This window comes from Mustela nivalis (assembly GCF_964662115.1).
Source record: "Mustela nivalis genome assembly, chromosome: 13".
NCBI lineage: Eukaryota > Metazoa > Chordata > Mammalia > Carnivora > Mustelidae > Mustela > Mustela nivalis.
The window spans coordinates 31252642-31324730 of NC_139032.1; the positions used below are offsets into that span (position 1 = coordinate 31252642).

Below are 72089 nucleotides of genomic sequence, written 5' to 3' on the forward strand. Positions count from 1 at the left end.
CTCAAAAAGTCAAAGGATCCAGGGAATAAAGCTGGCTCCAGATCCATCAGAGTCCAGGGACCAAAATAAAGCCTCTCTCCACCATCTCTCAGCTTTGCCTTCCTTTGTATTGGTTTCGTTCTTGGGCAATACTCTCACTGAGGTGACTGATTTGATCCACAAACTTTATCAGCTTTACTGCTGGCAGATCCTATAAATCCAGCCCAGGCCCTGACCCTGCCTCTCCCTGGACCTATCAGGGTCATGGTCCATCCCAGAAACAATCTCTGACACTTTTTTGATCTGCCAGGTTTGTGTGATGGGCCTAGGTGTGTTGTTAGCCTTTTCTACCACTTGAAAGGTGGAGATCTACATCTCCCCTGCTCCCATACAGCCTGTTTTCTAAGGGAAAGGGGGAATCAACACTAGCAAAGCAAAACCAATGGCTCCACTATTGTAGGGAAGATGGGGGGTTTCTATGAGCTATGAGTTGTCTATTTTAGGGCTCATCCTCTGTCCAAGCCGTTCCACTTTTTAGAGTTTATCTTAAGCAGGTAATTGGACAGATATAAAAAAACAAATTAAAAAAAAACAACAAGGGGCACTTGGGCTAAGCGACTGCCTTCAGCTCAGGTCATGATACTGGAGTCCTGGGATCGAGTGTTGAATTGGGCTCCCTGCTTTGCAGGGAGTCTGCTTCTCCCTCTGACCAGCCCCCCTTCCCATGTTCTCTCTCTCTTTCTCATTCTCACGCTCTCTCGCAAATAAATAAATAAAATCTTTAAAACAAAACAAAACAAGAAAACCAAAAAGCTGCCAAGCTATCTAGATAGATAGATTATACTTACTAAAATGAAAAAGAAGTGAAAATGTAGAATGGCTATCAAAATAAAATTATTTAAATAAATTATTTACATCTGTTGGGGAGAATACATTTATTATACTCTCTAAGATCCTTCTATGGGCACCTGGGTGGCTCAATTGGTTAACTGTCTGCCTTTGGCTCAAGTCATGATCCTGGGGTCCTGGGATCGAGTCCCACATCGGGCTCTCTGCTCAGCGGTGAGTCTACTTCTCCCCCTCCTTCTGTCTACCTCTCTCTCTACTTGTGCTCTCTCTCTGTGTGTCAAATAAATTTAGAGTTTGTTTATTTAAAATCTTAAAAAAAAAATAAGAGCCTTCTAGCTAGACTAAGAATCAAGTTGACATGAACCAGATTAACAGGAGAAAATTAAAATAGTATGCATTCAGGGAATCCACACAGTCATTTAATTACAAAGACAGTCAGGCAACATAATGTTTTTATGAGCTAAGGAGAAGGACAGCATCTAAGGATATAAAGTTTAGGAAGACCATTAGCAGGAAGGTGAAAGAAGGTGTCTGGAAAATGAAGGGTGTCCAATTACATAGTTAAGTTTCTTAGGTAAAGAGGAATCTCTCTTAATAGCTATCATTCTAATAGAGGTAGGCAGCTAAAGATGGAGGTAAAGAGGTTTTTCTGAACCTGCTTTTATTAAATTAATGTTTATTTGTGTATATATATATATATATATATATAGTTTCAGAGCTAGAATTTAATGATTCATCAGTTGCTTGTTATGTAAAATGCCCTCCTTAATACCCATCACCCAATTATTCCTTGCCCCACCCATCTCCTCTCCAGCAACCCTCAGATTGTTTCCTAGAGTTCAGCATCTCTTTTGGTTTGCTTCCCTCTGTTTTCATCTTATTTTATTTTTCCTTCCCTTCCCTGTTTTGTTTCCTAAATTCCAGTGTGAGTGAAATCCTATGTTATTTGTCTATATCTGACTGACTTATTTCGCTTAGCATAATACCCTTTAGTTCCACCCACATCGTTGCAAATGGCAAGACTTCATTCTTTTTGATGGCTGAGTAATATTCTATTGTATGTATATGTGTAGGTATAGGTATAGGTATATATGTACATATGTATATATATATACACATATGCACATATATAATAAATGGTGTCATATATATGTATGTATCATATATATACCTGTATATATACACATGTATCCATTTCTTTTCCATTATCCATTCATCTGTTGAGGGACATCTGGACTTTTTGTTTATTTTGACTATTGTGGAGATTTCTGCTATAAACATCGGGGTGCATGTGCCCCTCCAAATCACTATGTTTGTATCCTTTGAATAAATACCAAGTAGTGCAGTTGCTGGGTTGTAGGGTAGTTCTATTTTTAACTTTTTGAGGAAACGCCATACTGTTTTCTGGAGTGGCTGCACCAGTTTGCATTCCCACAAACGCTGTAATGCAGTTCCCCTCTGCATCCTTGCAACAGCTGTTGCTTCCTGACTAGTTCATTTTAGCTACTCTGATGGATGTTAGGTAGTAACTGATTGTGGTTTTGATTTGTATTTCCCTAATCCTGAATGATGTTCAGCATTTTTTCATGTGTTTCTTTGTCATTTATATGTATTCTCTGGAGAAAGGTCTGTTCATGTCTTCTCCCATTTCTTGACAGAAATTTTGGGGTTTGTGTGTTGACTTAGATAATTTCTTTATAGATTTTGGATATTAGCCCTTTAGATGTGCAAATATCTATAAGATGTGCAAATATCTTCTCCCATTCTGTAGGTTGTCCTTAGTTTTGTTGATTGTTTCCTTTGCTGTGAAAAAGATTTTTATCCTGATGAAGTCCCAATCGCTAATTTTTGCTTTTGTTTCCCTTGCCTTTTGAGACATGTCTAGCAAGAAGTTACTACAGCTAAGGCCAAAGATGTCGCTTCCTGGGTTCTCCTCTAGGATTTTGATGGATTCCTGTCTCACATTTAGGTCTTTCATCCACTTGGAATTTATTTTTGTGTATGGTGTAAACAAGTGGTCCAGTATCATTCTTCTGCATGTTGCTGTCCAGTTTTCTTAACACCATTTGTTGAAGAGACTCTTTTTCCATTGAATATTCTTTCCGATTTGTCAAAGATTAGTTGGTCATAGAGTAGAGGGTCCATTGGTAGGTTCTATATTCCGTTCCAGTGATCTGTGTTCCTGTCTTTGTGCCACTATCATACTGTCTTGATGATCACAACTTTGTAAAATAGCTTGAAGTCCGACATTGTGATACCCCCAGCTTTGGTTTTCTTCTTCAACATGCCTTTGGCTATTATTCAGGGTCTTTTTTGGTTTCATACAAATTTTTGGATTGTTTGTTCTAGCTCTATGAAAAATGCCAATGATATTTTGTTAGGGATTACACTGAATATGCAGATTGCTTTGGGTAGCACAGACATCTTAACAACATTTGGTCTTCCAATTCATGAGCACGGAATATTTTTCCATTCTTTTGTGTCATCCTGAATTTCTTTAATAAGTGTTCTATAGTTTTCAGAGCACAGATCTTTTAATACTTTTGTTAGGTTTATTCCTGAGTATCTTATGATTTGGGGTGTAATTCTAAATGGGATCAATTCCTTGATTTCTCTTCTGGCTCAGTGTATACAAATGCAACTGACCTCTGTGTGTTGATTTTGTATCCTGCCACTTTGCTGAATTCCTGTTTCATTTCTACCAGACTCCTAATGCAAAGGATAATCCAGGAGTTAGGTTTGACAATGTATAAATAGTTTATACACTTTGATGTAAAAGACAAACCTTAGAAAAATGGGTGGTCTGTTTGACTAAGCAATTCACAGACAAAAAAAAAAAAATTAAACTAAAAAACAAACAAATGACAAAAAAACCCCACAACCAATCTCTAGGGGTCAAAGAAACCTAATGATATCATCCCTCAGACTAGAAAAAATGAAGAGCAGCTATGATGCTATAATGCTTATTCCTGGCAGTGATACGGGGAGAAGGGTAAACTCTAATTAACTGCTTGTTCAAATGGAAATTTGCCAGCCTTTCTGGAAAGCATTCTAGTATCATTTAAAAAGTAGGAACTACAATACTGTTTGTTCTCACTTCCAATTCCTGGGAATCTATTTTCTAGCACAGAACTAATAGAATAAATAAATTAGTAAATAAATACTCTTTGAATAAGAGTATTTGCTGCTACATTGTTTGAAGAACAAAATCTGAAAATTATGTGACTGTCCATCTCTAAAAGAATTGTTGGCTTTATTATGGAACAACTACATCAGGGTATAATATGATCACATTAAAAAATGGGAATTGGAGGGGCGCCTGGGTGGCTCAGTGGGTTAAAGCCTCTGCCTTCGGCTCAGGTCATGATCCCAGGGTCCCGGGATCGAGCCCCGCATCGGGCTGTCCGCTCCGCGGATAGCCTGCTTCCTCCTCTCTTTCTACCTGCCTCTCTGCTACTTGTGATCTCTGTCTGTCAAATAAATAAATAAAATCTTAAAAAAAAAAAAATGGGAATTGGAGATAAACTGACCTAGCATTTATATGAGGAAGGTTGAGTCAGCAAAGCAAGATGTAGAGAAGTGTCATATGATCTTACTTTGTAAAATATTACCACACAAACATAGTCACACAAAGCCTTTTAGATGTAGTGTGTGTGTGAGTATGCATGTGTATTTGTGAATGCCTGTGTCAATGTGTAAGTGTGGGTGTGAATGTGTGTGTCTGTACATACCTATGTGAACATGGGGAAAATACAGGAGGACTTATACCGGTTATTAACATGGGTTATGGGGTACAGGGGTTGCCAACAGTAGGGAATGGAAAAAAAGGGGGAAACAAGTTAAGACAGTGAAAACAAGGAAAAACAGTTAATAAAAAATTAATAAAAGCACACCAACCTGTATGATATAATGATTTATGCACTTATATGAAATTATATAATGTGTGACCCTTACTCATTTTTTTATAGGTCTCAGCTTAAATATCAATTTCCCAGGGAACTTTCCCTGACCACTTTGTATTGTTAGGTAACATGATATATATTCCCATCCTTCTTTGTCCTTACTAAAATTTTTTTTACTATTAGCCTCTTTCTCCAAACTTTGCTCAGATTTTCCTAGCTTTCGATTACTGTTTAAATGTTGTATCCAAATTGGATAAGAACCTGTAGCAGGGGTCTGGATCTCATAACTGTGGGGATATGGAATCACATCTCCAACCCTCTGGCCACCCCATGGTTCTCTTAGCTCTGAGAAGTCCTGTCAGTTTTCCAAGGGAAGAAGTTTATGTTGTTACCACAGGGTGTTAATGAGAGATGGATGTCTTTCCCAGCACTGTGGCAGGTTATCTCCCCTGGGTCCCTCTGGCCATCAGCATTCCTTCGTGCTCAGGGCCTCTGTACCTGTCCCCCAGAGAGGATTCTGTGGGCAGAAGAACTCTAGTTACTGTGATTGATAGAACCTGCCCAGCTCTGTGGTCATGCTCTGGAACTGAGAAGAGACTACAGTGTCTGAGAATGTGTCTCCAGAATGTGTCTGGGGACAGCTGGAGCTGACACTTGTTCTAACACCAGAGACTAACCAAAGCAGGCGTGAAAGAGTTAACACAGGGCACACTCCAGTGAGGGCACAACAGAGTTTATTAAACATTATCTTGTTTTATGTTTCTAATTAAATATGTTTATGAGAAAAAAATTCATATGAAGGGAAGAGAAAGATACTTAGTTCAATTCATTTTCAAACTGTATAGTTAATAAATTATTCTTTTTATAATAATAGCCTTATTTTTTTTTTTAAGTAGTTGCATTTCTGTATTCACAAAAAGCAGGACAGGAAGAAAAGATTGACTCTGTTTTTCCAGAAGATCCAGAGAAGCCAGATTCCCATCCAGGTCATTGCCCTTGGTAAGCTTAGATAAAACATTCAGATTTGAAAATGAAAAGAAAACATGGAAATAAATTACACTACCTGGGGAGTGTTAATTCTAAGAGCTTTTTATATTAAATAACCTGAGCTTCCCTGTCACATTGCCTGTCACTCTGTCCTGTGCAGAGAGGATTGAGTTGGATAATGACTCCCATTAGCACTGGGGGAGGTTTCACATGTAAATCCCTTACAAATGGGAAAGCAAAGAGAGTATCCTGGTTAGTAAATCAACATAGCTTGGGTGTTAGATTTTTCTCCTAGAAGAGTGCCCTTGGTGGTTTGTTATATTTGCAGTGGATGAAGCAGGCAGCTCTCAGCCCACTGTGCTTGCTTGCTTTTTCTTCTCATCAGGAGTGTCCAGCATCTGCAGCCTTTTCTCCAGTCTCTGTTTCCATTCTTCTCTGAGCCTGAGGGAAGAAAAATACAAGTGGTTAGTGCTTTTGTTTCCATATCTGCTGGTCCAATTGAGGTGGTTTTTTGTTTTGTTTTGTTTTTTTTTTGTTTTTGTTTTTCCTTCTAACAAATATTTTTAAGAGAAACAAATGGATTTTACAAATTAATGAAGACAAAAATAGATAAATGAAAAAAGTCTATGAATATATAGTTGTATGAAAATTTTTCCTTCCTAAACTGATGTGTGGATTCAGTGTAACATTAGACAAAATCCCAGAAAGAACTTTTTGGTAGATAAGCTGACTCTAAATTTTATATGGCAAGGCAAAAGGACTAGATTAGGAACAACTTTGAAGAAGAAAGTTGGAAGACTCACATTATTTTATTCTGTGACTTAAGAGGTTTTCATAATCAAGACAGTATGGCACTGGTGAAGGAACAGACAAATAGGTCAATGGAACAGAATAGAGTCCAGAAATAAATATACCCAAATACAGCCAATTGATTATTTACAAGAAACAAAGGCAATAGAGGAAAGATTTTTTTTTTTTTTTTTTTTTAAACAAATGGTGTGGGGCGCCTGGGTGCCTGTCAGTTAAGTGTCTGCCTTCGGCTCAGGTCATGATCCCAGGGTCCTGGGATTGAGCCCCACACTGGGGTCCCTGCCCAGCAGGAAGCCTCCTTCTCCCTCTCTCACTCCCCCTGGTTGTGTTTCCTCTCTCGCTGTGTCTTTCTCTGTCAAATAAATAAATAAAATCTTTAAAAAACAAACAAACAAACATGAAATGGTGCTGAAGCATCATACATTCATATTTTTTAAAATGGACTTTAGGAGTGTCTGGGTGGCTCCATCAGTTAAGCTTCTGTCTTTGGCTTGGGTTATAATCTCAGGGTCCTGGGATCGAACCCCACATCAGGCTCCCTGCTTCTTTTTTTCCTTCTGCCCCTCTTCTCCCCTCTCCCCGCTTGTGCTCTCTGCTCTCTCTCTCAAGTAAATGGAAGAAATCTTTAAAAAAAAAAAAGGACTTTAATCCATACTCCACATCTTACACAAAATTAACTCAAAATGGATCATAGACCTAAATATAAAATGTAAGACTAAGACTTCTAAAAAAAAAACCCCACAAAATAACATCTCCATTATTTCCCTTGGGTTAGGGGAAAAATTCTTAGCTACAACACAAAAAGCATAATTCATAGAAAAAAGAAAACTTGGATTTTTATAAAAATTAAAAATTTGTTCTGTGAGGCACTATAAAAGGGAATAAAAGGCAAGCCATAAGTGAAGAACATATTTGCAAATCACAAATCCATTAAGAGACTTGTTTCTAGAATATATAAAGTTCAAACTAAATGTTAAGAAAATAAACAATGTAATGGGCAAAAAATTTGAACAAACATTTTGCCAAAGAAGTTGTATGGATGGTAAATAAGCACATAAAATTAATAAATAAAATAAAATTAATTAATTAATAATATAAATATTTTAATATTTATAAATAATAAATAATATAAATATTTTATTTTAATAAATAAAATAAAATTAATTAATAAAATTAATACTTAGCATAACTAGGAAAATGAAAATTAAACTACAATGAGGTAACACTGGCCTCATAGAATGACCCAAACAAAAAAGGAAAACAACAAAAAGAGTCCCTTCTTAATCCTCTCCTCCCAAAAAAAAAACCAACAAAATTTTAAAAACCTTCACAACAAAACTCAAATCAAGTGTTGGTCAGGATGTTGAGTAACTGAAATTCTTTTACATTGTGGTAGAAATACAAAATGGTATAGTCAGTTGGGAAAATAGTTTGGCATTTACCATATGACCCAGCAATCTTAATCCTGGGTATAGACTCAAGAGAAACAGAGACTTATGTTCCACAGAAATCTGTATGCAAATGTTTACAGCAATTTTATTCGTAATCATCAAAAACCAGAAATGACCCTAATGTCCTTCCAGTGGGGAGTGGATCACCAAACTGCGATACATCCACACAACAGAATAATACTCAGCAACGATGAGGAATAGGCAACTGATATGCACAACAATAATTAATCCCAAATACATTTTGCTGAGTGAGAAAAGCCAGACTCAAGAGACTACATATTATATACTTCATTTATGGAATTCTGGAAAAAGCAAAACTATAGGGGTAAAGAACAGATCATTGGTTGCCAGGGATTAGAAAGTAATGGAGGAATTGACCACAAAGGAGCAGCATGTGGGGATTTTTCAGAGTGATGGGACTATACTGTATCTTGATTGTGGTAATTACATGACTCTAAGCATCTGTCAAAAACTCACAGAACTGTATGTACACATGAAAAGAAATGCATGGTGCTTTCAAATCAATTGAGAAAAAGAAAATCTATAGTAAAATGGGCAGAGGATATTAAATGGCTGCACCAGAAGAAGAAATCCAGCTGTTTCTTATACATATAAAAAGATTTCATCTAAACTTGTAATTAATTAAATTCAGTTTAATTCTGGAACACTGAAAAGAAATTTAAAAAATTCAGTTTAAAACAGTGAGATGCCATTTTTCACCTGTCAGATTAACAATGATTAAGAGTTTGACAACACACAGTGTGAGCAACTATAGAAATTGGCACTCCCATACTCAGGGTGTGAGTTTAAATTAATACAACATCTTTGCAAAACAAGAAGTCAGGAAGTCAAAATTTAAAAAAACAACAAAGAACTCATCTTTTGACTTTAGATTTTCATTTTTATGAACTTATTCCATAATTCTTATCCGTGTATGCAAAAATGTATGTGCAAGTATTCTTTTTAGAACATTTAGAACAGCCAGAAAATGAAAAACAACCGGTGTTCTTTGATGTGATTGATTGAATCAATTGTTAACATCATTATAACGGAAAGCATTAAAGAAGAACTGGTTGCACTTATGTAGAAAAGCTTCCAGGTAAGTTAAAAAAAAAAAAAAGTGCAAATTAGTGAAGATAGTATAGTCTCATTTTGCATAAAAATATAGCACACATATTTATTTGCTTATTCAAATTGAAGCTTTGGAGAAAGGTATACAAAGAACTTGACAGCTTTCCCTGGACAGTAGGTCTAGGAGCCTAAGTAAGAAGGATACTCACTTCTAATTATATGACTTTTTGTGATACTTGAATTAAAAAAGTGTATACATATGTATGTATGTGTGTGTATATATATATGCACTTGTGTTCATTACATAGATATAAAAATAACCAAAATGAAAAGATTGGGTAAATATTATTAGTTTACTAGAGCAGCCATAACAAAATAACATAGTCTGGGGGTCTTAAACAACAGAAATTTATTTTCTCATAGCTCTGGAGGCTGGAAGTCCTTGATCAAGGTGTCAGTAGATTTGGTTTTCTCTCAATGCCTCTCTCCTTTGCTTGCAGATAGCCTTTTTGCTTCATTCTCATGTGGCCTTTCCTCTGGGTGTGTACCCATTCCTGGTGTCCCTTCGTGCATCCTAATCTCCTCTTCTTATAAGGACATTAATCAGATTGGATCATGCAGACGCTAAAGTTCTCCTTTTAAGCAGGTCACCTCTCTTAAAGGCCCTATAAACAAATACAGTCACATTCTGAGATACCGGGGGTTAGGACTTCAGCATGAATTTGAGGGGATACAATTCAGTTCATAACATTGCTAAAGCAAAGTAATGCATGCTTATTGCAGGGAAATCAGAATATATGAAGAAGAATTTAAAAATTTGGATTTAACCTTAATTTTTCACCCTTTAAATAGTCCTAAAATGAGTATAATAATGCTTAATACTCTCTTAATATACCTGTCTATTTTCCTTGGAGAATTCCTAGAGAAAAGTAAGTTAGAGGGTATAAGTATTTTGAAGGCTTTAGGCACCTACTACTAATGGATTTCTGGAAGATTCTCACTTAAAACTCTGCTCAATTATAGACCCAGGAAAGAATTTAAAGACTATGGAGTATCTGGCTGTTGTTAGTTAGAATTGTTGCTTAAGCACATTAACAGCCAAGAATTGAAAGTTGAAAATAATGTTAAGACATGGTTATATCCTCATTCTACCTCAAATTAAATTAAAGTGATGGACATAAAAATAACAGTTTACTTGTTTAAAGGGGAGATAAAACATGGAATGGCTGTTCTCTTGTAGCCAGGCAGTTGCCCCACAGCTTTTTGCACACTTTACTTGGGAAGTGATGATTTATTGAGCTTATATGACCTTCTGTTGATATCCACCTTTTAGTAATTTTCACAAGTTGTTATTTCTTCATTATGCTTATTAAGTATGTACCTTCTATTTCAACTTGCAACCAATCTTTAGGTTCACAAGCTCCCCTTATTAAGGATTTCTGAAAGGTTCTTTAAATAAATTTGCCTCCAAAGTTACATGACTTTTGTCTCTGAGATCTTTTAAAGTTCACTAATGACTGACTATTTGTTTTTAAATACATTGCTATCTGTGTATTTCATGGAACTGGATGAAATTCTTACTGTGATATGAACTCATTCACTAATTAAAGGGACTTTACTTTTTCTGGATGTAGTGGGCATGAAAATGTGTCACTGAGAGATGCTGCTGTGGGGAGCATAGCTGACCCCATCTGCAGCTACTTCCCATCTACATCTGCTCCAAGCATTTGCACCAAGGTCAAACTTTTCTTGGGCTACTCTCAGCCAGTGACTGAGCACAGCAGAGGTACCAATGCAGGCCTCTTTCTGCAAGATACAGAGCTTCTTTGAACAGTTGCCTTTGGCTCAGGGACTTCCCATTAGTCTGGCCAAAACTTTATTAGGTTTGCCCTGATGCCTACCCAGCTCCACTTCCTTCCCTTTCTCTGACTCTCCTTAATTTCTCTGACTCTTCTTAGGGGTGTGCTATTAGTTTGTGAGGATAATTCTTAATTTTTTAGGGATTTTGGAAGCTCATTATTATATATAAACATTACTAAAAGTAAACTGTAAAGTTACAATTAAATTATATTAATTTTAATCTATTAAATTTATTAATACTATTAATTTAATATTATATTACTTTTATTAAAAACAGTAATAACTGTGTGAAATTCACTTTCTAGTTATTTTACTGCGTTTTACAATAATCTGTTATCTTCAGGTTATTTAGGCCTATTATCTTTAAATGGTGAAATTATCATATGATGGAGTGCCATTGCCTTCTCAACTCATCTTCACTGATGTCACATCGATAGCTTGAAATAAACCATTTACAACATGGATGTTGGCAAAGACTATAAATCTGGCCAGTTGCCCGTGTTTGTAAATAAATAAAGTTTCATTGAAATATAGTTCTGACCCTTTGTTTACATATTGTCTAAGGCTGCTTTCACATGACAGTGACAGAACTGAGTAGATGCAACAGAGACCACATGCTCCCCCTCAAAATTTATGAACTTGTCCTTATAAAAAATATTTATTGACCCCTCATCTAGACTTTTAAAGTGATGAAGACAATTTTAATATTGCAGATTAAATTTAGAACTGTGCTGTGTGTATAGCTATTACATTATAAATATCAAACAAATAAATCATTACATACATATAAGTTGTGTAAATATTCTTCCAGTACTAGAAAACTATCCTTGATGATCTAACTTATTTGTTAAATTAATAGTAATGAAAAACTCATCCAATTTTGTCAAATTGTGGTTGAACTGCAACTATAGATTGGCTGTAGATGAAAGAGGTTGGCATAAACCGATAAAAGCATACTATGAAAATCAGTTAGGTATATGGAATTTATAATAAAGAACATTGCATATTTTCTTAATATTTGTAAATGTGTGCTACACATGCTTTATACCTGTGAAATTTATGATAAACTTACGTAGGTATATACACATGTACATTTTTTTTTCCACAGAGAGCCAGTTTTTAAACATTTGTTAGTACACCACAACTTCCTCCCTACTTTTCTCTCACAGGTGTTTCCCCCAATAAATATCATACCCATCAAATCTTGCCCTCTGCTTCTCACCAAATTAATGTATTTGGAATGATAAATTTATTCTAGAAACAGAGCTTAGGAATTTGGGGTTCATAATACATTTATGCACTTTTTATGACAGCTATAACACTATTTATTGCCAGATGGCAAAGGATTCAGATAGAGCTTCAGATAGAGCTACCTACCCAAGTTCTCTTTAAATCTTGTTTTCTGAATATTTAGACTGTTTGCTGCCCCTTTCTGATCAACATTATTTATCACTGTGTTGCTGCCATTTATCTTGGGTTCTCAGTAAAGTGGTGAATATAAGTGCATATACAGACCTTTTATTTTGTAGTAAGAAAGGTCAATATGAGAAAGGTAAAGCTCAAAAATTGGTACAGATTGAGATACAGTAGAGGAGCAATACAACTGGCATTTGAAACTTGAAGATAACTTTTTCTCTTAATCCTACAAATATTGACCTCACTTTTCAAATGGAGACCAAACAAAATTTACTATTTATTATTCTAGATTCATCTGATTTGTGGAGGAGTTGTAGTTAATATATAGGATCACAGATTCTCCCTGGTAAGTTTGGGGTTTGACTAGAAAGCATGATTTTTTTCTGAGATTCTTAAACTAGAATTGTAACATCCTTACTGGAAAGCAGTGAAGAGAAGCTGGGACAAAATCAGATTTTTTCTATCATGTATGAGGCACTAAATATGTGTATCAGTTTGGATGCTCCAAGAAGCAGACTTGGAGGAATCACCCATGAAAAATAAAGGTGAAGAATGAACTGAAGTAGTCAGGCAGTCTTCAGACTTCCATGCTGGCCTGATCCCTGTGGAAAGAGAGGGAGGAAAAAAAAATTGTGGGGATGAAGAGCTCCAACCCACAGCACAGTGCTAAAAAAGCTGGGGCTAGGTTGAGGGGGAGGCCCTGGGCAAGGTGCCTAGCAAAGGAGCTGTGTCATGCAGGAACTGCCCAGAACTAGTTTCCTCTGCCATGCTCAGTCAGGGTTAAGTTTGGCCTTAACTCAAGCTCAGTGATGGATCCAGAAGGGTGGCAGCTAGAGCTCTCTGCCAGCCCTGTGTCTCATTGCAAGCTACCTTGAAGGAGCTCTGAATAGAGTACTTCTGGGGTTACTACAATATGTAGAGTAGTAAATAATTCCAGTCATCAAAGAGTTTATAGTTTATTGAGTTCTTGATCTCCCATTTCGAATCTTGGTACTTCATTACAATCTCTGTACTTTTGTTTGAATATGAAAGGTCAGACAATGATTTTGCCACTTCTATTCCAGTAGAATAACAGATATACCTTTATACTAGTTTTTCCTTAGTAAGGAGAGATGGGCTTGATCCTGGTTTCCTTGTGACCTGCAGCTCACTGGCCTGATTGTGGGGCAGAGCTCCAATAACCAACACAGGATGACAGCCTTGGCATAATGATTTGAACAAGTCAGTTTACTAATCACATTCCCCACCTCAGTTTGAATGAAAAAACTGAATTTTTTTCTCAGTGGTGCTCTTTCTATACTAAATCTTATTTTATAACAGATTTAGGATAATGATTTCATCCAGCTAGGAGATTATGAGTTGGATATTTTGTTACCTGCGGCTGAAAGCATCCTGAATGACACAACTGATAAGCAGAAATCAAGCAGAGGGAGAGGAGTGGTCCTGAAGTGACCACTCAAGTCCTCCAGATTTAATATCTACCTGATGCTGTGAATTCTCTTATATTCTGAAGAGGTATTTTGAAACCATATTTATACTAAAACACTATTTTTTTAAAATATAAGGCCTGCACAATTTCTCAGTTATAGCTGCAGGCTGATCATTTACACTTAGGTGTCCATGTCATTTATCATCTAAACTGAAATAATTTTAAAATAAAAGGGCAAATCATAGTCTGTAATTATAATAAATGATAGGTGTTTACCTGGACTGTTCCCCAAACAAGGAGGTTTAGTCATCACACCTATACTGCATCAAATTGTCTCCATCAGTTATTTGCAAACAGTTTTCAACTTATCTATTGACCAATCCTATTCCTCTTGCATTGCTTCTTTCTGGCCACACTCAGAGGAAGTAAGGGGTTTATGTTTCTGGGGTCATTCATCTTGCTTCATGATCTCACCTCCAAGGCCTCTGCCAGCTACATCAGTTACCAGGGTAAATAGATGCTCTGCAGCTCTGTCTGAATTCTTCTGTGCAGTAGTATGCTAACAAGCATGTCTGTTTCCTCTCTACCCAGCTTTGGCACAAGTCTTGCTTGTTAGACCGGCAGAGAATATAAGGAAATATTGATTTTGTTCTACCAGAAAAGGGACTGGTGGAGAATTTTAGGGTTTTTGTCTTCTAGTGTTCACTTAGAACATTTCTGTATTGCATAGTGGCTTGAATTTGCCTTTTATAAGTGGAGAATAGAATAAAAAAGAGTGTGAGTATTATGTATGTATGTTGGGAGTGTGTACTTATGTATAGTGGAGTATGGGGAAGTATAGGTCACAGGGCTAGGATAGGGACGTTGGGGTTTATGGCATTCATTGGTCTGCAAGTATATGTTGAAAGGTACACTATTATTCTGTTTCAAACTGTTTGCTCAGATCAGCAGGATTTAAACCAATATTCCAACATTCTAGTATTGGTGTGAAAAATAAATCTGGGATGACAAAACCACTAGTTTTCATTCACTGTTAACCAAAATAAGAAAGCTTTTGAGTTTTTTAATCCATAGTTGATAAGGGAAATAGCTTTGGTAAGTGAGACTCCAGAACAGATTGGAGAACCCCAGGAAGTTGCCTCTATTCCCCTGTCCCTTAAGATTTTCAATGCAGAGGCTCTGTTCACATATTTAAACATTTATTTGTGGGACACAATGATGAAATGTTTCATGATGAGCACATTTTGAAGATTTATTCTGTTTGTTATAGAAGGGAGAGAAAACTGCCCCAACTTGGAAGGGGTCATTTCTGGGCCACATGGGAATCTGGAGAATTATTTGCTTAACTTATTTTAAAATTTAAAAAATTATTTAATTATTTGTAAATGCATTTGTTCCATGGACCATTTGCAATTGGTTGTCTTTTTCATAACTTTATTTTGCCTAATTACAAAATGGCAGAACACCTTTGTAGAAACTTTGGAAAAACTGGGGGGGGGGGCTTATACACTAAAATCTGTCATTCCACCAATCAAAATTAATTGTTCTTATTATCTTAGTGTATTTTATTTTAATCTTTTTCTTGCATATATAGATAGATTGTGTATATATTCTGATAAAAATAAAATATTACAAATTATGCTTCTAATTCCATATCTTGAGAGTTCTGGAAGGGAAAATATACAAAGAGTTCATGCTGGGATTTGGCTCTCACTGGCTTGTGGTCCAAGACTTGGAGGATGGAAGAAGGCAGGAACCACACAACTGACTTTCCTCACTCCCCTGGAGTCACCAGGACTGGATGCTCTAATATGCGACTCTTCTGCATGTAGAAAAGCCTGATTTAGCTTGCTGGATAAACAGGAATGTAGCTAGAATGGTGGCAGAGCTCTTCTTTGGCTATGGAGAGAAGTTATTTCTCCTCCAGAGCTAATAAAGATTTTTAGAAGTTAAGTTGATTCAACACATGTGAATTACATGTTTTCAGCTCAGCATGATCAGAAACATGAAGGCTTAGTGCCTTGTGACTAGCAGAATACTCAGCTGCCACTACATTGTGAGTAGGCATCTTAGCAAAACAGACAGCCTCACTGGGCTGTTTCCCATTTTAGGGAGAGAGAACCCAGGTAGTTTCTCAAACAGTGAGTTGTTCTGTCTGTTCCAAAGCTTTGCACATGGGAAGGCAGGTGCTGGTTCTTTTATTCAGAGTAATGTTGACACATGTGACCTCATGTAAGTATATGTTTCCCTTCAGCAGATTCCTTGGCAAGAATATCAAGTTTACTTGCCAAAGAGAAGAAGACCACATTTTCCTCTCCCCAGAATATTAATATATATCATCCCAAATGTAATATCTTTTATACTTATATATGTTGACCTAACCTTGAAATTTAGTGTACCTCATGTGCTGGGGATTGCAACAGAGGAGAGGTGAGGAAAACAAATTTTCAGTTTATCAAGATATAAATAACAGAATCTCATTTTTATTGATCTATAAAAAGGCTTATCCTTATCTATAAGTCACTGGTTCTCAATAAGGAGTGACTTTGCCCTCTAGGCAATATTTGGTAACATCAGCAGATATTTTTGTTGTCATAACGAGTAGGGGAGTCCTACTGGACTGTAATGTTTTGAGGGATGTTGCTAAACATCTTACAAAGCACAGGACTCCCCCCCCCCCAAGAATTATCTGGCTCTAAATATCAAAGTGCTAGGTTGAAAAACCCTGGTATAGGTGGTGGAAAGACGGAATAAGTATATTAACTAATCATGTCTTGAATTTTCCATACTTTATGATGTTTTGACATCTTAAGAAACTTGCTGGCCATGGAAAGGACTAGCCTTTTCTTAGAGCTACCAAAGGCTTGCTGTGAACATGTCAACCAATCCTGCGTCTGGGCCCCAATGACCTCTAACTCTCACATATGAAGCCATATTTCCCCTTTCCTAAATTATCCCAGGGCTAGGTACCAGACAACTAGAAACCACATTGGTAGCCCAAAGCCCTCTGAGATGATTCAAATTAGCGAACTGTTTACTCTGACTTGCCTTTTGTTCAGAAACTCCAGTAAAAGTTCTGGCTTAGATTTCCACCATGCTTCTGTCTTTTGACACCTGGGCAAGATCTGGTGCTTCCTCTGTGGCCCTGTCTCTGAGACCCGTGAATATAATAAACTTCTTCTGGGTACTGTTTTCCTTTCTTTTCATGACCTCACTGACTTTACCATATCATATTGAATAATTGCATTCTTATAATTGCATTCACATCTGGTATATTTCTACAGAAAATTCAATCAAACAAATTTAATAATAATGCATTGCATTATTATTAAAAAATAATAGAGAAATAATCCACATACTTTCTCAGGGCGCTCCTTCCCTGACGATCTTCCTCCAGTTCCCTGTAACAAGTCTGTTTGCTAATTTCTTTTTCCCAGAAGCTTTTGAGCTCATGACAAGTTTCACAGCAGAAGACTTCTCGACGAATATATTGATTGTTCATCCCCTGAAAAACAAAAGATTTGACTCATGTTCATTTTATATTTGTATGATAGTTATGATTTTAACTTAAAGAAATGATTCTTAACAGTTACTTCACAGTTGTGTGTATGTATACCAAATGAAATATACGTCAGAAGCTCTAAACACAGTATATGACAAATAGGTAATCAACAGATGTTATACCCTTTCCATCTTTCCTCACAGATAACAATAACCTTTACCGTTTATTGAGCACATAATATGTGATAGGCCTTCTATACACACTTGCATTTGATCCTTCTTGCAACTCTGGGAACTGGGTGACTCTACACTCATTGTTCAGATGAGGAAACTGAGAGAATTTGCCTATCTCTTTATACTTGCACATGGAATTGTGAGAATTTGAACCTAGATCTGTCCATTTTCAAAGTGGATGCTCTTGGCTCTGAGATTCTTATCACAAGAAATGTTTACCATATCTGGAAATGGCCACGTCTAGAGCAAGCTTGTGTGGCATGTGTATGTGTCCCATGAAAGTGCATGTTTAATTCTCAAAAATGTTCACTTCTTATGTGAACATGACTCATTTTCCAGATCCTAGTAGCTGTGGCAGGCAGGCAGATGCAAAAGGCTGCAGAAAAAGTCCTCTGACTGCTGGTGAAAACCTCCTCAGAGAAGAGCTTTGGCCCCAACTGGAAATTGGGAAGGACCCGGACCTTACTGTTTTGTTATTGTTTTTGGAATCTTGAAATATATAATAGGTTCTTAGTAATTCTTTATTAAATTAAACGGCCTTTGTCAACCTCTTTTTCCAAAAGGAGCTGGCCTGGAATTGCCAACAGCCTTTCTGAAGTATCTCAGATGCTGAGGGAAGGTCTGCAGTGTGACTTTTTGCAGTTTTTGAGTAGGGGACATGCTCAAGCCTATTGGCCTACTGTAGTCTCCGGAGGTTGTTGTGCCCCAGAGAGACTCTCCAGGTTTTCTCTAAGCCTTACTTGAGTTCTGAAGCTCCAGCCTGTAGATAGCACATGCTCCATCTTTTAAGGGCATATTTCCCATTTATTTTCTCCCCCATGCTAATGGATTCAGTGTATGGAATTCTAATAAATTCTTAGTCGCTTGATATTTAAAAAGTTATTAAAAATATATACCAGCAGGGGCACCTGGGTGGCTCAGTAGTTAAGCAACTGCCTTCGGCTCAGTTCATGATCCCACGGTCCTGGGATTGAGCCCCACATCGGGCTGCCTGTTTGTCAGGAAGCCTGCTTCCCCTGCTTGTATTCCCTCTCTCACTGTTTTTCTCTTTGCCTTTCAAATAAGTAAATAAAATCTTTTAAAAATTTATATATATATATATATATATATATATATATATATATACACACACACATACATATATACCAACATTCATAGAACTACAGTATAGGTGTGTGTTCCTCTATAGCAATTGTGTTTCTTACAGATTAAGTTCAAGCTGCAGAGTTCTCTTAAGTTTTCTCATTTTCCTCATGTGACTCTACCTGTATAAATACTAGATAAGAAAATAGTGCCTGCTTAGAACAGGCAAACTTGCAAACTTGCAACTTAAGTAGACCAAAAGTAATGCATGACTTATTCACACATTCCTTTATTACAAAATGCTCCTGAACATTTTAAGTTCATATTAGATATTCAGAATTCACAGAAAGGACAGTTTGGTTAAAAAGGTACTCACTAGAAGTTTTTATTTTTTCATTTTTTTTAAAGATTTTATTTATTTATTTGACAGAGAGAGATCACAAGTAGGCAGAGAGAGAGGAGGAAGCAGGTTCCCTGCCGCCGAGCAGAGAGCTCGATGTAGGACTCAATCCCAGGACCCTGAGATCATGACCTGAGTTGAAGGCAAAGGCTTAACCCACTGAGCCACCGAGGCGCCCCATACCTTTTCCTTTTTTAAAAAATATTTTATTTATTTATTTGACAGAGAGAATCACAGCGAAAGAGGGAAAACAAGCAGGGAAGAGGGGGAAGGAGAAGTAGGCTTCTGGCCAAACAAGAGCCCTATGCAGGACTCATTCCAGGACCCCGAGATCATGACATCGTGAGCCAAAGGCAGACACTTAACCACTAAGCCACCCAGGTGCCCCTGGAACTTTTTTCTTTTCTTGAAATTAAGAATTAACATTTTTCTAAATAATTTTTCATTAAAAAAAAATGAAGAAGCCTATGCAGGCACAAAGTTTACTCACATCATCATGTCATTTCATATTCACCCCTTTGGAGTGAAGATATGGAAGGAAGATTTATTCTAGCAGACACAATGTTGCATAATTATGACCTAGGTTAAGAGAAACAGATGAAAGCAGGTTGGTGTCCATACACTAAAGGAATAAATTAAATCAGGGTGACCCTAAAGGAAATCGGGCAGCAGGCTCTGAAAGAATCTGATATGTGCTGGTTCTGCTTCTTGTTCCCATTGGGTTAGGAAGCACTTTTGAGGCTGTGAATTTTGGAAGGACTTCAGGAAGAGTCATGAATTTAGGTATTCTCAGTGACCAGGCTGGCCTCATATAGGAGTGAAGTTACTGGTCTAGAGTGATAGAGAGTGGTGGGCACTGACGTTTTCTGAGGAGATACCTCATTCAAGAAGGAGTTGAAAACTGTGCCAGCCAAAAGAAGGATGAAGTCTGAGGGGTCCATCATTGCCCTTTTTAAGGGATGCATTCTCTATCTGTAGCTTTGACCCACTGGGTTTTTTTGTTTTTGTTTTTGTTTTGTTTGTTTGTTTGGTTTTGGTTTTCTTCTTCAGCTTTTCTCAAAACCTCTTCCCTGTGCTCTCCCTGCAGGGCATCCTGAACTATTTCACTTTCTCTCTGTCTGCTTCCTTTTACCGAGTTTCTATGTATAGCCCTTTTCCTGAGCATGGGATACCGCTCTTGTTGGTTAGTCCTTCTGTTGCTATTATCTCTGAAGCAACTAAATTGGAACTTTTCACCAAGTCTCACCTCACCCACTCGGGGATGTGTGGAGAGAGCTGTCCCACCTGCCAAACACAACTGCAATCCCACCTCACTCACCAGATCTGGAGGCTATGCTCTGACAAACAGGATGGCCAGGGAATGAGAAGGAGAACAGAGGACTGTTGTCATTTTTGTGACTTTGCATAATAAGCCCTTTGTTACTCTGACCTCTCAGTTTTACTATCCATGTAGTGGAGCTGAAATGCGGTAATATAGATGAAAGTTCCAAATACACTGCCATTCATTCCCTAAATGTTCATCTACTAACCCAGTACATGCTTGCCCTTGGGGAAACTCACAATCTGTTGTCCTGCTCCTGGTGAGAGATTAGAAGTGTTAACTGAATTTGAACCACCACCTAAATAAGTTATTGTCTTTAGTTTATGCATGATATGAAATACTTTGGTCCTTATTGACTCAGCACGTATTTAAGGTTTATTTATTTCTGTTGCTGGGCTGTCAGAATTAGACAGCCTTAGATCTCAGGGATAAGATGCTTTCCTTCTTGTCCAAGGTCCAGTGTTGGACTGCATACAAAGAAGCCTTTAGCAAAAGCTCTTGGTGATGAGTTTCACTCTTACATCATTTAAGATGTTATATTTGGGGATCTTTGTGGTCAGATCCTATAATAACATTCAGTGAGTGATGCACAATGTATTTAAGAATGTCAAAATAAGGCAGGGAACAGAAAATAAACAGTCCAGTTTTCCCTGGGGGTATTGATGGGAAACCCAAGCAGACAGTCACTCTTGGCACCTGCAGCTGGTCTAGACAGAGAAAACCACCAACTATATGCTCTATGGATTTGGTACTGCCCTGATAGATGCTCTAATGAGAATGAAAAGGCATTACTTTCCCAAGTTAACCTGAGTGGGACCAAAAGGAAGGGAAAGCTGCTGTGATCTCTTCTGGGACAGGAGTGTTTAATAGTCAGTGGTGCTATATAGTCACAAAATAGAAATATCAAGGAATGTGCAGAGCTGAAATATCCTGAGTCACATTTAAAGAATTTGAGATGAAGTTCCTATTTTTTTTTAATGAGGAAATTTTCAAACTCAAATGCCTTCATTCTGTTCTTGTGCAAGTGAAATTTTTATAAACCCAAGTTTAGATCTTTACATTCATCCTTTCTACATTTCAGTTTGCTGCTTTCTTCTCATGGTATATGCAGATTGGAGAGGAATAGACTTCTCAAGTGCTTGTGTGTGTTTCTGATTTATTTTTGGTTCCCTCTAATCCTGAGATTCTCTAAGAATATAGAACAATTTATTTTTCTTGATACCCAGATAGCTGTGTTGTCTTTTACCCCCAATGCCTCAAAACTCAGGAGCAGCAAATTTAAATAACTCTTGTGGCCAGAAGTTCACATAAATGAATTGTTCTGGTTATTTTCGTAATCAACACTTAGGAATAGTATCTACTTCCCCTCCTTTAAAAATATATATCAGATTCACTGTTCTTATCTTTTTTAAGCTTAATTTTCATTAAAAAACATGAATACAAAGAGTTATTTCTCTTCTTTAAGCTAGACAATAAGGTTTTGGGAGTGGATACTCAGCCCTGGTGGGACAACAAAGAGTAGAAGTGAGTTCAGGATGGAACAGACCACCCCCCACCATGGGCCAGTAAAACTTGCTGCCACACATTTACCTACTGGCTGGTGGGCTGCTAGTTTATGATTTGTGGCTTAGTTTTATACCTTTTATTGAGTACTTACTGAATACTCTTTACTCTTCAAAGTGATTTACATCTTGCATTTAATTCTTACAACCTTGTTCCTACCCACATTTGACAGAGGAGGTACAAAGAGGCCAACCATTGCCCAAGGTCATTGCTGCCCAGGGTCACTTCTTCAAAAGTGATGGAGCTGGAATTGAAACCTTGCCCAGATTTAAAACCTGTGTATGTCACTGATCCTTCTCCTTTCCAGTATCTTTGTCAGGTGCCCACTATTATCAGTTTTATGTGTGGCATGATAAGGACTAAAACAAAAGTCCTTGTTCCACTGATATTTCCAGCACCTAGTAAATTGTAACATTCTCACTATTCTGCCAAATGCTGGTTCTATCACCTGGAGATTCTGCCTCTACAGCTGCTGGGGGACACAGACATCATCCCATTTCTTTTCAAGTAGTCTTTTCCACCTTTAGTGAAAATATCTTTAGGAATGATGTTTCTAGGTTCAGTTGCTAAGATGACAGCAGGATTATGGGCCTGAGATGCTTTGATGGGTTTGTCCTCCCATCCCACCTTCAGGCCCCACTGGACAAAGAGTAGAGTGAATTTACTTCTCTTCTCCTCCTTCACATATGGAATTTGGAGCATTATGTGAAAGTGGCTCTCTTCAGCATAGCACCTTTTCAGAAAAAAAACACTATTTTATTTTATTTTTTACTTATTTTTTATATTTTTATAAATATTTTATATTTTTTACTTTTATTTGCCTTCTGAATCCAGTTGGGTTATTTGAGTTTAAGTCTTGAGTTTCTCCAATTAATGTCCTTCAAAGCTACCTCAGATTTTGCCCGCAGTATGATATTCTGGTCTTAAGAAAAGGCACAGGTGAAATAAAAGGCCACTTGGGAAAGTATGAATGAGTTCTTGAGTAGTTAGAACTTTTAACTAAAAGTTGATGTATATGAAAAATGTTTGCATTGAATGTGTCTGTAATAACTCAGCCGTGTTATTTTCTATGGGGTTTATTTGAATTAATTGGGATGATACTAAGTCATCATAGAGGGACATCAACAATTATTATTCAAATAACTAATAATTATATGAGTAAAGAAGGGGCTTTGAGTTCATGTGACCTTGGGAAACATAGCCTTTCTAAAGATTAAGTTTCTCATATAAAAAAAATTGTTCTAAGAATTAAATGAGATTACCACCCAAGACACTTAACATAATAGCTGGTTCAAGGAAAAACACTCATCCCTCATCTGTTTACTCATCAGCTGCTCACATCATTTATTAGTAACAATGAGCAAGTTGCAGTTGCTAATGAGATCTTGAAAATTATCTCATTTAATGATACCAATAGCTATTATCTTGGATTGGATCCTGGAACAGGAAAAAAAAAAATGTTAGTGGAAAAAGTGCGTTCAAATAGTCTGCAGTTAATTTTATTGTATGAATATTAATTTCAGAGTTTTGTTAAGTGTATCTGGCATGTAAGATGTTATTCGAGTAAACTGGGTGGCAGGTTTGCAACTCTGTCTAAACCCAAAATGACTTTAATAAAAAGTTAGATAATAGTCTTTATACAAAAGCATACCTCTCAAGCTATGGACAGTTAAGAGCTATGGGCTATTCTCTGGGTGAGGAATGTTTTCAAATGCACACGAAGATATCCTGCCCTGGAGCCTTGAAACAGAGAACCCTGAGCTAGGAGTTAGGAGACCTCTACATCTCTCCCCAAAAACAGAACTAAGTCTCAGTTCTCCATCTGTAAAATGAAATTAAATGTACTTTCATGAGGTTAATCAGTTTTCAGCTGAAAAAGCTTCTGTGATAAATATTTAGCATTTGACATAATAAATACTTAATAAAATCCTGGGCTGTCTAATCTATATACATAATGTTGATTACCTACAAATCACAGATTCAGACGCCTGTGTGTTCTAGGTGTGTTTATTTTATTATTATTATTATTGGCCTAGATGTGTTTAGAAGGCTTTGTGGTAAATTCTAGAACATATGGTCCATTTGGTCCATTTGAAGAAGACACACCAGTCAGCTCCAACTGAATATTGCCAGTGGAACACTGTTCCAGTGTTATCAGATATTCATTTTCCAAGAGAAGTTGGAAATCTTGATTTTTAAAAATGTGTATAATCTCCTTATTTTAAAATGTTAATAGTTAATTTAAGATGTTTTAAAATATTGTATGAAATATCAGAACATGTCCGTTGGTAGAGTTGGTCTTTTGGTCACCAGTTTTTGAACCTTATAGGTACCAGTAGGGAAAGCCTGAGTTCCTCATGAGTCATGTAGCTATGCCTTAGATTCCAGGACAAAAATACACCAGGCACATGTAGAGTTAAATAAAACATCACAAAGCAAAATCAAACAGAATTTAGCCTCCTCCACCTCTCAGGTTACTGCTAACCACTACAGGTTTATATTGGTCACCTTCTAGTGGTTCCGTTTGCTCTCCACCTAACTGTGGCTGGGAAGGAACTGAGAGGTCATTAAGACCATCCTGCCACGCACAGAGAAGCCCCTGGGTCTGCATCTTCCCAACTCCTTTGAAGCACGAAGAGCTTCCACACCTGGCTGAGGTAGGAGTAGGTGCCAGGTCTCCACGTGCTTGTCCCATTAGCTGGACTCTGAACTACTCTGAAGCCAGGATGCTGCTTGATTTGGGGTGCTCTTCACACAATGCATTTTGGACTTGCTTGTCCATTAGTCAAAACACCTATGATTCTCTTGTGCTGACACCATTTATCTGGTCAATTAAAAATCTCCAAAGAGGGGCACCTGGGTGATTCAGTCGGTTAAGTGTCTGCTTTTGGCTCAGATCTTGATTCCCCATCTGGGAATTGATCACCCTGACGGGCTCCTTGCTAAGTGGGGAGTCCACTTCTTCCTCTGCCCCTCCCCCTCCTTGTGCATGCACACTGTCTCTCAAATAAATAATAAATAAATGTCTTGGGGCGCCTGGGTGGCTCAGTGGGTTAAAGCCTCTGCCTTCAGCTCAGGTCATGGTCCCAGGGTCCTGGGATCGAGCCCTGCATCGGGCCCTCTGCTCAGCAGGGAACCTGCCTCCTCTTCCTCTCTCTCTCTGCCTGCCTCTCTGCCTACTTGTGATCTGTCAAATAAATAAATAAAAATCTTAAATAAATAAATAAATGTCTTTATTTTTAAAAATCTCCAAAGAATTTTGAGCTACAAATGATAACTTCTTTAGCAAATCTTACATTCTATTCCTATTAAAAACTTTGAAAGGTAAGTTGATTAAAACAAAATTTGGCTAAAATACTGATTCTCTCCTCCCCACCTTTGCCAAATTTCCAGCCCAGTGCCTGGCACTACTAATCATTGTTAGTTTTTTTCTGAACAAAAAATAGGCTGTGTATCTTTTTAAAAAAGTAGGCTTTAACCAGATTCCAACTTCCCTAAATCATTGTTTCCAAAATGTTTTTTCCCTTTTAGCAAATGGGATATCTGGAACAAATCCTCTTTTATCATCTCTATTGCCCTGTTGAGTGAAAATAAGTCATGATGGTGTTCTTCCTAATTTCTGTCTTACAGAACGTGCTTTCTAAATAAGCTGGATCATTGTGATCAATAAAGCATAATTCCTTGGAAACTCAAGAGGTGTGAGAGGCAACTGTATTGAAATACACAAATTCAGCAGTAATTTTGGACTGGGAGGAAGGAACACTGAGTAGGGCTGACAAGAATATCAAGCAACTGGCATCTTGGTGTTATTGAAGAAAACAAGACATTTGAGAGGAGAAATATGGAGACTTAGAGAAGCATTCACTTTCTTTTTTCCCTTGAATATTATAGGATAGTGTTTTTCCTTTGTATCTTTTTGTTGTGATGGTCCATATATTTGGATAATCATTCATGCCATAATGTATTCAATATTTCTCAACATAAAATCTCCCAAATAATTTGGCCAATGGATTACAAAGTTTTACATTATTAGCAAAGATGGCCTTCTAAAACTGCATTTTTAAAAAAGGTATGTATATAGCACAACACTTTAAAAAGTACTGAAAGATACAAAACTACAAGGATGTCTCCTCCTTCCCCACTGCTGGTAGGCTTATTTCCTGAAGATATCTGCTATTAATGATGTTATTTCCATTTTCATGAAAGTATATGTACACATACATATGTGTATATAACATTTTCCTTTTTACAAGTAGGACAATACTACATATGTTGTTCTGCCTTTTGCTTTTTTCACATAAGAAGGTATTTCTTTACCAGCCCACATTGTTTTTTATGCTCCCCATTTTTAAGGGATATGTTATTATTTATTTAATCATTCTTATATTGATGGATATCTAAATTAAATCCTGTCTGAGTGTATTAACAAAAAATTGCACCGAATTATAAATTTTCTCATATGTACAAGTATATCTGGAACTTAAACTCCTAAAGTATAATTGCATTAAATATTGAGTGTGTAATATTTCCCTCTGGTTACATGAGTGTTGGTGGACTTAGAGACCCTCTGCTAAAAAAGTACTTTCGGTTTCCACTAGGGCAAAAAAGGCCAATGTATTCAGCTGTTAGTGAAAAGGCACAAGCCCAGCTTCTGGTCTTGTACTCAGAGGAACATACCCCAAGATCGACCATGGAAAGTATTTGGCACTTATTTGCAATGATGTGGATGGAACTAGAGGGTGTTATGTCCAGCAAAATAAGTCAGTCAGAGAAAGACAATTATCATATGATCTCACTGAAATTTAAGAAACCAAACAGAGGATCATAGGGTAAGAGAAGAAAAAAATAAACAAGATAAACCAGAGAGGGAGACAAACCATGAGAGACTCTTAATCATAGGAAACGAACCTAGGATTTCTGGAGGGAAGAAGGGTGGAGGGAAGGGGTAACGGTGATGGACATTAAGGAGGGCATGTGATGTAATGAGCACTGGGTATTATGTAAGACTGAAGAATCACAGGCCTGTACCTCTGAAATCAATACTACATTGTATGTTAATTAATTGAATTTAAATGAAAATGTGTTAAAAAGAAAGTAGTTGGCATTTAAATTTGTTGAATTAATGAATAAGCAAATGATGGTATGCTGATTTACAGTCAGTTTGTCCTTTAATTAAATAATGCTTCACGTGTAAAAAGAACTCATCATTTAAACAAACATGAACTTTAACCAGTTTTATGGCATGCTTTTGCTAATAGGAAAGATATGTAGTCTGAAATAAGTAAAAAGAAATGTTCAGGGATCTAACTGGATATTCTGAAAGGGCCAGTTATAACTTCTATTTCTCCTATTTTCTTTGGATGATATTTGGCTTATAGCTATTTCAAGCATATTATCACTAAGATATAGTTATTTCACATATATATATTCAAATGTTTTTATTTTATGAATGTCATTTCCTGTTTAAAATGTTTCTTTTTTAGATTTTGTCAAAGGTTGGCACTGTCCTACAGTCTCATTGTGGCAGCCATTTTTTAAAAAAAGATTTTACTTACTTATTTGATAGAAAGAGAAATCACAAGCAGGCAGAGAGGCAGACAGAGGAGGAGGGGAGGAAGCAGGCTCCCTGTTGAACTCAGAGCAGGATTTGGGGCTAGATCCTAGGACCCAGAGATCATGACCTGAGCCAAAGGCAGAACACTAAGCCACCCAGGTGCCCAGTGGCAGCCTTTTTTATATGGAGTGGAGGAAATTACAGAAATTCCTGAGCCCTTTAAGGTCATTTGATCCTAATTAATAGCAGATCCAGACAGTATCTTTTCAGGGACATTGCAACCTTACTTGTGATGAGAGACAGTTTTAAATAAATTCTACTTCATTCTCCTCATCTGTGAATTGAGGTTCACTGTTTCCTTCCAGCTCTAATAGTCAGGGAAATCTATCAGCATCAAGTTCAAGGGAATAATCTGTGTTTTCAACATTACAGGGGCTTTGTATTTCAGTTTCTTCACCCCAAATGAGAATATCTGGCTGCCTTGCACATAAAGAAAGGACAAATATCAATAATTAGGCCTTTAGCAAAAGGGGGCTGTCCTCTGATAAATGAATAGCTCTCTTTTTCTGCATCCCCCATAACAAAAGCTTTTTTTGTTTTTTTAAGATTTCATTTATTTATTTGACAGACAGAGATCACAAGTAGGCAGAAAGACAGGCAGAGAGAGAAGGGGAAGCAGGCTCCCCGCTAAGCAGAGAGCCCGATGCAGGGCTCAATCCCAGGACCCCGGGATCATGACCTGAGCCGAAGGCAGAGGCCTGAACCCACTGAGCTACCCAGGCACCCCAACTTTTTTTTTAACTAAAGTTTATATGTATTGAGAGGATTAGTTTATTTGCAGTAACTCATATCCAACTTGAAAAGTCATAATTCTGATGGCAATTCTTAAATTTACTTTAGAGATTAATTTACACTCAAAGAGTAACTCCCTCTTAAATAAATATTAGTTTAATCAAGTAACATTTATTAATCTTTGACTATGTGTGAGGCTCTGTTATGTCTGTATAACAAGTGACTACATAATGGCCAATCATAGAAATTAAAAAAAAAAAATTCTACGGTTTAATTTCTTAAGTCCTAGGTTACTTAGTCACGTAAAAACCCCAAATTAAAGATTAACCCTCCTGATAGTTTTCCAAGAAGACTCCATAGTTTGGGGAGCTATAGTGAATGTTTCCTTGGGACTAAGTTATCCATCAATCAATATGGGATATATTTTGTATTTTACTTAATCTTTAGAGAAATTTGCTCAGTGAGATCGACACTAATTTCTGTTGGGTTTTTTTTTTTCCATACCCTTTAACTTGAAATCTATGCATTGTTCACACACAGAAATCAGAGATGGAAAGCATCTATCTAAATCTATTCTCAAACAGATGCAAACTGGGGAGAAAATGAGCCCAAGTGGCCAACACAAGACATAGTATAAGGAGTATATCACAATTCCCAGTTCCAAATGTGAGCTGTTCCCACATCAAACAACACAAGCTCAACACACTGTACCTTAAAGATGAATTTGCAGGTGAGCTGATAGCCTGCTGTGGTACAGAGGAGGTCAAGTTTCACAGCTCTGCTCCTGACTCCTCAGCTCTGATTTGTGAAGGCCACAGGCACTGTCCTACAATCTCATTGTTGCAGCCCTTTATAAATGGAGTGGAGAATTACAGAAATCCCTGAGCCTTTCAAGGTCATTTGAGCCTTATTAGTAGCAGAATCAGACAATATCTTTTCAGGGACATTGCAGTCTTCACTTGTGGTGAAAGACAGCTTTAAATAAATTCCATCTCTTGCTACCCGACCAGCTCCAAGGCAGGCGAGCTTCTGTTTTGGTTGGTCCCACAAGTGCTATGACTTGGCCTGAACCAAGAGTGATGATTTAGAACATGTACAGGATTATGCATGTGCCTGTTCTTCTGAGGCTTGTGAAAAGCCATCCTCTGACCCTCGGTGTGCAAAGGGGACTGGAATAGTGGGAAAAGTCACCCTTGGGTGTAACATTACAGGAAGACTTAGAGAGGCATCTTGTACTTTGGAGCCATTAATCCTTGAATGGAATCTGGTGATGACATATCACGGTCTGCTTAGTTCTCTAACCAGTTGGAGCAGGAATTGACCCCTGGTGAGCGTTTTCCAGTAAAATGCATCCAAGTGAGATCGACTTCTCATTTTAGAGTGGCTCTTATCCCATTATGGAGGAGCACATTTTGTCCTTAGGAAAAACATTCAGAATACTCACTCATCTGATGACAAAAATAGCTCTGGTTTTCATCAGCTCCTTCTACCAGACTATGAATTGCATACTTATTACTTGGTTCAGTGGGTTAGAAATTTATAATTTACATGACATGTGACAACCTTGACTAATATTGATATTCAAATTTTATCTTGCTGAGGTGGCAATATTTAATGCTGAGTCTATGAAAGTGCCATAATAAGCCAGTTCCCTTTCAGTTGGATGCCTACTTTAACAACAAAACCAAATTTTACAGATGATATTTTTTTCATTAAGAGAGGAGTTAATTCTGAAAACATTTTATGTAAGAAAGACAAACTTACATTTTATGTAAGAAAGACAAACTCAATACAAAATATTTCAAAGGAGTACATTGAAACCACAAGTGTGAAGTTTATACACACGTGCATGCACACACACACACACACACACACACATATACCATTATTAAGGTACAGTGAAATTGAATAACTAGCAGATGACAGATTCTTTTCCTTTCTCCCTTTCTCTCTTTTTTCCTTCCTTCCTTCCTTCCTTCCTCTCATTCTCTCTCTCTCTCCCCTCTCCCCCCTTCCTTTCTTATCTCCTCTCCTTCTCTTTATCATTAATATTCCTAGAGCCATGACAATCAATTTGGTTATATGAGATTCCTCAGTCCTTATTTAAACTATTAGCAAGATTCCAAGAGAAAGGTTATCAAAATACTCTTATGTGGTATTATTTCACCTGGTTTATGGCAATTCTGTAAATTTCTAATCCACTAACCTGGAATTTTGCACAATTAATCATTTGTTATGTTCCTAGTTTAACTGAGGTTTCAATCTATAAGTATCTGTATGTCCAAATTTTTACCTTACTTTTATATTTTATTAGATTGGGAGAAGAGGAGCACAGAGAGGTTAGGTCATACAGTTAGGAAGCGGCAGAATTTGAATCTAAACCCGGGCTATGCAACTCTCAAGTTCTTACTCAAATGAGATGTTCACTTACAAGGAAGATGTCTCTGCCCAAAGCCCCAAGAACATCCATTATTCATTCCCCTACAATAAAAAAGAGGGAAGGAAGAAGAAGAAGACATGAAAGAACGTGAGCTCAGGTCAGAGGCCCTGTAGGACCCCTCTTCCTGGAAGGTACATCAGAGTCTGAAAGAACTCTCTGTGGCTCAGGCAGGGTCCACATAGGGGCAGGAATGAAGTAGGGGTATGCAATTAGGCAAAGCCTCTTCAAATACCCCCTGGCAGCATTTTAACAACTAATGTGGGATTTCCCAGCACAGCTTTTGGCACAGACATTCATTCAATGGATTGTTGCTATTATTACTATTACTATTACTACTATTAGCCAGAGCCTTTCTTCTTTCTCCCTATTTTGAAATGGGATTTATGCCATTTCAGTTTTTGAACTTTACTTTTTTGCCTCTCTGGGGTTACCCGAGAGAGGAGAAGAGTTGCTCCAAGGATTGCAGAGGCTCTGGGACCCAGGTCAGATGCAAAGGAAGCAGAAAAGAAAAAGCACAGAACAAGTAATGTTTTGCTTGAAAATTTTTTGCTTGCATATTTGCTTTAAAAAAAAAATCTGGGGTGCCTCTGTGGCTCAGTGGGTTAAGCCTCTGCCTTCAGCTCAGGTCGTGATCTCAGGGTCCTGGGATCGAGTTCTGCATCAGGCTCTCTGCTCTGTGGGGAGCCTGCTTCCCCCTCTCTCTCTGCCTGCCTCTCTGCCTACTTTTGATCTCTCTCTCTGTCAAATAGATTAAAAAAAAAAAAAAACTTAAAAAAAAAAATCTACCACCATCTGGGCCAAAAGTGGCCTTCCAGTGAGAAAGAACTGCTGAAACTAGAGCCCTAATTCTCTTCTCCTGAGCATATATCTCTGGGAAGTCTTAGTTCCAACCTAGAAGATTCACTGGTGAGCTCCCTTGAATGACTCCCTCTGGGACCAGCTGCATTGGAGGTGAAGGTGATTATCCAAGAATTAAATTCAGATGAGAGGCAAGGAGAAACAAGTCATTCATTAACAAGTGGAGAATTATTAGTCTCTCATCTGATGATTTATTTCAAACTGCCTGGTTTAAAAACTTGCATTGCAAAGCACTGATGGCTTAATTTGACCATGGCCTGGGCCTGTGTTTCAGTTAGCCAGCTTTTGACCTTCCCCAAACCTTTGTTCCCATCACCACGTATCTAGTCTGAGTGCCAATTGTTCTGTTCATGTGATAACCAGTTCCAGTTTAGGTGTCAGGTATGTGGGTTAAAATTTGTAACTAAGACTTGTTTTTATCAGGTATGGTAAAGCACAAAGAAATGGAAATGACTGTCATGAAGGAAGATATTGATACAGATCTCTAGAATTAGGAGGCATGATGCATGATGGCACCGAGAATCACATGAGGGAGGACCAGGGTCATTCAGGGATGAAGGCACAAGAGGGGAGAGCATGGCCTGGAGCCTTTATTTATGGCTTTTTAGTAAAGAAACAGGTGGGGTAAGGTAAGTATTCTGAGTAAATTTAGGATTGGCTGGTTCAAATAATTTTGGCAGGCTGAAGACTATAAGGGTAGTCCCTAGTTGTTGGGTACCTGGCTCTGGGGTGATTTAGGGCAGGGGAAATATTGGCTTGGGATGTGATGGTTTTTTAGAGGAGCCAGTTGGGAATATAGTCTCTGTTTTGGTTGATTTGATCAAGGATGCACTTGAAGGGAGTAATTTGCTATCTCTAGCAATTAGCTAGCCCTGGAAGGCCCAGCTTCCCCAGGATCGAGGTCCCAAAGATCAGAGAATCAGGAATACAAAAGTAAGAAATTATAATTAATGCAGTATGGATAACAGCTAGTAGATCCTCCTGGATAACATCACCATAGTCCTTGTTACTTCCAATGTCTGAGCTCAAAACATGGGGTGTTGGCCCTGCACCCCCACTGACAGTGGCCTAGTTACAGTTGCTCACTGTTAATAGTCCCAGAAACCTGGCCACTGGAGCTTCTAGATAAATGGTTACTTGGGCAGAGTCTAACTCTGAGATCTTCTTATCTTCCCATAAGTGCCCTACGCCTTTATTTCCTATTCTTCTAACCTTCTCCTGATGGCTATATCTTTCCAACCTGAGACCCCCTGAGGTCTCTTCCATTCTTAGCCACTAAACCCTGTTAAGGGTGTAGGCAAGAGGCAGCTGGAGTGACAGAGAAGTCTAGGGATTCTTGTTAAGTCCCTGCTTTTGTCTGGGCTTCTGACCTTGGGAAACTTTCATATGTGTACATCTGTACATTGTTCCTTTCTAAAGAAAAGGTTTAGCTTTCCTCAAATCCTCAAAGGGCTTCATAATTCTATGTCAACCAATCTTCAACTAAGCAGGAAAGAACATCCTATGAAAAAAAAGTCTTTTCAATAAATGGTGCTTGGATAATTGGACAACCACATTCAGAAGAATGAAACTGGACCATACTTTTACCCCACACACAAAGACCTCAATGTGAGGCAGGAATCCATCAAAATCCTAGAGGAGAACATAGGCAATAACCTCTTTGACGTTGGGTACAGCAACCTCTCTCAAGACATATCTCTAAAGGCAAGAGAAACAAAAGAAAAAATGAATTTTTGGGACTTCATCAACATAAAAACTTCTGGGGGCACCTGGGTGGCTCACTAGGTTAAGGCTCTGCCTTCAGCTCAGGTCATGATCTCGGGGTCCTGGGATCAGGTCCCGAATCAGGCTCTCTGCTCGGCACAGAGCCTGCTTCCTTCTCTCTCTCTCTCTCTCTCTCTGCCTGCCTCTCTGCCTACTTGTGATCTCTCTCTGTCAAATAAATCTTAAAAAAAAAAGATAAAAACTTCTGCATAGCACAGGAACAGTCAACAAAACTAAGAGGCTACCCACAGAATAGCAGAAGAAATTTGCAAATGACATACCAGATAAAGGGCTGGTATTTAAGATCTATAAAGAGTTTCTCCAACTCAATACCCAAAAACCACATACTCAGTCAAGAAATGGACAGAAGATATGAGCAGACATTTCTCCAAGGAAGACACATAAAGGAATAACAGATACATGAAAAAATGCTCCACATTACTAGCCATCAGGGAGATACAAATCAAAACCACAATGAGATAACACCTTAAACCATTTAGAATGGCAAAATAGAATGGATAGGAAACAGCAAATGTTGGCAAGGATGTGGAGAAAGGGGAATCTTCTTTCACTTTGGTGGGAATGCAAGTTAGTACAGCCACTCTGGAAAACAGTAGGGAAGTTCCTCAAGAAGTTAGAAATAGAAGTACACTATTACCCAGCAATTGCACTATAGGTATTTACCCCAAATATAAAGATGTAGTGAAAAGAAGGCACACATGCACCCTATTGTTCACAGTAGCAATTCCACAAGAGCCACACTGTGGAGAGAGCTGAGATGTCCTTCAACAGACGACTGGATAAAGATATGATTCATATATACAACGGAATACTCAGCCATCAGAATGTATGAATACTTACCATTTGCACTGACACTGATGGAACTGGAGGGTAATTATCCTAGGTGAAATAAGTCAGAGAAAGACAATTATCGTATGGTTTCGCTCATATATGGAAGATAAGAAATAACACAGAGGATCATAGGGGAAGGGAGGAAAAACTGGGAAGAAACCAGAGAGAGAGACAAATCATGAGGGACTCTGGACACCAGGAGACAAATTGAAGGTTACAGAAAGGAGGAAGATGGGGAGATGGGGTAACCGGGTGGTGGGTATTAAGGAGGGCACATGTTGTGATGAGCACTGTGTGTTATACAGAACTAATGAATCATTGAACACTACATTCAAAACTAATGATATACTATATATTGGCTAATATAGTAAATTTTTAAAAAAGAACTGAAAAAAAAAAAAGAGAATGCTCATCTTGTCCTTTGTACTGTGTGCTGAGCCATGTGATTAATATTTGTATGCTCCCCAAAAGTCTGGCAGTGCTTACAGCTAAGAGAGACATAGTTAAAAGTGTTGAGGGTCCACTTTTAATTCTCTAATGTGAAACATGTGTGAAACTGGCTTTTCACTGCATGATTATTTGTAGTATACTATTTGAAAAGAAAGTAAATAATACAAAAAAGAATACTTCTGACTGCATTTACATTAAGATTGTTTTGTAGGAAGCAGAAAAAGCCTCAAAGCATACTGTTCAGGTAAGTGCTTTGTTAATGGCAGTGAGATTTGATTTATGGGAAAATCATAATAACCCGAAAGTCCTGAAAGTGAGCCAGAATGCTTTGTCACCAGACAGGTTTTGGCATCATTATGCTTTCTTTTTTTTCTTTTTCTTTTTTTGTGAATAAAACAATTCCTTTGAAAATTCTTGTGCAGATATACTAAAATGAGTTAACTGTCTGCAACATGATAAGATGTGGAGTATTGCTGAATAAATGAAAAGAGGATGGACATGGTGGTGGGAACAAGGGACTTCCCAAATGTCTGCTCCCAACGGGATTCCTGACAGAGGTCCCGCAGACATTTGAACGCTCAGAATCTCAGTTACGTATAAATTGAATGGATGGAAAAATGTCTCCTAAGATTCCTAAGGATTTAAAAGTCCATCAATCTAATTTCCCACTTTAATAACCATAAATCCTGGCATGTTGCCTGGCGTGTAGATGTTATTTGAAATCTGCTAATTAAATAAAAAGAAAATAAACATAAGTTGAGATTTCAAATTTGAGGAAACTATCATGAGTAAAGGAAAATCTTATTTCCATTTTTATTATGTCCTGATGTTTTTGTATCTAAGACTGTAATATAAGTGAAGTATTATTACTTTTCTTTTAATGCGGTCTCCTTCACTGTTAAAGACAGGTTAAAAGTTAATGTAAATCAGCAAAAGATAAATAATCTAAGAACAGTGAGCAAAAACAAATGGCTAAAAGGCAGAATAGGTAGCTCATAGAAGAATTCACAAAGTAAATAAATATTTAAATATCCACCCAACCTCATTATTAAAGAAATACAGGTAAAATAGTACTAAAATATTTTCTGTTATTTGGCAGTAAAGAGATTGATAACACCCAGTGCTAAGATGTGGAGAAACAGAAACTCTTATACTCCATTGATAGGAGCCTAACTTAAAAAGCATATTCTATAGTTTTCATTCATTTTTAGGAAATAAGTTGCTTTGAGTAATCAGTGATGTGTAAAAGGTTAGTGTAACAATTTACTGGTATAAAAGGTTGAAACAGTGAGGATGTGTCTAAAGATATGTTTATAGGGGAGCCTGGAGGGCTCAGATAGTAAATGGCTGGCTTTGACTCAGGTCGTGTATATCAGGATACTGGAATAGAACTCCATGTTGGGCTTCTTACTCAGTGTGTGTGTGTCGGGGGGTCTACTTCTCCCCTACTCATGCTCTCTCTCTCAAATAAAATCTTTTTTTAAAAAGATATATTTACACATGAAAGTTTCTCTTCACCATCATTTCTTCCACCTGGCTCCCATCTCACTCTTCTTCCTAGATGTAACCCCTGCTAACAATTTGCTGTGTATCCTTCTAATGCTTTTCTATCATATGCATACAAATGTATGTGCATATACCCAAGGATGGTATACTTCTTGTGGAGTGGACTTGTACTACTTTTACAGATCTTCAACTTGATTTTGTCATTAAACAGATATATTTATCTTTTTCTCCATATCCACTTATACAGTGATGACATTCATTTTAATAGCTATATAGTTTGCCTTGGTATGGTTATAGTGATTCTCAGTGGAAGGAGAGCATCTTGCCTCATAGGTATACATGACAATGTCTAGAGACATTTTAGTTACAACTGGAGGGAAAGGGTGCTTCTGGAACCTGGTTTGTAGAGATCAGGGACTCTGCTAAACCTTTTACAATTATAAGACAGGCTCTTGCTGCAAAGAATATTGAGGTCAAAAGTTAATAGTGCTGAGGTCAGAAAATCCTGGGCTATATATAACATAATATTTTCTTTATTTCTAGTTATTTTGATTTCACAAATCACTTATATACATACTTATATCTTTATGCACTCTGTGAAAACCACTGATAGATCTAGATTTTGTGGGTATTTCAGCTTATACAATATTGGTCTTTAGGAATATGTTTCATGGAATTAAATACACAAAGCTGTGGTCTATGCAAGTGAGTGTCCCTGAAACTTCCCAGTAAATCATTTCTCATTCAATTTTTTCTTTTAGAGCGATTCCTAGAGGTGGAACTGCTAGGCCAGTGAGCATGGCCCTATCATAAACTGAATATTTGTGTCCCCACACAGAATTCATATGTTGAAATTTATTTTTTATTATTTTTTAAAAGATTTTATTTATTTGTTTGGCAGGGAGAGAAAGAGATCACAAGTAGGCAGAGAGGCAGGCAGAGAGAGACAGGGGAGCAGGCTCCCTGCTGAGCAGAGAGCCTGATGCGGGGCTTGATCCCAGGACCCTGAGACCATGACCTGAGCTGAAGGCAGAGGCTTAACCCACTGAGTCACCCAGGCGCCCCATATGTTGAAATTAAATCCCCAAATGTGATGATACTTGGAGGTGGGGCTTTTGGGAGGAGAATAGGTCAAGAGGTCATTTGGGAGGTGATTAAGTCATGAAGGTCATTCACTAATCTCCTAAATAGAATTAATGCCTTTATAAGGGAGAGCCCAGAAAATTCCCTTACCCCTTCTGCCATGTGAAGAAAAATGTGAAGGAGAAGGTTATCTATGAGCTATGAAGAGGGGTCTCACCAGACCCCAGAATATGACCATGTTGTCACCCTGAATTTGGACTTCCAGCCTCCAGAACAGTGAGAAATAAATTTCTGTTGTTTATAAGCCTTCCAGTCTACAGTATTTTTGTTATAGTAGCCATGGTGATGAAGATAACCCTTTCTATTCTGGGCAATGACATTGGATTGCTTTCCAAAAAGTCTATCATACTCTTTTATTCTTGTAATAAAAAAAAAATTATTCAGAAGGCATTTTGGTAATATGTATCAACATTTTACCTAGAAAGTTAATGTAGGAATCTCATTCCTCAAAATTAATCCAACAGAAATTATCCTTAAATGGATGTGGATATACGTATGTAATGTAGTCAGAATGGCATTGTAATCATAGCAAATATTTTAAAACCAGTTCAAGACTAATACCAGGACATTGGTTAAAAGAATTATGACATAAATTTACAATATGCTGATATAGAAAGGTTAAATATGCAAACAAGCTTTTAACTAATTGGGGTATGTTTAAAGCCTATAACTTCAGAACATTAATTCTGTGTCTTTACAACTCCAGGGCCTTTGTGTTTCTTTATGGCAAGCTTCAAGCATTCCCTAACAGATGAGAGCTAGGAAGGTAATGATAAAACACAGATTTCATGATATCAGTTTGGTGTTCTATTTGCTACCCAGACCCTTCTTGGTAAGAGACAAATTCAGGCCAGTGGTTTGGCCCACCTACAGGGGTTGAGAGCCACAGGATCAGGATCTTTCTGTTAGAGTAACTGGACTTATTTCTACTACTCTTAAATCTCACTTGGTCATGGTGAATAATCCTGTTAATATACTGTTGGGTCCTATTGGTAAGTATCTTGTGGAGAATTTTGCATCCATTTTTATTAAGGATATTAGTCTGTAATTCTCCTTTTTGGTGGGGTCTCTGTCTGGTTTGGGATCAAGTAATGCTGGCCACATGAACCAAGTCTGGAAGTTTTCCTTCCCTTTCTACTTTTGAAATAACTTCAGAAGAATAGATATTATTTCTTCTTTAAATGTTTGGTAGATTTCCCTTGGGAAGCATCTGGTCCTGGTCTTGTTTTTTGGGAGGTTTTTGATGACTGCTTCAATTTCCTTACTGGTTATGGATTCATTCAGGTTTCCTATTCCCTCCTGTTTCAGTTTTGGTAATTTTTAAGTTTCTAGGGATGCGTCCATTTCTTCCAGATTGCCTAATTTGTTGGCATATAGTTGCTCATCATATATTCTTACAGTTCATTTGCATTTCCTTGATGTTGGTTGTGATCTCTCTTCTTTCATTCATTTTATTTCTTTTAGTCCTTTCTCTTTTCTTTTTGTTAAGTCTGGCTGGCTAGGGATTTGTCAAACTTGTTAATTCTTTCAAAAAATCAACTCCTAGTTTCATTGTTCTGCTCTGTTTTTTGTTTTTTTAATTTCTGTATCACTGATTTCTGCTCTAATCATCATTATTGCTCTTCTTCTGCTGGATTTAGGCTTTATTTGGTGTTTGTTTTCCAGCACCTTTATGTATAGGGTTAGCTTGTGTACTTGAGTCTTTTCTTGTTTCTTGAGAAAGACCTGTATTGCTTTGTACTTCCCTTTAGGCCTGCCTTTGCTGCATTCCAAAGGTTCTGAATTTTTGTGTTTTCATTTTCATTTGCTTCCATTTTTAAAAAATTCTCTTTTAATTTCCTGGTTGATCCATTCTTTCCTTAGTAGGATACTCTTTAAACTCCATGTATTTGTGGTCCTTCCAAATTTTTTCTTGTAGAGAACTTCAAATTTTAACTCATTGTGGTCTGAAAATATGAATGGAATAATATCAATCTTTTGATACCAATTGAGACCCGATTTGTGACACAATTGGATAGACCCTTTTATTACAATATAGTGTCCTTCTCCATCCCTTTCATTTAAAATAAGTTTTTTGAAACTTTTTTTTATTATGTTCAGTTTGCATTCAATTAGCCAACTTATATTACATCATTAGTTTCAGAGGTAGTGTTCAATAACTCACCAGTTGCATACAACACCCAGTGCTCATCACACCAGCCCTCCTTAATGCCCATCATCCAATTATCCCATTCACCACCTCCCTCCAGCAGTGCTCAGTTTGTTTCCTATAGTTAAAGATTCTCTCATGGATTTTCTCCTTCTCTAGTGACTTCTCATTCAGTTTTCACTTTTTCACTCCCTTCCCATATGATCCTCTGTGTTGTCTCTTATAATCCCCATGTAAGTGAACCATATGATAATTACCTTTCTCTGATTGACTTATTTCACTCAGCATAAAACCCCCTATTCCATCTCTGATTAAATAAATGGTAAGTATTCATCCATTCTGATGGCTGAGTAATATTCCATTGTATATAAGAACCACATCTTCTTTATCCATTCATCTGTCAGTAGATAGCTATTTCCACAATTTAGTTGTGGACATTGTTGTTATAAACATTGGTGTTTAGGTGTGCAGTGAAAGCACTACATGTGTAATTTGGGATAAATACCTAGTAGTACAATTGCTAGGTTGTAGGGTAGCTCTATTTATAACTTCTTGAGGAACCTCCATGCTGTTTTCCAGAGTGGCTATACTAGCTTGCATTCCTTCCAACAGTGTAAGAAGATTTTCCTTTTTCCTCATCCTCACCAATATTTGCTTCCTATCTTGTTAATTTTAGCTATTCTGACTGGTGTGAGGTGGTATCTCATTGTGGTTTAGATTTGTATTGATTTGTATTTTCCTGGTGACAAGTGATGTGTAGCATTTTTTTTTTAAATGTGTCAGTTGGCCATTTGTGTGTCTTTTTTTGAAAAATGTCTGTTCATGTATTCTGCCCATTTCTTGACTATGTGTTTTTGGGGTGTTGAGTTTGAGAAGTTCTTTATAGATCTTGGATAATAGCCCTTTATCTGATATGTCATTTGCAAATATCTTCTCCCATTCTGGAGGTTGTCTTTTAGTTTTGTTGACTGTTTCTCTTGTGCAGAAGCTTTTTATCTTGATGAAGTCCCAATATTTCATTTTCTTCTGCTTTTGTTTTCTTTGTCCCTGAGGATATGTCTAGTAAGAAGTTACTATGGCATTTTGGCATACTAAGTTATCTTTAATATTTTTTCTAAAACACAGGTATTGTTTGTATCCATGATAATAATTACATAATATCTCCTGCCTCCATCTAATCCCATCAAGAAAATTTGTTTTTATTGTGTTAGTAGTTCAAAATAACTTCACTTCAAAAATTTGCTGATTTAACACTCCAGAAACTTTTACTGAAGGCTGTTTTTATAAAAACTGCTATTGCTTCTAATTTAGAATTTTTAAAGGAAGAGAATATGCTTTCATTAATTGCCCCTCCTGTGCCAAAAGAAAGTCTTTAAAAAAGTAAGTAGGCATCTTCATAATTATGAAGTTGCTAAGGTAGTATTCAAGATTTTCTATTAAGTCAGTGACTGTAAGGAGATCTACAGCATTAAAAGTGTTGTAGACAGTTACTCAGTGCATCAGGTAGCCTGAGTCCATCCATAATGGCTGTACCCAGTACTGACATCATGTTGTGGGTAAATGTGCACTAGAAAATAAACCAAAGAACCACAATATATCTTATACTTTTGTGAACTGTGTTTTGTGGATAACTTCATTTTCCCAAAAGGCTGATATATTTCAATAATTGACTACATCAGTGTTAATTTTGAGTTGGCAGAGGTAACCTAACCAACTACCATTATGTTTTGGTACTAAGGGATATACCTTTCAATAAAGTCATTGAAATGCAAAAATAAATAAATAAATAAATAATAAGAAGAAGTTACTATGGCTGAGATCACAGATTTGGGGTCTGTGTTCTTTAGGATTTTATAGTTTGCTCCCTCACATTTAGGTCTTTCATCCATTTAGAGCTTATATTTGTGTATGGTGCAAGAGAATGGTCCAGTTTCATTCTTCTGCATGTGGCTGTCCAATTTTCCCAGTACCATTTATCGACAAGACTGTCTTTTTTCCGTTGGATATTCTTCCCTGGTTTGTCAAAGATTAGTTGGCCATAGAGTTGGGGGTCCATTTCTGGGTTCTCTATTCTGTTCTATTGATCTATGTTTCAGTTTTTCTGTCATTACCATACCATCTTCATGATTAGCTCTATAATATATCTTGAAATCTGAAATTGTGATGGCAACAGATTTGGTTGTCTTTTTCACCATTCCCTTGGCTATTAAGAATCTTTTCTGGTTCCATACAAATTTTAGGATTGTTTGCTCCAGCTCTGTGAAAAAATGTCAGTGATATTTTGATAGGGATTGCATTGCAGGAGTACATTGCTCTGAGTTGCATAGACATTTTAACAGTATTTGTTCTTCCAACCCAGGAAAGTGGAATGTTTTCCCTTTCTTTGTATCTTCCTCAATTTCTTTCATAAGTGTTTTCTAGTTTCTAGAGTACTGATTCTTTATCTCTTTGATTAAGTTTATACCTATGTAATCTATGGTTTTTGGTGCAATAATAAATAGGATCAGTTCCTTAATTTCTCTTTCTTCTCCTCATTATTGCTGTATAGAATTGTAACTGATTTCAGTGCATTGATTTTTTTTTTTAATCTGTGCATTGATTTTATACCCTGCCAGTTTTCTGAATTCCTGTATGAGGTCTAGCAGTTTTGGGGTAGAGTCTTTTGGGTTTTCAACATAGAGCATCATGTCATCTATGAAGAGTGAGAGTTTCACTTCCTCCTTGCAAATTTGGTAGAATTTTATTTCTTTTTATTGTTTGATAGTAGAGGCTAGGGCTTCTAGAACTATGTTGAACAACAATGGTGAGAGTGGCTATCCCTGTTGTATTCCTGACCTTAGTGGAAGAGCTCTCAATTTTTCCCCATTGAAAACAATATTCACTGTGGGCTTTTTATAGATGGCTTTTATGATACTGAGATGTGTTCCCTCTATCCCTATACATAGAAGAATTTTACTCAAGAAAAGATGCTCTTTTTTTGTCAGATGCTTTTTCTGCCTCTATTGAGAGAATCATATTGTTTTTGTCTTGTCTTTTATTAATATGGTTTATCACATTGATTTGTGGATGTTGAGCCACTCTTGTAGCCCAGGAATACATCCCATGGTGAATAATCCTGTTAATATACTGTTGTATCCTATTGACTATTATCTTGATGAGAATTTTGGCATCCATGTTCTTTAGGGATATTGGTCTGTAATTATCCTTTTTGGTAGGGTCTTTGTCTAGTTTGGGGATCAAGTAATGCTGGCCTCATAGAATGAGTTTGGAAAGTTTTTATCCTCTTTTATTTTTTGAAACACTTTAAGAAGAATAGGTATTTCTTCTCCTTTTTTTTTTTTTTTTAAGATTTTGTTTATTTATCAGAGAGAGAGGTGGGGAGAGAGTGAGCACAGGCAGACAGAATGGCAGGCAGAGGCAGAGGGAGAAGCAGGCTCCCTGCTGAGCAAGGAGCCCGATGCGGGACTTGATCCCAGGACGCTGGGATCATGACCTGAGCCGAAGGCAGCTAGCTGCTCAACCAACTGAGCCATCCAGGCATCCCTCTTCTCCTTCTTTAAATGTCTGTTAGAATTCCCCTTGGAAGCCATCTGGCCCTGGACTCTTGTTTTTGGGAGGTTTTTGATGACTGCTTCAATTTCCTTGCTGGTTATATGTCTGTTCAGGTTTTCTTTTCCTTCCCATTTCAGTTTTGGTGATTTGTAAGTTTCTAGGAATGCACCCATTTCTTCCAGGTTGCCTAATTTGTTGACATTTAGTTGCTCATAATATATTCTTACAACTGTTTATATTTCCTTGATGTTGGTTGTGATCTTTCCTCTTTCATTCATGATTTTATTTCTTTTGGTCCTTTCTCTTTTCTTTTTGGTAAGTCTGGCTAGGGTTTTATCAGTCTTATTGATTCTTTCAAAGATCCATCTTCTAGTTTCATTGATCTGTTCTACTGCTCATTTCTATTTCATTGATTTCTGCTCTAAACTTTACTATTTCTCTTCTCCTTCTTGGTTTAGGTTCTATTTGCTGTTCTTTCTCCAGCTCCTTTACATGTAAGATTGGTCTGTGTATTTGAGACTTCACTAATTTTTTTCAGAAAGCTTTGTATTGCCTTGTATTTCCCTATCAGGACCAGCTTTGCTGTATCACACACACACACACACACACACAAAAACTGTTTGCACAGTTGTGTTTTCATTTTCGTTTGTTTCCATACATTTTTAAAATTATTCTTTAATTTCCTGGTTGACCCATTCATCCTTTAGTAGCCTGCTCTTTAACCTCCAAGTGTTTGAGTTCCTTTCAAATTTCTTCTTTTGATTGGGTTCAATTTTTAAAGTGCTGTGGTCTGAAAATATGCAGAGAGTAAACCTAATCTTTTGGCACCATTTGAACCCTGATTTTTGACCCCATTTGATATCCATTCTGGAGAATATTCCATGTGCACTTGAGAAGAATGTGTATTATGTTTCTTTAGGATTGAATGCTCTGTATATATCTTTGAAGTCCATCTTGTCCAGTTTGTCATTCAAAGCCTTTGTTTCCTTGTTGGCCTTCTGCTCATATAATCTGTCCATCACCATGAACGGGGTATTAAAGTCCCTTGCATTATAATACTATTATCAGTGTGTTTTTTTAATATTGATATTCATTGGTTGACATAATTGGCTGCTCCCATCTTAGGAGCATAAATATTTACAACGTTAGATCTTCTTGTTGGATAGACCCTTTAAGTATGATACAGTGTCCCTCTTCATCTCTCACTACAGTCTTTGGTTTAAAATCTAATTTGTCTGATATGAGCATTGCTATTCCAGCTTTCTTTTGAGGTCTTTAAGCATGATAAATTGTTCTGCACCCCCTCATTTCAGTCTGGAGCTGTCTTTAGTTCTAAAATGAGTTTCTTATAGACAGCATATGGGTCTTCTTTTTTTATCCAATCTGATACTCTATGTTTTTTGATGGGAGTGTTTAGCTCATTTACATTCAGAGTAACTATTGAAAGGTATGAGTTTAGTGCCATTGTATTACCTATAAAGTCCTTGTTTCCTTAGATTGTCTCTGTTTCTTTCTGGTATGTTACTGTTAAGTCTCTCTGTCCCTTACAGAATCCCCCTCAATATTTCTTGCATGGCTGTTTTAGTGGTCACATATTCTTTCAGTTTCTGTCTGTCCTGGAAGCTCCTTATTACTCCTTCCATTTAAAGACAGCCTTGATGGATAAAGTATATCTTGGCTGCATGTTATTCTCATTTAGTATCCTGAATATATCATGCCAGCCATTTCTTCCTGCCATGTCTGCCAGGTCTCTGTGGTAGGTCTGCTGCAAGTCTGACACTCCTACTATATGGGTTAAAAACCTCTTATCCTGAGCTGTTTTCAGGGTTTTCTCTTTTCTCTGAAATCTGTAAGCTTCACTATTATATGTTGGGTTGTTGATCTATTTTTATTAACTTGGACTTGAATGCCTGTTTCCTTCCTCAGATTAGACAAGTTCTTATATATGGTTTGCTCATATATACCTTCTGTCTTCCTCTCTCTTTATTCTTGCTCTGGGACCCCAATAATTCTCATATTCTTTTACTTTATTGTATCACTGATTCTCAAACTTTTCCCTCATGTCCCTTAGTTGTTTTTCTCTCTTTTTGTCAGCTTCCTTCCTTTCCATCATCTTGTCTTCTATGTCACTGACTCTCTGTGTCATTTACCCTAACTGTTAAAGCATCCAATTTAGATTGAATCTCAGTTAAAACATTTTTAATTTTGAGCTGATTAGATTTTATTTATGCACTGAGAGATTCTCTAGTGTCTTTTATGCTTTTTTCTAGCCAGCACTAGCTAACTTTTTAATTGTTATCCTGAATTCCAGCTCTGATATTTTGCTTATATCCATGTAGATTAGATATGTGGCAGACAATATTATCTCTGGTTCTTTCTTTTATTGTGAATTCCTCTTTCTAGTCATTTTGCCCAGTGATGAATGGATGAAGGGGAGAACAAAATAAAAAATATCAACCACACCCTAAGAAAAATTCACATTAGATAAATCTGAAGAGATAAAAAACCAAAAAAGAAAAGGAAAAGAAAAAAAATAGTAAAAAGAGGAATATAATCTTCCAGGTTGATAAAACAGGGTGATCCATTTGGTCTGGATATATTTTGGTCTGTTTGTTAGAAGACACGAAGTCACAAAATTATAAAAAAGCAAAGTTTATACATGTAGAAAAATAAAGTTGAATGCCATGAAAGGAAGCAGAAAAGGAAGAATACATCTATAAAATGTCAAAGTAAAAGTGAAAGTTAAAAAAAAGTTCAAAACAAAAGGTGATAAAATAAGAAACTATTTGAAAAGGGGGAAAAAAAAGAAAAAGAAAAGGAAAATTTTAAACTAATAGATAAAAGAATCATGAGAGCAAACCTAGAATTCTATATACTGTATTCTCCTAGCCCTGGAGTTTTGCAGTTCTGTGTGTGGAGTTGCACCGCCAGGGAGCCAGGGATCCAGGCTCTGTGTAAACCTCTTGGGGTTGCTCTATGTGGTTTTTATTCCTTGATGGCTTCAGAGGATGGAAATAAAAATGGCTGCACCCCAATCTCCAACCCTGGAGGTGAAATATTATGGTCTCCTCTCTTCAGTTAACCCTCAAGGAAAAGCAGTCTTCATTCCTGGGGTGTGCACCCTATGGATCCTCTTAAGGGTGGTAAGAGGGTTGCCTTGGGCCTGCCACTTGCAGGGCCTCTGCACAGAGAGTGGTGGCCTCCTTGTCTGCACACCCTCACTGCCCCTTTTGGGGGAAGACAAAAGGTCACTGTTTCTGCCCTTTGCATGGCCCTTGTACAGACAGTGATTGCCCAATTTTATTGTGATTTGTGGTTTATAGCCAAGTGAGCTGAGAGCCCATGCCCATGCTCACTGACCTGGGATGGTTTCCCCACTCCAGTGCTTGGGAACTCTGCCAGTTCAGGAATCCCTGTTTTTTCTGTAACCCCAGGGATCCCGAGACCACTTTGTCCCACCTAGGATTCTTCCCTGTTTTGCCACCTGCACACCTTCCAGGTAGGGGTATCTCTCACTGGAGCAGATTTCTAAAAGTTCCAAATTTGTGCTCCAGGGCTATATCACTTTCTGGTGCTATCTTTCAAAGTCTCCCTCCCCCAACCAATTATCTTCTGATATATCCCCTCAGATCCACTTCACTGCACCTCCTACCTTGCAAAAAGTGGTCACTTTTCTATTTGTAGAATTCCAGCAATTCTTTTCTTACACCTCAGGTTGAAATCATAGGTGTTCAGAATGACTTGATTGTTATCTAGCTAAGAGGACCAGATGAAATGAGATCCCCTACTCTTCTGTCATCTTGCCTCCCTTTCCTCCATCTTTTCACTGGAGTATTTAGTCCATTTAGATTCAGAATAATTATTGAAAAATATGAAGTTATTGCCATTTTATCACCTGTAAAGCCACTCTTCTTGTAGATTATTTCTGTTTCTTTCTGGTCTTTGATACTTTTAACCTCTCTCTTCACTCAAAGGATCCTCTTTAATATTTTTTGCAGGGCTGGTGTTGTGTTCACAAATTCCTTTAGTTTTTGTTTGTCTTGAAAACTCATTATCTCTCTTATTGTCAATGACAGCCTTGCTGGATAAGGTATTTTTGGCTGTATATTTTTTCCATTTAGCACACTGAATATATCATGCCAGTCTTTTCTGGCCTGCCAGGTCTCTGTAGACAGGTCTGCTGCCAGGCTTATGCTTTTACCCATGCAGATTAAAACCTCTTGTCCCAAGCTGTTTTCAGGACTTCTCTTTATCTTGAAATTTGAAAGTTTCACTATTATATAGCTAAGTGTTACCTGTTTTTATTGATTTTGAAGGGTGTTCTCTATGCCTCCTGGACTTGAATGCCTTTTCCTTCCCTAGATTAGGGAATTTCTCAGCTATAATTTGTTCAAATCATTTGTTCCTCACTCTTTCTTCATCTTCTGGGACTCCTATTATCCAGATACTATTTTACTTTATGAAATCACTGATTTCTTGTTATGCCCCAATAATGGGTCCATGATTAAAGGAGCTAGACTGATACAAAGCGAAGGTCAAGCAAAGCTTTATTTCATGCCAAGCATCAAGAATCTAACCGAACGTTCGGGGCCACACCTCTTACAAGAGAGGGCGACCCTTCTCTGTTTCACAGACTAGCTTTTAAGGGCAAAGGCCATGTGGTCCAGCCTGGCCACTCACAGGTGGCCAATGAGATTGTAACACACAGGAAACTCCACAGTGATGCTAGGTGACCAATTGAGTTACAATTTACTAGTAGACATTTGAACCAGCCTATTACACCTTGATTGGGATTGGCACCCAAAAGGCAGGGCCCATACTCCTTGGTAACCAGGGAGACAGTATGCATCCCCTCACTGATCGGATGTCTCCACCTGGCCTGACCCACCTTTGTATCTGGGCTTTGTTACCTGAAGCTGGTTTCTGGGGACTTTTCTCCAAGTAAATACCCTGGGGGAAGGGGAGCAGGGACAGTTTCTCAATAGGTCCTTACATTCCCCCCTTTTCTTTGGAGACTAGTGAAATCTTTGACTTTTTAGCCAGTTCTATACCCTCCTTTTTTTTTTTTTAAGATTTTATTTGTAAGAGACAGAGGGAGAGAGAGCAAGAGAGCACAGGCAGACAAAGAGGCAGGTAGAGGCAGAGGGAGAAGCAGGCTCCCTGCCAAGCAAGGAGCCCAATGTGGGACTCGATCCCAGGACCCTGGGATCATGACCTGAGCCGAAGGCAGCTGCTTAACCAACTGAGCCACCCAGGCGTCCCTCTATACCCTCCTTTTAATGGCTGCTAGACTGTTTTAATGATTCCAGTGTGATTTACCCAGAAACAGTATTTCTCTACTAAGGTTATGCAGAGCCCCCCTCCTCCTTTTATCAGAAACAGTAGGTTAAGCCCCCCCTTTTTATTCATAATTGCTTATACCTCCCGCCTATGTCTTAACAACAGGGCCAACAATGAATTTAATGAACTCATTGGTTTTTTTGAGCCTTAGTTTTAGTCCATGATTGGCAGGGTCCATTGGCAGTGGCATCCACCTTTGGGGGGTGTTCTTATCCTCGGCTTATTTGACGTGACTCACATGAATCCAGGTCCTGACGCCGTCTACTTTTATTGCCGTGGGGGTGGTCAGGATGACAGTAAATGGTCCCTTCTAGCAAGGCTCCAAGCCTCCCACTTGGCAGCAGCGCATCCAAACTAAGTCCCTGGGTTGGCGAGGATGTGGCTCCACCTCCGATTCTGTCCCAGTGTGGGCAGTCCGGGTCCCTGTATGGGCTCTTTTAAGACAGACTGTAATGTCTGCAGGGACTGGCGTACAGACTGAGCAGTCATTTCTGCTATAGCAACCTCTTTCTCTTTTCCCTCTTCCCATTCTAGTTCTTTCCAAATTTACCGCCTGACATTGAACACATCTATCAATCATATCTTGAGCCATATGCCCTGATTTAGAAACCTAGAACTGCTTGCCCATAAGCTCTTTAAATTTGCGTGTCCCCAAATGAGTGCCCTGATATATTTGGATTACTAATTTTCTTCTAGTCTTAGTCGAATCTCCTTTATAGTCTAATTTAGTCCACTCTACCATACTGAGTCCTCCCTTAGTCAGCTCATAGAGGTCGCGCCACCTCCACAAACCGTGGTATCCACAGCCTGCAGTAGCCCAAAGTCCCAAGAAACTCCCTCATGGAGACCAAAGCCTAAGTAAGTGGTGTGGCTCTTACAAAGCTGTGTTTTCATTGCTGACACGCAATATCTTTTTCCTGCAGAGTCTGTAAGAGAGCTCTCATCCCCTGCAAGCAAGACTTATAGTCCTCAGCGACTATTTCTACTATTCCCACTAACTCAGTCAGATTCTTCCTTTCAAAATTTGCAATTTTCTGAAGTTTCTTCCTTATATCTAGGGCTGACTGACTGGAAAAGGCAGAATCACCTGTACGAGTTATTGTCCAACTTTTCTGAAGTTTACCTTAAGTTGTCTAGCTTAGGTAAACAAACATTTAATAACAATCTAATCTAGAATTTAACACCCATAAAGCCATGTTATTAAAACATAATTTTTCTCTCTAAAATAACCCTCATTTTCAGAGGTAGCCAAATCAGGACTAACTCGTTTGAAAAGCAAGTCCAGTTTTAACAAACTTGGCCTAATTGTTTACATAAGCTCAACAAGAACAGTAAGTAATCATATAGATCTTTTAGAGTCTGCTTTGCTGGAACTTTTTATAAGGAATCTCTAGGTTGAACTTTTAGTAGCCTCTCCGGGCCAGAAGCCAAGCCACGTACTTGCCATCAGACATGCCTGCAATACCTGTCGATTTTGGCAAATTCCTCTTCCTCAGGTACTTGAGCATCTTGAGGCTCCTTCTCCTACCAGGGAGTCACATTCTTTACTCCCCTGGTGAGGCTGCTGGGAACTCTGTAAGCAAGGTATCACGCCAACAGTTCCAAAGGGCTTTACAGCTCCAGGTTTTGTAAAGTCAACCTTAGTTCCTTTAAGCTGGTCATATCTGAGCCGTTTCAAATATGATGTTCCAGTCAAAGCCTTGGTAAAATAACCAGTGTCCAATGCTGTCCTGTTACAAGGAGAACAGATTCTTATACAACTTATGCAAATGACTGATTGTCAAGGAAGAACTTATTGAGCCCTTTTGGTGTCAGAGTGATGAGGGAGCAGAAGGCTGGCTGAGGACAAAGCAAAAGCTGGCGCCTTGCACCCCCTCTTCACTCGCTCCCCTCCATATGTGTAGCATTCCTCAGGCACCCCTGACTGCCATAAAACGATAAATAGTTAACTTGCAGGGATCGCAATCCTGCAGAACAGGAATCTCCCTTGCTCTACAGATGTCCTAGAGACCTAAACAGGGAGGTTACCTTATCAATAACACAAATTTCCAGAGGCAAATAACTCTCAGTTCCTGAAGCCCTAATGTCTCCCTCCTCACCATAAACTGGAGGAGGCTGAGGTAGAAGGGAATGTAAATGATAGCAGGATCATAATACCCCACCAAGAATCTCCCAACTATCTTGATGTTAATGCCTGACCTAAAGACGACATTGATCAGGCCATAAGGGCAAGGCCTACCCCCCCCCCCCCCCCCCGCCGCACCTTGTAGGCCCTCCCTAGCATGTGAAAACTCTGTTGAAATCTCCCATCCCTTCACCATCCCCCCAAACGCAAGGTATATAACATGCCTACCCTCACAACCCGGGGCAGCAGTTCTTCCTGCCCACGGGTCCTGTCCCCGTGCTTTAATAAACCACCATTTTGCACCAAAGATGTCTTAAGAATTCTTTCTTTAGTCATCAGCTCCGAACCTCACCCCACTGAACCTGACTTAGGTTCTGGGACTTCATCATTTTTGGCGAGCCAGCCAGGAGATTTGTGAGTCTTTACATTTGGACTCTGAGCTTCGGTGCAAAATTGGTGAGTACTTTCTCTCTTTTTCCTTTACTCTCATTTCAGGGCTTTTCAAGGAGTATGGTCTTATTGGAACACTTGCATGTCAATTGCTCAGGCTGTAATCCTCTAGCCCGTGGCTACTCCACGGGGAGGAGAGCGCCTGCCTTTTGGCTGTAAGCTAGTACCCTGGCCGGAATGGCAATAAGACCCAGAAACTTGATGGCCTCTCTTTATTCCTGTTCTTATAGAAAGTTGTCTCTCTTGGGCATGGGACAGCCACCTAAGTGACCAGGACGGCTGCCAATCTTAAAACTCCCGTGTGAGGTTTCCTCCTGATTGATCTAATGTGATCCCCTCCACATGCCCGGTCTAGCCACTTCTGGCCGTGAGACCTCCACTGGGAGCCGGCCGAAACCAGTACCCGATTGACTTAAAACGCAACCGGGGACTGTTTCCTAGGGAAGTTGGCTGTAAGGACCACATGTGTTGGAATGTCGCATAGACCATGATGGATTTCAATCTTTACTGTTTCTCGTCAGTGTCTTCTGCAAACCGCCTAAAGCTATGAAATTGGGTAATTTCCCCTTGCCAAACTTTTCTAATATTTCCATGGGTTAATATGGCAAAACAGTATGCAGTCTTCAGGATAGACAATGGCTTTCCTAGTCCATTCACCAGGCACCCATCTGTAGCCTAGGATGCGATGGGGAAGTGGAGGGACGCCGACACCCCTCCAGGGCCTCTTACAGCAGAAATGCCTTCCTAGGGAAGGCATGATGGTGATCAATAGCGTATCTTGAGGGACGCCTCTGGTCGCTTTTGACACCTGAAACCTCTGACATACCCTGTGAGGGACGCCACACAGGAGTTGGGGGAATTTATGGTAATGGACCTTCCTTACTTTCTAGGAACATGGGATCCTCCTCTTCTGTACCCAAGGACTCTCCCTTGGGATGCCTCTTAGCCCACTGGAATCAATTCAAACTGCAAGTTTTAAGAAAGGAGAAGATGATCTTCTTCTGTAATACGGAATGGCCTCAGTACTCCTTAGGAAACGGAGAAAAGTGGCCCATAAATGGGACCCCTCCAGGGCCTTTGAAGGCATGATGGTGATCAATAGCGTATCTTGAGGGACCCCTCCGGTCGCTTTTGACACCTAAAACCTCTGACATACCCTGTGTGGGACACCACCCAGGAGTCGGGGGATTTGGTAATGGACCTTCATTACTTTTCTGGAAGCATGGCCTCAGTAGGCTTCTTCCGTTCCCAAGGACTCTACCTTGGGGTGCCTTTTAACCCACTGGAAATAATTTGGATTGCAAAACTTAGGAAAGGACTGAGCTCCTGTAACACTGCATGGCCTCAGTGGGATCTATCAGTTAGATCTCTGCAGGAAACAGGGAAAATGGACCTAGGGTGCCTGAATTGCTCATACCTAGGCCTTCATTGCTCTACACCAGGACCCCAGACTAAGGGGCTTTTGTGTTATGTGTTTGCCCAAATGAGTCAGCTAGTAAACTTTCTCCTGACATATTGGATGGTAATTACATAAATAAGCCTTCTTCTAGTAAACCCAGGTTGCTGGGCCATCCCTAGCAAAGGGGACTCTGGCTTTATTTCTCTGTTTCTTCTAATAGATGTGGGGGCTTCTCCCTCACTGACTTCCCAGGTTAATGGCTATAACTGGAGCCAACTGGGGTTGGTCTAACTCGAGACAGAGACCATAAGGAATATTCCCAAGCAGCTGCCGAAACTCTCTTTGTTTCGGGAAAGTTTCCCTGTGTTCTCTGGCCTGACTTGGACTGCCTAACCCCTCCCCCCCTTGCTGGTGGGAAAGCATGGCATCTGCTCCTCTGTTGGGGCTTATGAGCTCTAAAACTGGGAATCCTTTCTCTGCCTCCTGGCAGCACTTTGTTTCTTCTGTTTCCCCCTTATTCTGTTTCTGCACCAATGTGCGTGTAGCCTGCATGACTAGCCTCTAGATCATGCACCACAGCTCCTTCTCTCTTCACTGTCAAGGAGCAAGAAGAGCACCCCCTGGACCTAACACCCCCCACTCCAGATCTTCCCACGCATGTCTCAGGTAAACATTCAAAGTGGAGTAGGTCCAGGTGGAACATAAATCAGTATTGGAACTAAGTTAAGTTTGTTGGTTTAATTAAGATAAGATGCATCTTTGAAGTTACAGCAGTAAATGTGAAGCTTTTATTCTATCAAAGTTTATTGATGGTCAAATAAGCTTGTGTTACTTGTTAAAATTTGTTAGCAAAGAAATGACTAAACTGATGGTTAATTGTCTGTCTCAAAGTTCTAATGGGTAACTGCTGAAGTAGCTTTCAAAGTCTTTGGTAACCTGAAAGTTTTAAAGTTTTGCTTGGATGACAAATGGAATTAAATTGGGGACATCTAGGTCTTAACCAAATAGGATAAAATGCTAAGTCATTAATTACTGGATGTAGGGTTGGGCTTTTGACTTCTTACTGCAAAGAAACTAAGAGTATTTAAATCTGTTGGTAAACTTGTTTTCCACTTAACTGATTCATAAATTTGCCACCTGAAGAATTCTGTTGTAGCAGTTCACAATTGGTTAATAACTAAAGGTGTTTCTAAGAATACAAAGTTCTGCGTAGTGTAACTAAGACTGATGGAAATAAGTGAAACTCTGTATGTAGGAAAGTAGGAGATATGTAAGAAAGATTTAAGGAATGGGAATACATTTTGTTGAAGGTAAGGGAAGGTAATTTTGTCCTAAATGAGATGGTTGTTTGGAAGAAAATGGCTTGGGACAAAACCTGAATGCAAAGGAAAGTTGTAGAAGGTTTGTGAAGGGAAATCTTTAGATAAGGAATTTTAGCTATGGTCAAGAATGGACTAAGATTGAAATGAATGGGTTTTAAAGGTACATTGGTACAAGACTGAAATTGTCTCTGTTCAAAAGAACAATGTTTTCTTAGATCAATTGATCTGCTGTTAAGAAAATGTAAATGGTTTTCTCTTTGCCTGCCCAGAAAACTCAGTTCCTATGTTTTGTTTTTTTCAGGTGTTTAACATCCCTAATTATATTTAGGGATGTGCTTCAAAACTTTCTAAAATTTTAGCAAATGTTGACAAGATTTAAATTGTAAATCTCTTTAACTCAGGCTTTTCCTTGGTATGCAAAGTTGCTCATGAAGTACTACTGAACCAATGATAAACCTTGGATTACATTTGGGAAAATACTATAACTATTCTAGAGATTCTACGCACTTCCTAAAGTTTTAATGTTTTGAGAGATCATCGCTTGATATTGTAATTATGGAAATGTTATGTGTCACAGAAGTAACCTGATTTCCTTGCAGCTAAATTGTAAACTCCCGTGTCTCTTTAGCTCTAATCATATCCATTCTGAGTCTTTGTCATTTATAATTGTTTTAATTCTCTTGTGAAATGAGTTTTATCTTCAAGGAGATTCCTATAAAGGACTTTCAGGACAAATACAGATATTTGATATACTTGAAAATCCTAAAACTGAAATGGGTAAGAATTTCCAAAACTGACTAAAGCCACATTCACCAGAATTAGTAACATGGGATTAAATGAACTAAAAGATTATAGTGTTATGTCTCTTAATGTTTTGTCTTACTTTAAACATTGCTGGTTCTCTCTAATGTTTGCTCTTCCAGACTAGGGATACTTTTCCTTAAGTTATCTGTAACTTCTAGAGATGTAAAAGTGCTCAAAGCATTCACCTTTTCTCTCTATCTGAACCCTCTGAAACCAAAAGGTCTCAGTAAGCATTCTTCCATGGCAATCAGTCATTTGCATAAGTTCAATAAGAATCTGTTCTCCTTGTAACAGGAAAGAATTGGAAACTGGTTATTTTACCAAGGATTTGACTGGGATGTCATATTTGAAAAGACTCAGATATGACAAGACAGTTTAAAGGAACTAAGGTTGACTTTATGAAACCTGGAGCCATAAAGCCCCTTGGGACTGTTGGCCTGATACCTTGCTTACAGAGTTCCCAGCAGCCTCACCAGGTGAGTAAAGAATGTCACTCCTTGGTAGGTGCAGTCTCAGGAAGAGGAATTCGCCCAAAGGTATTGCAGGCATGCCTGATGGCAAGTACAGGGCTTGGCTTCTGGCCCAGAGAGGCTACTAAAAGTTCAACCTAGAGATTCCTTATAAAAAGTTCCAGCAAAGCAGATTCTAAAAGATCTATATGATCACACTCAACTGTTCTTGCTGAGCTTATGTAAATAATGGGCCAAGTTTGTTAAAACTGGTCTTGTTTCACAAGTGGATTAGTCCTGATTTGTCTATCTCTGTAAATGAGGGTTATTTTAGAGAGAAAAATTATGTCTTAATAACACACCTTTATGGGTATTAAATTCTAGATTTGATTGTCTTTAAATGTTTGTTTACCTAAGCTAAACAATTTGAGGTAAACTTCAGAGAAGTTGCACAATAGCTCATTTAGATGATCTTCTTGCTTTATTATTTTGTGGGGATATTAGCAGACCCCACAGCACATGATTAAACAACTGGAATAATGAAATTGTCTAAAAGCCAGCACACCGCACTCCATAGGACTAACTATGGACTTGTGGAGATAATGGATGACCCCACTTTCATTATGAGTGGATTGGATGATGCATGGGGAACTCCCCTTATCTCTTGACAAGTTTTCTCACTTGCCAGTGATCCTCTGTAATCAGGATATTGTTAATACTGGGCCACTCAAAGGTCTTCTTATTGGTTTCATCCCTTAGTCATATTTATCTAGAGGCCACCTCCATTGAGGTGCAATTGCAAACAGATGCTTTAGCAAAACCTAGAACAGCCCTTCTATAAAAAGAGCCTCAAAGCTCACTATGGGACAGTTCCTGACTGTAATGACTTCACATCAGGCCCAGATTTGTCTTAGAAGTCAAAGGCCACCAATGGATGATGGAGGCCGACTTATTAAATACTGGGCTACACTAACAGATATGCCAGAAATAATACTTAAAACTTGTCAAACTTTAAACCTAGTTACCTGTATGCCTGAACCTGACCACTGTACTTCTTTCTCTATAGAGCAAAAATGTTCAGAGGTTATTGATCTTGCTTATTCTATATGGCCAGATTTAAAATGCCCCTGTTAAAAATACGAATGACAGTTGGTTTTCTGATGACAGTAGTTTTCATAGAAAAAATAAGGTAAGCAAGGTATGCCATAGTGCTCACTAGCACTTTGCAATTGCCAAAGCCTAAGAATTAACATTTATACTGACTCCAGATATGCCTTTCTGGTACTACATGCCCATGGAGCTATTTGGAAGGAAAGGGAATTGCTATCAAGCCATAACTCCCCAATTAAATATGGGCCCAAGTTACAAAACCCTTCTTAGCTTACTAAGGATGGCATATATCAGATCTGGGATACATATTTGTGGCTTACACCCACGATTGGACGGCTCAGTCAAAAAGCAGTTTTATGCTGGGAACAAAAGAAATCATACATATGATACCTGGGCAAATAACACACGACATCTGGGACGGCTATCATTAGAAATGTGTTCCCAAGTAATAGTACTCCAGGCTACTGACTGGGTAAGGTGACCTGGCATTAGATGGCCAGCTCCAAACGGAACCCACTGGATATGTGGAACTAACCTGTGACCCTGCCTTCCTCCAGGGTGGATAGGTCACTGTACTTTAGAATTTGCCTGGATTCATGGGCGCATTACTAAAACCATCACCACTCCACTAATCTCCCCAACTTGAAACAAAGATGGAAGCGATCTGTTTTTAAATGGTATGATCACTTAGCATCCATTTTTGTTCCATCTGCGGGACTAGAGGATGTCATGTGGCATGTAGAAGCCCTTAGTAAATACACTACAAAGGCACTCAATGATTCACTAAATGGCATCTCCCTCCTTAATACCGAAGTCTCACAGATACGCAAGGCAGTCCTACAAAATAGGATGGCCTTAGATGTCCTGACAGCAGCCCAGGGTGGCACATGTGCAATTATCAAGACAGAATGTTGTGTGTACATCCCAGACTATCACAAAAATGTCACAGGAATAATAAAGGATATGAATGCCCAGATTAAGGCTCTACAAGGTCCTTCTCTCTCTCTTAGTGATTGGTTAAGTTCCTGGTTTGGAGGAGGGCTATGGCCAAATCTCCTTTCCGGGCTTCTCATTCTTATCACCTTATTAACCTTAATATGTTGCTTTGTTCTGTGTTTCTCTACTTGGTGCCGAGACTCCATTGCTGCAGTGACTTCACCACGACAGCCGATCCTTGTCACGCGTGAGGACGCCTCTTCACGGTCAATGCTGGATTCAGCTGCCCCCACCTTTCGTAACTCCCTTATACATTCCGACCCTAATCAATATTGACCTGAGCAGGTAGGGACAACTCTACACTCCTATTCAGCATGAAGAAGTTACAGAAGATGAGACCTTCCACCTTCAACCACCTTAAAGATTTAAGGGTCAAAATTGTTCAGGGGGGAATGATGAGGGAGCAGGAGGCTGGCTAAGGACAAAGCAAAAGCTAGCACCTTGCACCCCCTCTTCACCCGCTCCCCTCCATATGTGTAGCATTCCTCATGATGAAGTTCTAGAACCTAGGTGAGGTTTGGTGGGCTGAGGTCCGGAGCCGATGACCAAGAAAGAATTCTTGAGACATCTTTGGTGCAAAATGGTGGTTTATTAAAGCACGGGACAGGACCCGTGGGCAGGAAGAGCTGCTGCTGCCCCGGGTTGTGAGGGTAGGCATGTTATATGCCCTGCTGTTGGGGGAAGGTGAGGGGAAGGGAGGTTTCAGTGGAGTTTTCATATGCTAAAGAGGGCCTACAAGGTGCCAGGATGTTCCAGGCCTGCCGGAGGCCTTGCCCTTGCTGCTGGATCAATGTTGTCTTTAGACCAGCCATTAACATTAAGATCTTTGGGAGACTTTTTGGTGGGGTCTCACAATCCTGCTATCAATTGTCTTTGTTAGTGAGATTTAGGACATTTGTAAGCCAAGGGAGACTCCTGTCTAGCAGGATTGTAAGCTCTGCAAGTTAACTCTTTGCTTATTGTTCTTGGCAGTCAGGGCTGCCTGAGGGATGCTACACTTATGGAGGGGAAAGGGTGAAGAGGGGGTGCAAAGCGCCAGCTTTTGCTTTGTCCTCAGCCAGCCTCCTGCTCCCTCATCACTCAGGCACCCCTGACTGCCATAAAACAATAAATAGTTAACTTGCAGGGATCGCAATCCTGCAGAACAGGAATCTCCCTTGCTCTACAGATGTCCTAGAGTCCTAAACAGGGAGGTTACTTTATCAATAGCATAAATTTCCAGAGGCAAGTAACTCTCAGTTCCTGAAGCCCTAATGTCTCCCTCCTCACCATAAACTGGAGGAGGCTGAGGTAGAAGGGAATGTAAATGATAGCAGGATTATAATACCCCACCAAGAATCTCCCAACTATCTTGATGTTAATGCCTGACCTAAAGACGACATTGATCAGGCCATAAGGGCAAGCCCCCCCCCCCCCCCCCCCCGCCGCACTGATGAGGGAGCAGGAGGCTGGCTGAGGACAAAGCAAAAGCTGGCGCCTTGCACCCCCTCTTCACCCGCTCCCCTCCATGTGTGTAGCATTCCTCAGGCACCCCTGACTGCCATAAAGCGATAAATAGTTAACTTGCAGGGATCGCAATCCTGCAGAACAGGAATCTCCCTCGCCCTACAAGATGTCCTAGAGACCTAAACAGGGAGGTTACCTTATCAATAGCACAAATTTCCAGAGGCAAATAACTCTTGGTTCCTGAAGCCCTAATGTCCCCCTCCCACCATAAACTGGAGGAGACTGGGGTAGAAAGGAATGTAAATGATCATCAGCACCTTGTAGGCCCTCCCTAGCATGTGAAAACTCTGTTGAAATCTCCCATCCCTTCACCATCCCCCCAACCGCAAGGTATATAACATGCCTACCCTCACAACCCGGGGCAGCAGCTCTTCCTGCCCACGGGTCCTGTCCCCGTGCTTTAATAAAACCACCATTTTGCACCAAAGATGTCTTAAGAATTCTTTCTTTAGTCGTCAGCTCTGAACCTCACCCCACTGAACCTGACTTAGGTTCTGGGACTTCATCAAGAGGGTTCAGATAGAGAGAAAAGTTGAATGCCTTGATTTGTTTACAAATGAACACCTTTATATCTCTACAAGTTACAGGTAACTTAAGAAAAAGTCTTCCTAGTCTAGAGGAACAAACATTACAGAACCAGTAATGTTTAAAACATTAAGAGACACAACATTATAACCCTTCAGTTCATCTAGTCTCATGTTACTAATTCTGGTTTAGTCTGAATGTAGCCCTTACTTCTGTAAATCTTAACCCATTTCAGTTCCCAGGGTTTTAACATATCAAAGACCTGTATTTGTCCTTGAAATACCAACTGAGTATTACTCCCACCTTAAAAGACCACCAGAGACGTGAGTCAAAGCCAAGCAGCAAGGGTCGTTTATTGCAGGTTGGAACCTGGACCTCTGCGCTGCTCGTTGCTGATAACGCGGAGAGGTCCAGAGCTGGGTTGGTGCAGGGTTTTTATAGACAGATACTATCAGGATATTGAAGGCCTGGTTACTATCAAGTAAAGACAATTGGGAGTCTCCTGGTGGAATGTTACCTTCCTGCTATTAAGCATCCTTGTTAATGAGATTTAGGTTTAGAAGAAATTTAACTTTATTTACTTTTCCTTCTACCTACGCCTCCTGTTTTTTATGGAGGGGAGGGTGACATTAGGGCTTGAGGAACTGAGTTCTGTGTCTTTGGAAATTGGGCTATTGATAAGATAACTTATTTATTTGTAAATCTCAAGGACATTTGCAAACCAAGGGAGACTCCTGCCTTGCAGGACTGTGATCTCTGCAAGTTAACTATTTATCGTTTTATGGAAGTCAGGGGTGCCTGAGGAATGCTACACATATGGAGGGGAATGGGTGAAGGGGGGGTGCAAGGCGCCAGCTTTTGCTTTGTCCTCAGCCAGCCTCCTGCTCTCTCATCATCCTGAAAGTCTTCCCATATGAAATTTCCTTTAAGGCGGAATTCATTCATCTTACAAGACAACTAAAACAATTACAAATGAAAAAACTCAGAACAGATATAGTTATGATGAGGGGGCAGGAGGCTGGCTGTGAAAGACCCGCGGATCCCCTTACCCAAGAATCCAACACTGCCACTGGATGCAATCAGCAAGAGGTACTTTATTGTTACGCAGGCGCCTGCGGGTGGTCAGCAGCTCCTGCTAGCTGAGCACACCGGGCTGGGGTGGTGCCGGGTTTTTATAGACAGGTGCAAACAAGTTTTGGGTGGGGCGCAACTGATTGGTTGACAGTTTGAACTTTTGAAAAAGGCATATGTGGAGTTTGCTGATTGGCTTTGGGGACCCGCTTGTGCGGAAGAGAGAGGCGGGAAGGGGGAACAAGCTGATTGGTTCTGAGGGCCCGCGCGCGGGAGGAGAGAGGCAGGGAGGGGGAACAAGAAGGGGTAAGGTAGGAATGCCATCATGGCGTCTTCTATTATTTCTATAAGCCAAACAGTTACAGAAGGGCAGAAGAGCAATTAGTCACGCAATTAATAACCTAATCTATGCCTAAAAGCCAGCGGTTCACAGAAAAGCAAACAAGCGGTTAGTTATCCTATCTATCTTCCAGGGGAGGGGTCTTTCAGCTGAAGACAAAGCAAAAGCTGGCACCTTGCACCCTCCTCTCCATCCGCTCCTCCTCAGTCATATGTGTAGCATCCCTCAGGCATCCCTGACTGCCAAGAACAATAAACAAATAGTTAACTTGCAGAGATCACAATCCTGCAAGACAGGAGTCCCCCTTGATTACAAATGTCCCAAATCTCACTAACAAAGACGATTGATAGCAGGACTGTGACATCCCACCAAAAAGTCTTCCAACTATCTTAATGTTAATGGCTGGTCTAAAGACAACATTGATCAAGCCCCAAGGGCAAGGCTTCTGGAAGGCCTCGGACATCCCGGCACCTTGTACACCCTCTTTAGTATATGAAAGCTCCATTGAAACCTTCCTTCCCCTCACCTTCCCCCAACTGCAGGTACATAACCTGCCATCCCTCACAACCCAGAGCAGCAGCTCTTCCTGCCCACGGGTCCTGTCCCTGTGCTTTAATAAACCACCATTTTGCACCAAAGATGTCTCAAGAATTCTTTCTTGGTCATCGGCTCCGGACCTCAGGCCACCGAACCTCACCTAGGTTCTAGAACTTCATCAGTTAAATATCAAGTGATGACCCTTATAAAAACATTAAAATTTTAGGAAATGTGTAGAACCTCTAGAGTAGCTATAAAAAGTAACCCAAGGTTTATCAGTAACTTAGCATATCAAGGAAGCCTTATGAGCCAAAGAGGTCTCATTTACAACTCTGGGCAGGCAAAGAGAAAACCATTTACATTTCAATTAACCGAAGAAAACCTTGCTCTTTTCCTTAAACAGAGAGAAAGACAGCTTTTCTATATCAGTGTCTTTCCTTTTTTTTTTTATTTTTAAGCATTTAGTCTTAAGATATGAGTTTTCTGGGTTTCCCTCCCATTATGAATGATGTCGCAGACAAAGGGAGGGAGATCTTTCAGATGCTGTTCTGCTTGCGTCCCTCACGGGAACTTAGGAGCGTCTTAGCTAAGGTCTGTCCATATAAACCCTGGACCAGGCTACTCCGTGGAGTAGATGACCGTTATGCCATATGACGCCCCACAAGACTCAGGGTGCAGCCCACTCAGACTCCATAGCCGAAGCGGTGGAGCCACACAGACACAGTCAGGCACTCTTCAGATTCAAACAGGTTGGACACCTCCCCCCACCAGGTCTCCCCTTCCATTCCATAGGAATGGATCTAGCTCAAACAGTGGCCCCAGGCCTGTTTTTCTTTCTTATTCAAACAGGATCAGGCATCTGGTATTTTTCTCTCCTTTTTACCTATTTCCTACTTTTCGACAGTTGTTTACCTTATTTCCATCAGTCTTAATTACACTTAGCAGAATGTTGTACTCTTAGAAGTACCTTAACCTCTACTGAAGATTAAATATAAACCAATTGTGAACTGTTACAACAGAATTCTTTAGATGGCAAATTTATCAATCAGTTAAGAACAAAACCTGTTTACCAACAGATTTCAAAAGCACAAACCTAGTTCCAGGAACCAGCACTTGAAGGAGCAGGAGGCTGGCTGAGGACAAAGCAAAAGCTGGCGCCTTGCACCCCCCCCCTTCACCCATTCCCCTCCATATGTGTAGCATTCCTCAGGCACCCCTGACTGCCATAAAATGATAAATCCATGAAAAACCGAAGGAGGCGTAGGTAGAAGGAAAAGTAAATAAATTAAATTTCTTCTAAACCTAAATCTCATTAACAAGGATGCTTGATAGCAGGAATGTAACATTCCACCAGGAGATTCCCAATTGTCTTTACTTGATAGTAACTGATGAAGTCGCAGAACCTAAGTCAGGTTCAGTGGGGTGAGGAGGTTCGGAGCCGACGACTAAAGAAAGAATACTTAAGACGTCGTTGGTGCAAAAGGTGATTTATTAGAGCACGGGGACAGGGCCCATGGGCAGGCGGAGATGCGGCTGTCCCGGGTTGTGAAGGTGGGCATGTTATATACCCCACGGTTGGGGGAGGTGGTGAAGGAATGGGAGATTTCGACAGAGTTCTCACATGCTAGGGAGGGTCTACAAGGTGCCAGGGGGAGTCTTTGCCCTTATGGCCTGATCAATGTCATCTTTAGGTCAGGCATTAACATCAAGATAATTGGGAGATTCCTGGTGGGGCATTATGATCTGGCTATCATTTACATTCCTTTCTACCCCAGTCTCCTCCAGTTTATGGTGGGAGGGGGACATTAGGGCTTCAGGAACCAAGAGTTATTTGCCTCTGGAAATTTGTGCTATTGATAAGGTAACCTCCCTGTTTAGGTCTCTAGGACATCTTATAGAGCAAGGAAGATTCCTGTTCTGCAGGATTGCGATCCCTGCAAGTTAACTATTTATCATTTTATGGCAGTCAGGGGTGCCTGAGGAATGCTACACATATGGAGGGGAGCGGGTGAAGGGGGGGTGCAAGGCACCAGCTTTTGCTTTGTCCTCAGCCAGCCTCCTGCTCCCTCATCAGTAACCAGGCCTTCAATATCCTGATAGTGCTTTTTTCGCATGCGTGGGCTAACTGGCCAGTTCTGCTTCTGTAAGATTGCTTTGTCTGCTTTCGCACACGGGTCTCCTGACCCAATCCACTGACGCCAAGTATGCCTGTTCAAACTATCAATCAGCTCAGCCCCACCCGAAACTTGTTTGTATCTGTCTATAAAAATCCTGCACTGACCCAGCTCCGGACCTCTCGGCGTTATCGGCAACGAGCAGCGCAGAGGTCCAGGTTCGAACCTGCAATAAATGACCCTTGCTGATTGGCTTTGACTCACGTCTCTGGTGGTCTTTAAAGGTGGGGCTAATACTCTATTGGCATTTCACACTCTAGCATTTTATCCCATTTGATTGAAGTTTCAGATTAGCAAAGACTTTGAAAGCTACTTTAACAGTTACCCATTAAAACTTTGACACAGACAGTTAGCCATCAGTTCTAATCTCTTTGCTAAGGGATTTCAACACAGATTTTTTTGACCTTAAGTAAAAACTCTAAGTTTCACATTTACTACGGTTAACTCAAAAGACATGTTTATCCTAATTAACCCAACAAGCTTAACTTAGTTCAAATACTGATTTACATTCCACCTGGGCCCACTCCGTTTTGAATGTTTACCTGAGACCTGGGTGGGAAGATCTGGGTGGGGAGTGTTAGATCCAGGGGGTGCTCTTTTGTTTCCTGACAGTGAAGAACAGAACAAAGTGCCACCAGAAGGCAGAGAAAGGGTTCCCAATTCTAGGGCTCATCAGCTCCAAGAGAGGAGCACACATCATGCTTTCCCGCCAGCAGTGCTAAGCAGTCTCCCTCGGGCCAGAGAGGGGAAGGAATGTCCCCAAAACAAAGTTGTTTTGGCAGCTGCTTTGGAATATTCCTTAAAGTCTCTGTCTTGAGTTATACTAATCCCAGTTGGCTCCAGTTATAGCCATTTAAAAGTCAGAGTTCCCTTACTCTGTTTGCCCCATTTCTTCAAACACAACAAACAGCACAGCAGACAACAAAAAGATAAGACCAAGACAACAGCAGGCCCAGCAGTTCTTACCCAGAACTGAAAGGCCTGGACAAACCTTACCCCACCCGAAACTTGTTTATGCCCGAGGCTTGTTTACACCCGAAAGTGTTATCAACCAGCTACTTCTGCTTCTGTAAAAGTGCTTGCTCTATGCGCGGGCTAACTAGCTACTTTTGCTTCTCTTCGAAGGCTCGCTTCATGCCCGTGCGGGCTCCCAACACCAATCAACCAACACCAGGTATGATTTTTTAACTTGTTTGTACCCCACCCAAAAACTTGTTTGTACCTGCTTATAAAAACTCTGCACTTACTCTGCTCAGGACCTCTCAGCGTCACTGGCAACGAGTGCGTGGAGGTCCGGGTTTTGAACTTGCAATAAACGACCCTTGCTGTTTGGCTTTGATTTGCATCTCTGGTGGTCTTTTAAGGTGGGCGTACAACGCATCCGGCATTACAGAACCTGCCACCGGTGGGGACTTTGGATTTTCTGGCCATCTAGGAGGACTCGAACCCCCTGGCCACCTAGGGGTACTCGAACCCCCTGACCACCTAGGTGACCGCCTAGGCAGTCACAGCCTGTTTAGATTTTAGTTCACTTTTAAAAAAAAAATTTCTATAGTAAGGGATTCTCTCTTGTCTTCTATGTTTTTTTCAGCCCAGTTAGTATTATAATCTTTGTTTTAAATTCTGGTTCAGACATTTTCCTTATAACCTTAAATCCCTGGTAGTGAGTACTACCTCATGCTACTTCTTTGGGGTGAAATTCTCTGTTTAGTCATTGTGTCTAGAGAAAAAGAAAAAGAAAGAAAACAAAAGAGATAAAAGAAGACCTATCAAAAACAGCAGCAGCAACAACAACAACAAAAAACTCAGAAAGTGTTTCTGGGGTGTGGTGTGTACACACTCTCCTGTTGTGTTTGGCTGTTCTTTCACAAAGGTACTTCCTCTACAGAGTTCCTCTTTGCTTGTAGTGGGGAGTGTTTGAGTCTTTAAGTAGGTGTGATTTGATTTATCAGGATAAGCCTGTGAAAGAAAAAAAAAGAAGAAAGAAAAAAGAAAAAGAAAGATAAATGAAAAACAATAGACAAATAGCAAAAACAAAAACAAAGGCCTCATCCAAGACAAAAAGAAATGGAACAAAAATGCAAATAAACAAACAATAAACTATAAGCCTGATTCTAAAAAACAAAAAAGAGGGAAAAAAAAAGAGTAGGGAAAGCAGAAAGAGAGAAAAAATAGAAGAAAGAAACCTGACTGAATAATAAGAGAAGGAAACAAGCAAACCAATTAATGAACAAAATATTGTAAGCCTGATACAAAAGAAAAAGATAAAGAGAACAGAAAAAGAAGAAAATATACATAAAATAAGATAAAAAACAAAAATAAGAAATAGAAATTCTTTTTAATTTAAAAATTTAAGAAAATTAAGAAAAGAGGAGAGAGGGAAAGAAAAAAAAAAGAAAGCAATCCTGGTCCTATTTCCACTGGATACTGATGTTTTGGAGATTTTTTTAATCAGTAGACTTAGTGGATGCAGGGTCTATGCTGGTCTGAGGGAAAGTCCTGCTGGACTGGATCACAAGCTGACTCGCCCTTATAAAGATGCTTTTGTCAGATGCAGGGGGCAGGGTTTATTGAAGGGGACTCCAGCCTCAAATGGAGGCACTGTGTTTCTCTCTTATGTCCAGCCATGCTGGTGGGTGGAGGAGTTAGAATATGGCCTCCCCCTTCCTTCTTGTTCCTGGGGAGCAGGAGTCCTGGCCACCACTGTTCAGGAGGCCCTCTCAGAAAAGCAAACAATCTTTTGTATCCTGGGTTTTCATCAGCTCCCTGCCCTTAACCTATCTGTTCCCGGGCTGTTAGTGTGCCCAGAGCCACAGAACTCCTGTATTTTATCTCTGGCCAGTGGCTGGGACTCAAAAGTCCACATTTTAAATGCCTGGTAAGGTGTGTCCCCACTCCAGTCGTCAGCAGGCAAGGTTCAGGGCATGCCCAGCATTGTACCATTCCCAAAAAAGATGTTTTCCAGCGTGCGTGCAGATGCTAGAGTTTATTGTAATGCTCAGCAAAAAGCTGGAACCAGGTTATTGGCACTCTGCACTTGACTCAGTCCTGTACTCCCAAAAGGGCTATGGCAGATGCTTAAATCTATTGTGGCAAACAGTGAAAAACAGCAGCCTGGTTATTTGCAATTTGTTCCAGTTTCTCCTTTCTGCTTAGTTCTGCAGCAGAAAAGCAACAAATCTGCATGCATACAGACGCTTAGGCCTATTGTGGCTCACAGTGAAAGGTTGTTAGGTGGTTTTCTGCCCTTTGCATGGGCCTTGATTAGAAAAAAAAGTACACAGAAGGCACTTTTTGCGCATTCACTTCCTCCTCCTTTCCAGCCACTGCCTACCTCTGGACTGGTTGTCGAATGAAAGAACAAGATTCTATCTTCTCTAACTATTGCTTTTTGTTTTGTTTTTGTTGCTGTTTATAGTATCTTTTTTTTTCACTTACATACAACACTCAGTGCTCAAAACAAATGCCTTCCTTAATACCCACCTATTACCCATTTAACCCATCTCTCACCCTCCACCCCTCCAAATATGGAGAAATAAACTGAACCAAAGAAGTAAAAAAAAACTGTACTTTTCTCTAACCCACTGTTAGTTAATTTTGCCCTATGGAGCTCCAGACACAGTTCTTAACTGATGTGTTTCTATTTCTTGAGTTAACAAATTTACACATTTTTTAACCTCTCCCTACTATAATAAATGAGAATTTAGCTCATCCAAATTACCACCATCCCAATAGAATTATATCATATTTAGTTCTCTCTTGGTTCCTTTTTAATTTTTAAATAATCCAATTGCATCTTTATGTCTTGATAGATGAAATACAGCTAGTGTCTCATTGACCCTACCATCCTTCTCTTCCTGCCAGCTCTCTTTCTTGTGCTTCTCAACTTCTGCCATTTCTTTCTTCCTCCCTCCCTTCCTTCCTTCCTTCCTTTCTTTTTTTTAAAGATTTTATTTATTTATTTGACAGACAAAGATCACGAGCAGGCAGAGAGAGAGGAGGAAGCAGGTTCGCCGCAGAGAGTCCAATGTGGGGCTCGATCCCAGGACCCTGGGATCATGACCTGAGCTGAAGGCTGAGGCTTAACGCACTGAGCCACCCAGGTACCCCTGGGGGGATTTAGAACTTAAAAAAATTAATTCTTGGTGTTAGATAGCCCTGTTTGTAAAAGGGCCCTTAGCCATTTTTCTACCATGTTCAAGCAGTGGTTCATGCCTCCAAATTTCTAATCCTATCAAGGATTAGAAAACTTTAGCATTCTTTTTACTGCCTTTTCCACAGGGACCTCACACCCACTGAGCCACCCAGGCACCCCTGCCATTCCTTTTATTAGTTTTATATTTCTTTCTTTTATATCACCATTGATACTATATTCATCTTATCAGAAAATTACTTTATTTAAATTGGACGATATTTTGACTGAATATGGAATTCAAGACTGCAGGTTATTTCCCCACATCCTTTTAAATATGTTGCCTCTTGTTGTATCTAGTGTTGCTGATAAGAAGTCTGATAGTCTGATATTTATCGCCCTCGCCCCGCAAGGACGACAAGACGCCCAGGTTCGGATGCATCTTCTCTCTCTTCTCTCTCTCTCTTTCTCTCTCTTTCTCTCCGCAAGTCTACACACTTATATACGCTTACATGACCAATCAGTGAGCAGGGTACAGGAGGGAGCGAATCAGGCTGTGCACCTAAATGAACAACTTCGCTAGCAACCAATGCTGTTTACTTCCTCTTTGGGCATTCTGCTTAGTCTCATGAGGCAATCCTAACCTGGCAACTAGCCAGGCGCCATCTTTTAATGGCGGAGGCTGCCCTGGCCAGGGGCCTGCCTCCAACATCTCCCTCTTTTTTCTTTTATGGCAGGGATCGTGCCTGTCTTAGGTTGTCAGTGGCAGGGAATATCCTTACCCATCATCAGACGGCAGATATCAATGATCTGCGTCCTGTCTTAGGTTGGTATATTTCCCCCACCAATCTTACCCATCGTTGACTACTGATCCAGCATACTTAGCCACACTTGGAGGGATGTTCCAGCCTCGATGGCTAACAAGGCCTGCACCATGGCTTGCTGTTGCCTATGTTGCTGTCGCCTCCAAATTTGCAGTTTCCTTACTAGCAGAATCAAGCCCACTACGAGGATTATCATTAGACCAATTACGCTAGCCCATTGTTTCATAAAGGTTAACACATCTTGCAATGTTTTGATTATCTCTGGGAGGGTTGCAAGCTCAACTCTAGTGTTATTTATCCTTGTTATTCCTAGTACCAGGTGCTGAGTATAGTTTTGGAATTCTGCGGACTAATTCCCCCGCAAGTATTGGGAGAGCTGTCGTGAGACATTCTGTAAGTCACTCATATTAGTATAGGCTATGGGAGTTACACAAATCGCCGGGAAGTGTACTATACATCCCAGTCCCAATAGGGCCCCCCATATGTCCACTTGTTCTTGAACCAAATCCACTCTCTGGTTGGTTGACTGTCAGGATTCCTGCTTGCAGATGTGTATTGATCTGAGTCTATGTCTTTCTGGATAGCACCACCGATAACTTGTCCTCTGGAATGGAAACTGGGATAGGAACATGGGTAGGGATACGCATAATCACAGCCAGCTTGAAGGCCGTGACATTCCAGCACTGGGAAAGATAGCAATACTTAGTGCAATTCAACGTATCATTCAGCTCGCTAGCATTTGTTATGAGGGAAAGGAACGGTGGCGAGACCCATATAGGAGTGGGCTGATAAGTAATATTATTGGAACAAGACACATTAACTGTTGTCTCAAAGATACTAGAGTCATTATGTTTATAAGAACAGTTGAGGAATTTGCCACCATTTAACATGGACACTGCTGAGATATCAGTACATGCTCCTAGCAAGTTACAGACCTGCCATGTATCAAAGGGAGAGGAGGGAATATGAGAGAAGAGTTAGTTACTGGTAAAGGATATGGCCATGCTTTAACCACTGCTCACAGCTCTCTGGCTTGAGTCTGCCGCAGAAGGTGTAGCATCCCCAGAGTTATCATCAGCATCTTCAGCATCATGACTGGTGTTTGGAGGCAGGCACACACCAGCCGCTCTGGGGTCCAAATTGGAGCCTCCTTTTCCTGTGGAAAAACACGTACAGACCCCCTACTCCATACTAACACTGGATCTGGTCCATTCCACTTTCCTGTGAGGATGTCCATCCAAAGTACTAAAGGCTTAAGGGAAGCAGCAGCATCACTGATGTCTGCAACTGATTTACCCGTTTTGTCCAACGTTAAAAAATTGAAAATAAAGAGAATGGTGTTGAGCTTATCTTTAGGGGACCTTAAGGTGTCCCCTATTCCCCCTTTTTGTTTATAAAGCACATTTTTTATTGTAAGATGCGCATGCTTCACAACACCCTGTCCTTGTGGATTATAGGGTATTCCATGTATCAAGTGAATGTCAAGTTGTTGTAGGAAGGCTTTAAAGGGTTGTGAGGTGTAGGCTGGACCATTATCTGTCTTTAATTGGCGTGGATTTCCCCATGCCACGAAAGCTTGTAGGCAATGGGCGATAACATCTCTGGATTTTTCCCCCGTATGCACTGAGGCAAAAATTATTCCAGAGCAGGTATCCACAGACATGAACATATCTTAACTTTCCAAATTCTGAAACATGTGTGACATCCATTTGCCATATATGATTAGGTAACAAACCCTTAGGATTAACCCCCAAGGACGGTGCAGGTAGTAAGATCACACAATTTCTGCAGGAGACTACTTTGTCCGGTGCCTGTGCTTTTGTTATGTTAAATTTGAGGCGAAGAGTTAAAGCATTCACATGGAACAGCTTATGATAATGTCTCCCCTGTTGCACCGGGTCCTCAATGGCAAAGACAAATTCTCCTCTTTCACTTCCTCCAATGCCTCTACTCCCTCTTGTAGAGCTGATTTACATTTGGGTTTAGGCCCCACCAGGCATCCCCAGACTAAGGTCTATATTGCCAGGGTCCTGGGTGGCAAAGGCGTTTTATTGTCCTGTTTCTTCAAATCCTCCCCTAAGTGGTCCCATTGAGGTATGTTTAGCAAGCCTTCATCTAAGAACCATGGAGCCGCCTTTTCCACTGTATTCAAAAAGGCCCGAGCAGATTTTGCTTTTAGTGGAGTTCCATTGGCTTTCAGCAGGTCTTCTAAAGACCCTTCCAACCGTACTTTAGATACTTCAGATCCCATTATGAACACACAGACAACAGACGTGGACGTTAAAGACTCACCGCTAAATTCCGCTCTAAGGCCGCCCCGCTTCTTATTGCAGACTTGTAAAATCCCGGCTCTAAGGCCGCCCTGCTTCTTATTGCGGACTCGCTAAATCCCGGCTCTAAGGCCGCCCCGCTTCTTATTGCGGTCTTGTACAAGTTTCCCACCACCTTTGTCGTGGTTTTACCCTGCTTACCTGCGAACTTCTCCCTTGCAAGGTTTTTCTATTTTTACTCCCCGCTTTACCGCGGATTTTGAACGTGGCTAATGTCCCTGCTTACCTGCGGACCTTTACTCCCTGCTTTCCAGCGGATTACCTTGCAAGATTCCTTTTCTTAGTTCCCGGGTGCCAGCGTCATTTATCACCCTCACCCTGCAAGGACGACAAGACGCCCAGGTTCGGATGCATCTTCTCTCTCTTCTCTCTCTCTCTTTCTCTCCGCAAGTCTACACACTTATATACGCTTACATGACCAATCAGCAAGCAGGGTACAGGAGGGAGCGAATCAGGCTGTGCACCTAAATGAACAACTTCGCTAGCAACCAATGCTGTTTACTTCCTTAGTTCCTAAGCGTTATGCTTAGTCTCATGAGGCAATCCTAACCTGGCAACTAGCCAGGCGCCATCTTTTAATGGTGGAGGCCGCCCTGGCCAGGGGCCTGCCTCCGACAATATTAATCTGTTCTACCATTCTTCTGTAGTTGATACATCCACTCTTCATTCCTGAAGCTTTTAGGAATTTTCTTGATTCTAGGTGTATAGCAATTTCACTTGAGTGTGTACAAGAGCAGGGTGCTGGGGCATCATATGCCTGCCTCATTATCATCATTGACCCTTGAATATGAGCCCTGAGCATCTTTGGACTTTGGTTAAAGCCCTTTTTGTTGCGCTGTTATCAGGCTCTTTCTCAGGCCTGAGAAAGTGTTCAAGGCTTTGAACTTCACTCACTGTAAATGGCCTTGGACTTTTCTACCTGGAAACACATCTCCCAATTTTGAGTGTAGCAGTGTTCCTGTTTGCCTAACAGGAAGAGTCACAGGCTGTGAGCACAAAGTCCACAACTATTGCCTTACCTTTCATGTCTGGAAGCCATGGCGCCCAGTGCAGATCCAGCTGCTGCTCACAGTGCTTTATGAGGTCCATGGTGGCCTGAAGTTGCTCCTGCCTGCTGTGTGCAGTAAGACCAAAGACTGCTGGTACCCTGGGAGCAGAGAATTCTTCTGTCACTGCCTCCACTGTGCTATACTACAGTCCAGGTGGTAGCAATTTTTTTAAAGGTTGGATTGTATAAAAATAGAAAAAGCCAGAACTCAGACTCTAAGAAAAAAATATATTGGAAGAACTGATGACTAAACTTGGGTAACATATCCAAAAATATATAATGGAAGCAATGACTTTGTAGTTCTTAGAGTTATTTTGAAGTTAACACAAAAATGAGACCAGACTTGTTGCATGTACATTGACCCTTTTCATCAGCATTTCCCTCTTCTGTATGTGCACCTATTCTTCTCAATATCAAATAAATTTATGGAGATACATTTTGGGATAATGAGACCCATATATACATGAGGTATAATAAGAAGTGGTTCTATTAAAATGAAATTGTCAATTTCTCAATCAGAGACCAACCACTGAAAAAAACATGTGTCCTGAGCATCTCAAATTAGTATCCCTGGGTATTACTGCTGCTAACCTTGGCTATCTGAATACATACTGACATAATTTCTGATGTTTAATAAATTTTTGTCACTTTAATTACCTATATTTGCTTGAATGAAATTAAAACAACAAAA

General features: G+C 39.6%; 1 protein-coding gene across 1 annotated transcript; it reads right to left on the minus strand.

Annotated features, from left to right (window-relative positions):
* Window positions 1-5496: 5496 nt before the first annotated feature.
* On the minus strand, window positions 5497-29315 carry FAM240B (family with sequence similarity 240 member B). Its single transcript, XM_082695019.1, has 3 exons — window positions 28914-29315; window positions 17114-17259; window positions 5497-6158 (listed from the first exon to the last, which is right to left on the minus strand). Exons 2-3 carry the CDS (start codon window positions 17254-17256, stop codon window positions 6065-6067), a joined length of 237 nt encoding a protein of 78 aa, XP_082551145.1. The 5' UTR covers window positions 17257-17259; window positions 28914-29315; the 3' UTR covers window positions 5497-6064.
* Between the last annotated feature and the right edge of the window lie 42774 nt (window positions 29316-72089).

Excerpts from the sequence above, each read along its gene's own strand:
- FAM240B (XM_082695019.1), bottom strand. The coding sequence starts at position 17,256 with ATGAACAATCAATATATTCGTCGAGAAGTCTTCTGCTGTGAAACTTGT. Across the intron at positions 6,159-17,113 it reads GGAAGGAGCGCCCTGAGAAA|GCTCAGAGAAGAATGGAAAC; the intron begins GTATGTGGATTA and ends TTCTTCCCTCAG.